Source organism: Onychostruthus taczanowskii, unplaced genomic scaffold (genome assembly GCF_017590055.1).
Source record: "Onychostruthus taczanowskii isolate IOZ18803 unplaced genomic scaffold, ASM1759005v1 scaffold4, whole genome shotgun sequence".
NCBI lineage: Eukaryota > Metazoa > Chordata > Aves > Passeriformes > Passeridae > Onychostruthus > Onychostruthus taczanowskii.
This window is the reverse complement of record NW_024501459.1, coordinates 2,840,656-2,903,829: the sequence shown is the minus strand read 5'-3', so window position 1 is coordinate 2,903,829 and position 63,174 is coordinate 2,840,656. Positions and strand designations below refer to the sequence as shown.

General features: G+C 38.6%; 1 protein-coding gene across 1 annotated transcript; it reads left to right on the top strand.

The window, feature by feature from the left end:
- Nucleotides 1-21,668: 21,668 nt before the first annotated feature.
- ALKAL1 (ALK and LTK ligand 1) lies at nucleotides 21,669-57,151 on the top strand. The gene is made up of 5 exons (XM_041412996.1): nucleotides 21,669-21,972; nucleotides 47,430-47,483; nucleotides 51,334-51,414; nucleotides 53,630-53,706; nucleotides 56,509-57,151. The coding sequence occupies exons 1-4, from the start codon at nucleotides 21,669-21,671 to the stop codon at nucleotides 53,692-53,694; spliced, it is 504 nt and encodes a 167-aa protein (XP_041268930.1). The 3' UTR covers nucleotides 53,695-53,706; nucleotides 56,509-57,151.
- The last annotated feature ends 6,023 nt before the right edge of the window (nucleotides 57,152-63,174 follow it).

Sequence of the window (63,174 nt, the reverse complement as noted above, 5' to 3'; positions counted from 1 at the left end):
GAGCCTGTGAGCACGGCACAGCTGGGCTTACGCAAAGTCTCTGCTGAGGAGCTCGGGGTGCTACTCAAGCAATTTTACCCCATTTTACAGAGAAAGGAAGTGGCTCAGAGAGTGCCTCTGATTGACAGTTCCAGACCACACAAAAGCAGTCAGGTGCTCATCCCTGTCAGCCTTGGGTAAAACACAGGAGTTTGCCCTGCAGTTTTTACCTGAATGAACCATGCTATTGTCCCTATGGCTGACTGGACCAGTGCTGTATCCCCAGGAGACCCTCAAAGAAATTTGTTGAGACTTCATGTTTAAGCCTTCCTTATATGCATTGATTAATTCCAGCCTCAATAAACACAGAACAGTGAAAAAAATGCATTCTCCCTGGAGGTCTTTAAAAGACTTGTGGATGTTTTAGTGATGAGCATGGAGGTGCTGAGTTAAAGGTTTGATCCAATTATCTTAGAGGTATTTTCCAACCCTTACTGTTTCCTGAGTCTCTATTGCTAAACATAATGCCAAACTAGGAGGATTCTTTTAAGACATGTTTAAAACAGCAATGGAACTAAAGCAAAATTAAATAAAATGGGTGATTTTAAGTACATTTTACCGGCTGCAGTGATGTGTCCATAATTTTGAGAGACTAAATTTGTGCAAAAATATTTCACAACCAGGCTTCTTCCCTTGTCTATTCCATCAGTGCCTTGTTCCACATCCTCTTCTCAGGTTTACATTAACTATGGTGGACTCCAGGAAAAAAGTGTCAAATTTAAACTAGAGCTACATTAAAAGTTTTGGTGAAATTGAAAACTAAGAATTTTACAGGAAATTTCACTCTGCACACCCAGTCTGAAGTTCAATTGGCACAATTCCCATTTTCCCCTTGGATGTTACTGCAGATCCCTTCCTTTATGAGGTGAATGAACCTTTGTTTCTTTAGGAATCTGCTGCTTATGCTGTCTCTGTGCCTCACAGTCAGGACAACAGATAATCAAACGTTTGTAAAGCCTTTCCTGATCTTGAATTTGCATTTCTGCCAACTATGATGGGTGACTGCAGACAAAATCAGTCACAAGTCCCTTTTGAAAGAAAAGTGGCAAGAGAAGTGAGTCAGAGGGGATGGCTGTGAAACTTATTTCCCTACCATCACTTTTCTGAAATAAAGATCATCTGACTTGACCATCGTCTTGACCAGACTTGATCAGAGCTCAAAAGGAAGTAGATCAGGGATGTTTTGTCTCAAAGGCAATAGATGTATTGCCTACTAGGGAATAACTTTTTCTCCCAGAGTCCTATTTAGGGCATTTGGATTCTCAAGTGAATGTTGGTATGTTAGCCATGTAAACCTTTTTTTTTTTTTTTTTGTCATCCAGTTGTATATCCCGAAGGTCTGCGGCTGTAATTCTGTTTTGACCACCTTTTCTCTATTTGCAGCAGCTCGTATTTGCAATAACTTGATCAACCCTAGATCTAATATTTTCAAAATTTATTTAGAGCTTGTAATTAATTATTTTTCCCAGATGATAATTTTGTTTTAGTAGTGTGATCTTTATTGCATTTACTGTTACTAAACTTTGTAGGTTAGAACTGTGCATGGTGTTTTAATAGAAAGTATTTTGAGGTTTTATCCTCTATTTACATACCTTAGAATATGTTTATTCTTCTAAGTTTTAATTGCTGTTTATGAAGAGGTTGTGTTGTGTTTTAATATTAATGGGTTAATATGAAATGTTTGCAGTTCACAAATGAGATTTTTCTAATCAGAGCCATAGCAAGCTGGTCAGAAACCAAGAGAGAAATAATACCTTACATATCTGACATGATCGAACAAGTCTATGTTCTCAGCAAGATAACTATTCTAGGACAGATCCAATATGACAGCTACAAATTTTGGGTGAAATATTAAAATGCATTTCTTGTTTTATGGCATCTTGAATTTGATCTTCTATTTTAACATAGCCATTCCTTTGAAATGAGTAGATTTAAACCTAACGCCAAGACTTCTATAAACTTTATTCTAGCTTAGAACTCACAAGAGGAAAGGAATCTTTAGAAAGCTACTGAAGAAGCTACAGTTAACAGGGTGAGCATCCACTGGAACTTCTCTGTGTGACCTGGAAATGATCCCCACTGGTGAAGTTGTGATATCATTGGTCTCAGGTTACATCACTTTGCCTTCCCTCCCATCCTGGGGCATTTGGTAAAAGACAGCAACTCTTCCATATTAACTCAACTAATGTTTCAATTAAGTATTTTTCCAACTCAAGTACAATCTCTGTTGTAAACCAGGGATGGACAGAGGAGCTCTGATCTTTGAAAACCTTGGAATGATTTTTTTAAAGAGATACCAACCAAGGACCAAAACACATTTCTGTCAGTGACTAACTACTCCAGGATGATTTTCTCTTTTAAAAGCCTGTGTGTTATGCATGGGACCTCATTAAATAGGCGCTTCTCCTCACCCAAATACAGGTTCTATAAGTTGCTGAGCTGCTGTTGTGTTCTGTCTTCCCTGAATCAAGAACTGTATGGTTAGAGCAACAGATTGTTTGTGTTCAATTACCAATCTTGGTTTACTAATTGTTTTAATGAATGGATCGATTCTAATTCATTAAGTGCATTATGCTATATGATTGTTATAGACCTCAATATAGAATTAAATATCTAATAATATTTCCCTTCTTTTCCAATAATTCAAAATTTTAAAAATGTGTGTTCACACTCCTAATGACTTCTTTTCCATTCAGATTTACCACAGATTACAGCAACAAATCTGGCACTCTGATCTTGAAGTCAGTAAAACCATAAGAGTTCTTCTGAAGCCAATTATATGAAAAGCATGTATGTTTCAGTGCTACTGCATCAGATCAAAAAAGGAGGTATATTCTTAGGTTTCTGAAACAAAAAACCCTCAGGCAGATTTGAAGCATGCAGTAATGCCTGGAATTATTCAGAGGTGAATGAGAAGCCGATGGAATTAATAAATAAGCAGAAGTTCTGTTGCTTCTGCTATTCTGGCAACTCTTCTGGCACAGTCTGGAGGCTCAAGAGATCATCAAGGCAATCTTTAGCTGGAGTTTAGGAGTGAGAAGTCTGAACTCCTTTCTAAAAAGATCAAAGAAAAATTGTTGACACTAATCAAAGCTCACATGAAAAAAAAGATTCTGAACTGAGAAAACTTCCTGGCATCTTGTCTTGATGGTTTTAAGCTCTGTGTCATAAATTACATTATTTATGGATGCCATGCACTGAGTCAGCTGTGAAAGTCTGAGCCACAGCTAAGCTAAAATTTTACACTGGAATAAAGTCTAGTGAAACACATAGCAAAACTATGATCTATGATTCTGGCTGATTCTTTAGACTCAAAGCAGAGAAAAGGTCTAATGAGAAATTAAACACAGATTTATATATGAAGTGAAATTAGGCAATTTATGTACACTCATTCTTAAAAGTTTCCTGGCTAATAAGTTTTGAAAGCTAAGGCAGGAGGGCAGAGAAAATTCAACTCATTTTCTTTGTCTTCTCTTTCAGATTCCATCCCTTCTTTTCCATTCTATTCTCCTTTTGAATAATATTGAAAGGGGAATGATGCTGAATATTATTAGTACCAGCTATGAAACAGGTGCAATAAATGAATGAGATATTATAAAGGACATTGGATGCAAGTCCTGTAGTTTGGGATCAAATTTTGCCCAATTCAGCTGAGCCTGTTATGTTGGAGGCATCCTGAAAATACAGTGGATTATTTGTTATTTTCTTTTTGTTTTTCATAAGCTGTTTGTACCATGGCAGTTATTAGTTGTCCTGAGCATACTGAGACTGAATTAATTTACATGGGAAGTAGTATCAGATCACACCTGTTTCTACCAGGCCAGATGAGCGTGTGAGCACAAATATCTAAATAGCTTGGTTTTGGTGATATTTCAGATCAAAATTAAAAACCCACTATATCAGCTGAGTCATTACTGAGCCACAGAGAGAAAATTACCATCCATGTGTTTGCATTAATGCATTAGAAGCTTGGTAGGTGAGAAATGCCTGCTCATCCCTACCATGATCCAACTTAAACCCCCAAGATGTTCCCACCCTAAGACACCAAAATTACTAAATAGTTCTCTTCATGTATATACTGGTTTATGCTAATCAGCACTACAAATCTGGAGAAGCTATTTCTTTGAGTAGAAGAGACCTTTGTGACTAGGAAATGTGTGCTGGATCCGAATTCAGTGAGGTGTACCAGAAATTCATGTTGGTATTTGCAGTACTATAGGTACACATCCCTTTTTTCTTTCTGTAAGTCTTGGACATGGATATTCAGCCACTACTACTTCCTCTAGGAAGTCTGACATTTATCTCAAGGCTGGAAAATAGGTATTTCTTTTTATGATGTTTATAACCATGACATTTGTCCTGTAGTTAAGAAAACATTAATGCAGTATAAATGGTGGTGGGGAAGAGAAAGAGGGTATTGAAAGGATGAGTCAATGGCTTGGGTAATTTTTAGAAAGGAGGAAGAGTGTGCTCACCTCCCGTGAATTCCTGTGAATTTGCAGCTGTACAGATTAGAGCAGCTGTCAAATTCCAAAGCTTTTTATTTTTCAAGCAGGAAAGGGAGCTAGCTTTGCTTTTCTTCATTCCAAGTAAATTTTAAACCACAATATTAATAAAGAAAAATATGTTGCCATTGTTGCTTCTCTTTTGGTGGTGTGTGTGCAAATACTGTTCTGAGAATAGTCTCATCCAGCTTGGAACAGAAGCTCTTAATTTGTTAATTTTGCTGGAACTCTGGTACAGTGACAATGTCTGGCTGATCATCAAATATATAAAGACTCTGTACAAACAAAAGTGCCTTCAGACCACAGATGGAACCATGATGAGGTGATTTGAGGATCTAGAGATTTGACTTAAGTATTCAAAGAAGAAGTAAAATGTCTAAGTCCCTTAACGGATCTGTGGTGATTAGTCTATTCAAAGGCTCCTGAAGTCTCAAGAAATGTTTGGAAAGGGTTAACTTTCCTCTAACACAGTGGAAAGTAAACAACTGAGAGTGTTCATGGAAGTAGTTAAAACAAAGAAAATAGTTAACTCCTTTTCCAAAGCTATGAGATGCTTTGATATGTACTGAAATATGCTGGGAGAAGACACATCTGTCAGAGATAACATGTGAGGTGAAGTCACCTTGTGTCTTGGCAAGCTGTGCAAATGCTGAAAGAGAAAATTTTGAATGTGCTGCATATTTCACCATTTGCATACTCAGTGCCTTGAAGAGGCTGTCTGAACTTTGTGAAGGAGAGAATATTTGTGTGTTCTGAGTCACTCAAGGAAACACATCCCTACTGCTCAGAGCTACAGAGGACTCCAGCCCAGTAGGTACCATCTGGATCAGAAAAAACCCCACCAGTGACTCGGTGAGGATTTGCTCTTCTCTTCTCTTGCTTACATGCTGATGGCACAGCAATCCCAGCTGATTTCTCTTTTGCTTAGAGGAAGTGAGTGAAAGGGGAAATTTTGAATCTGTTTCATATGCCAGATGAGGAGATCCTTTGCATCACCAGTGACACAAACAATTCAGGCAATTCACCATTCTCAAACCCCCAAGCTTCCTGTCCATCAAGTCTGTACCTTTCCCAAGAGAGTGGCTACTGCCTGCTGAGCTGCCCTTGGCACTGCCCACTAAGCAGGAGAGACATGTCAGAAACCAGAAAGGGAAAACTGCAGGGAAGATGTGCCTATAAACCGTGGGATATGAGCCAGCAAAGGGAGTACACCTGCCCACCTGCCTCCTGAGGAGGGAGGAGTAGTGTACTGGGAGGGCTTCAGTTCAGCCTGACACCAGGCCATGAAATTGGCTTCAAAGGAAGCATCAGAAGAGGTTTCCTTAATCCAAGGACTACCTGAACATATGAAAGTAAGGAAATGTTCTGGTTAAACATCTAATAGTAATAACTTCAGGATTCGTAGAAGGATCTGCCTGAATACCTACCAATCTCCCCACACTTAATTTGTTACAGAATTTTTATTCCTGAAGGAAACTGAGTGATCACTGCCATCTATTGGCAACAAATAAGCTAACATTACTATCCCACTGACAAAACGCGCTAGAAATTACAAAATTGACCTGAAATTGAATGTGCTGCTGTTAAAGTTATTTGTTTTTCTTTTTTTCTTTTAATAAGAATATTACCCCATGTGAAATGTGCACTTCTTATGCTAGTTTTCTTTGTCTCAGTTGGATGTTTTTGTCTCTTACAACACAAATCTCCATTTATATGATTTGCATGAGATTGTGCTCCTGTTTCCAACAAACACCTGGCTAGGACAGCTCCAAGGGATTAAAAAATTGAAATTTCCAAGTATGAGATTACGTGGTTGCTTGAAGGAAAAAAACTCATACTCATGACACAAACCTTGTGAGAAGAAACACCATGAGATCTTCTCAAAGAAGGCACTGATTGTCACATTTTGTTTGTTGTTGGTACACTGGTCTTAAGAACAAAGAAAGGAAAACCCTTACTTTAAACATGTAAAGGAGAACTGACCCTACCAGCAGCTATGAAATTAATCACAGGCAAAACAAAGTAAGTGACAAACCCCTTATTAATATCTTAAACATTTGTCTTCAATATCTGAATATTTAACGGTACAAATAGTACAAAACTAACAAATGTAATAATGCACTAATGTTTTTTAACACTTTTATTTTGAATGCTCAGTGTTTAAAAGATTTTCATGCCTACATATAAATAATTCAAAATTGGTTTTAGAAACATCCTTAATTGCTCAATGTCACTAACTTTATTAGAAGTTGGAGCTACTTATGCTAGAAGGATATAATACAAATTTACCCTGAGTGATGCCATTACTTCAGTTGTGTTGTAACTAACACAAAAATAAGTTTTTCTGCTGTGTGTAAATTTATACTTCAGTGGCATTATTGCGACTACAGATCAGAGAATTAGTCAAAACAAGTTTGGAAGAAGGAATTTTTTTTCCAGTTTGTAGTCAATGGTGTATAGACCTTCCTAAACACATTCAAGGTTGTTAGTTTCTCTTGAAAATTAGCAGATGTATTTTTTCAGAAGCCCTAAATTTCATCCATATTTGTGTTCCAGTTATTGATTGAAATTGCTTCAGCTGACATCCTTTTCTCTAAACAATCGCTGCACATTCACCAAGTAAGATGAGAACTGATGTAAAAGCAGAATGGTGATTCAAATAGCCTAAAATTTCATTTCTCATTCATTTAAGATGAATGTTTTTCAGGTGCTTGGAGCAGTAAAGAAAATTTTGTCAACTTGAACCATAAATTAAAATAAAATCTAAGACTACTAACTTGCAGGAGGAAACAGATCAGCACAGACCAAAGATTTCAGGGTCCTGTGCTATGGAAGCACAAGGCAAGTAAAGCTGCCTGACAGGCTTTATGAATGGTTGTTTGAATTCTGTAAGGGAACATTTTCATATAGTTGTAATCCTTTTATCTTGAAAGGATTACTGCTTAAATTACTGTTAACAAAATCAAGAGTGGGAGGCAACAGAGGCCTGCCAGTATTAAGGGGATCAAAGCATGCTGGCGTCAATGGATATATTTATGTTGCAGGTTTACTGTATTAAATTATTGAGGTGTTTCAGAAGAGAAGAAAAACTCACTATCAATAAAAGAAATATTATACTGTTAACTTTGGTTTGAACTTATTTCTCTTTAAATATAAAGTATTCTTAATTTGTTATTATCTAATAAATTTGCTGCCAACTCCTTCAAGGGCAGACAAGCCCTTTGGAGAGACCTAGATAAATTAGAGGCCTGGGCAATTATCAACAATACGAATTTCAGTAAGGAATGTGCTGGATTCTGCACCTGGTATGGGTCAGCCCTCGATATGTGTAGCCTGGGGAGGAAGATGCTGAAGAGCAGCACTGCAGAAAGGGATCTGGGGGTCCTGGCTAGTGGAAAGCTGAACGTGAGCCAGCAGTGCCCTGGCAGCCAGGAGGGCTAACCTGTCCTGGGGGGGGCATCAGGCACAGCATCACCAGCTGGGCAAGGGAGGGGATTGTCCTGCTCTGCTCTGCTCTGGAGGGGCCTCGATGCTGGGGGCACCACAATATAAGAAAGATATTAAGGTATTAGAGAGTGTTGAAAGAAGGGCTAAGAGCATGGTGAAGGGTCTAAAGGGGAAACCTTATCAGGAGTGGCTGATCACTTGGTTTGCTCAGCCTGGAGAAGAGGAAACACAGAGGAAAGCTCACAAGAGTCTGCAACTTCCTTGAGAAGGGAGGAGGAGGGACAGGTAACAATCTCTTCACTCTCATGACCAGTGAGAGGACCCAAGAGAATGACCTGAAATTGTGCCAGGGGACATTTAGGTTGGATATCAGGAAAAAGTTTTTCAGCCAGAGCATGGCTGAATACTGAAATGGGCTCCCCACGGAAGTGGTCACAGAACCAAGCCTGAGAGAGTTCAAGGAGTGTTTGGACAATGCTCTCAGGCACATGGTGTGATTCTTGGGGTGTTCTGCACAGGGCCATGAGGTGGACTTGAGGATCCTGGTGAATCGTTTAAAATACAGCATATTCTATGATTCTATGAAATAAGATTCATTTATTTAATTTTTTTTAAAGAATTTTTTTAAAATTTTTTCTGTACTTGTTTAAAGCTTAGGGGAAGGAATGATTTCCATATCCAAGACAACAAATTTTCATATAAGGAGGTTTCCTGCATTTTTTATACTTCTTTCTTGTTATAATTTCCCCTTGCTCTACATACAAGGGAGTTTCTAAAATGCAGTAATTGCGACTTTGTGTTGTTTGTCCTTCGGGCCAGTCACTTGTGCTTTCCAGACCCAGGACCACACACAATCAGAGAAAGGATCAGGTGGGAAGTGACCACAGTGGGCCACCTGGTCCAACCTTCCTGTTTGAGTAGGGTCATCCTAGAGAACATTGAAAGGTTTGTATCCAGATGGTTCTTGAATATCTTCAGAGAGGGAGACTCCACGACCTCTCTGGGCACTGTGTTCCAGTGCGTGGTCACCCACACAGTGCAGACCTATGTGTTTCTGCCTCCGTCTTCTCTCTCCCCCCAGCTCTGCACATTGGGTAGACAAAACCACTGACTGATTGGTCCAGCCAGGAGAACTGCATTCCTCAAAACACTGCTTTTGTGCTTATGGCCAGCTGAAAGCAACGTCCTCAGGATATTTCTATGGCTCTGCTGGCCACCTCCATCAGTAGATGCCAAAATGGAGAGCCTGCTCCTCTGTCTGAAGCAGTGATGGACATATTACAGCATTTTCAGCCTTTGCTATTGTTTGTTTTTTAGTATTTCCATTAATTTGCCATTTGGTTTAAAGAATCAGGATCAGAAGGTCCTCACAATGAGCTTATGATCCTCTCAGCTCATGCTTTATTTTTTTTTTTCCTCAATGTTGCCAAGTGGAGTAATGTTTTTCCTTACAAATAGGAACCAGAGAAATGTAAGAGCAAATATTGCTGACACAGAAGCTCTACTTCACACAAATATATATTTTTAAATTTAATTAAATTACTTACATTATTTTCCTCTTGCCTTCCTATTTTCCTCATACTTAACAAAGCTTGAAAAAGCATTTAGTGATGGTTGTTTAATGGAGGACTAAAAAAGCTCTGCTCTATCAATTTAACTTCATGCTCTGGATGATATTTTATTGTGATAATGTGCAGTGACAACATCATGACATTTTTTATAATCAGCTGGGGCCCCTGCAATGATCTTGCGTAATTTTGGCTTTCAGTTGCCTCCTTAGAAACTTCATGGCAGAGAACAGCAAAAATTTGTTATGGTCAACAATAAGGATTTAATTTCTGACAAAAATTAGTATTTTTAAATAGGTGTGCATATATACAGACATATGTATATACGATTTTTTTTTGCTTATACATAAACCTATGTACACATGTGTGTATGTCATCCTGGATATGGATGAAAAGTTAGAAACCTGACACTTTTCATGAGAATAGATCCTTCTAATGTCTCTTTTGATTTGCTATCTGCCAAGTTCTTTGTCTTCCCACAAAGGTGCAAGTGCCGGATTATGGGGAGCAGGCAACATCCCCATCCCACTGCCAGCTGGCTGGAGCCTTGTATAAGGAAATCTGTGTTATTTCTGTTGAATTTTTTTATGGACTCCTGCAGGATTCTTATGTGCTGTTTAATTCATACTCTCCAATGGAGCAGCAATCCTTCAGGGACAAAAAGTAATTTTCCTGAGTAAAACAAGTAATTTTCTGTAGCATGCAGGAGAGCTCTTCTCAAATCTGCACTTTATGTGTGCTCAGCACACTTCCAGGATGTGCCAATGTATCAGAACCGTATTCAAATAGGGCTCAGGAAAAACTGAAAAAGAGCCACAGGGGTCCTGAAAGCTGACAATAGTGAAAGACACTCAGGTATTTCAAGATATGAGCAAGAAGGGCCTTTCAGAAGGATAGGAATGATCTCAGAGAATGGGAAGAAGCTGGGGGGAAAACCCTGATGAGCCAGTGTCTTCAGCTTTTAGACACAGAAAGCTATAAGACTGTCATGCTTCAGAAACGCTCAGAGCCAATTTATAAAAGCTCAGCGTTGTTGCATGAGTGGAGGATAGCTAAAGGAACATCATCCCTGGTTATGCAATAGCAAAGCCAAGTTCATAATCTTCCATTTACCTCAGTAGCAAACAAAATTCCTCTATAATGCTATGCCAGAGAAAATGCTTTGCTTTGGGATTTTTTTCAGCTAGTAAATGTCATAAAATCCAACTAACATACCAAGCAAAATCTATTTAGCACAATTCATATTTGAGAAGAGTGCATGAAAAAAATCTGACCTGTCTGTGTGTGTTGCATGTATGTATTTGGTAACATTTTGACAGCACTCTTTCCCCATAAATTATTATATTTGAAGTGATATTTCTTTTGTAAACACCTCTCCCTCAGTTTAAAAAAGTTGTTTGCTTGGGTTTTTTAACTCCCGTTTTCAGATGTTCAATTCTGACTTAACCCTCCCTGTGAAAAGACCCCTTCATTTTCTAGGAAAATACAGTGAATATAATCTTTAAACCAATACCTCAGCTTCTTCCCCTTCACATGTCAAACACATGATTTTTGCTTTTCATAATTTCCTTTCCTACCACAGTCCACTATTCATTTCTTCATGTTTACCTCATGTATTCCAATTCCTTCATTCCTTCTCAATTTGCTTCAGTTTCTTCACTTCACAAAAAAGATGTGGAGCAGAACTTCCTTCATTCAGCCTATTCAGCCTGACTTTCCATTTCTTTCTCCTTGCCCTTCTGATTTCACTCTAAGAAAAGTCTTCCTTCCTTTCCACATTCAACTTTTTGATTTCTTCTTAATCACCTCCTCCTACTCTGCATTGACTCAGACTTTCTTTTGCTCCTCTTTTAACCCTTCTGTGCCCTGCATCTTTCCTCCTCCCTGCATCAGTGTTCCTCACTGCACTCACTCAACATTCTTTTCAAATTTTTTTCTACCTCCTCCACTAGCTTGTTATCTTCCCTAGTTAAATTCTCTCCTTGATTCATTCCATGTTATTATTGTTAATAATAGTAGAAAATAAGCTTTTCATAGAAAGCAAAAGAGGTCTCTGCCAATGAACCTGACAATATAAAAAGAGATTAGAGAGACAAAGATGAGGTGAATAGAACTGAAGAAGGCAATGGCATCTAATAGGACGATGAAGTCCTTGTTTAGTTTTCCATCATTTTGTTGTTCAGTGATCCTCTACTGAGGGAAAATTGGGCTAGGGATTAAAGTACCTGCAAAGCTCGCTTTAGATAGGTAGCTGTTTCAGATAACCAAGTGGGAGTGCTTCGACTATGTCATTTGAGTCATTTGTCAGAGACATCCATATTCTGCTTTCTTTTCCAGTATTGTCTGCAGTATTTATTCTTCTGCCTTACAGAGCTGACACTTTGTCATACAAAGCAAAAAAAAGGTTGGTTTGTTTGTTTCTTTTTACTCTAAAGTGCTCTTCAAATATTTATTAGGGCTTACATCCAAATAAGTTAAACTTACTGAAATCAGATTTAGTAAAGGCCCATATGTTGCAGCAGGCAGTGTGGCAGGCTATCCCTAATCTTAGTATTTCTCCTCAAACAGCTCAGGGTCTTTGGGCTAAGGAGATCTGCTTATCTTAGATCCACTAGCTTTAGTAACACATTTTTCACAGTGTTTTATAAAGAGTCTAAACATCACATCTGGCAGATAAAAATTATTTAATAGAGATTTTTTTATTTAGAATGTAAGAAAGAAAGGGCTTTGGAAATGTAGTCTTTGCCTAGCTTTCTGCTGGGTTTGCACGTCTTGGTGTTGCCTACCAGGTGAGTAGGCAGCATGGGAGGAGTCCAGTGCGGTTCACTCAGCAGCATATTCAAATTCTTACAATGATAATGAGATGAGAATTGTGGAGGAAGGAAAACAGGAGATGAGACAGTAGAGATGGAGCAGTAGTGAATGCAGACCTGGGTCCACTTCCTGCTGAGTCAATTCTGTCTTGGCCTGGGAAGGAGAACAGAAGAGCATGGCATCCCTCACAGAGGTCTTTAGTTCCTTTTGCTCTCCATGCACTAATGAATTGCTTTGACTTGGTCTTTTATATTTAGAAAATATGAGGATATCTTTAACTGTTATACATTTTCAAAATGGTTGAAATGTCCAGTGCGCTCAAATGTTATTGAGATGGACAGAGGGAATCACAGTCTCATCTGGACCCACAAATTTATGAACACTATAAGACACCAAGGCTTCTGAAAGAGGCACTCCTGCTCTCCTTTGCTACCAGCAATTCACTGACATCTCCATGGCATCTGCTTCTTCACATTCTTCCCAAGAGGAATTGTAAGCTATACAGCGACCTGCTGGGGGAGCCAGCCATTTGGAACTAATTTCAGCTCAAAATGGTTTCTTGAGCCAGTTCAGCTTCTTTTTTTTCTAACTCAGGTTATTCTATGACTCTATGATCATGGTGTGCTTTGTAGTAATCCTGTCCATGATTGGAAAGGATTGATAGATATTTAGGTCTTTTTCTTTATTTTCTGCTCCATTTGGTCCTTTCTGTATCAGAAGTGGTCCCATTTTGTCAGAGAGATGACACTGGTGTAAAGCATGTTACCTGAATTGTGGAGTCCTTTCAGTGGTGAACAGAAAGGGATCCAGTGGAAGCTGTTAGGTAGGCACAGCTTTGCTCCCATAGGGTCTCACTGCCAGGACTTATATCAACAGATGCAATAATTCAGAATAAGGAATGTACAACCTCAGCACAACTTCCAGTTTTAATATTATTTTCAACTAGACTGAAAATAATCTCCAACAACAATACACTGTGTAATTAACACAGCTTGACTTTCTGTCAGTCAATCTTTATTCTTTTAAAAATGTCCAAGTCAATTTGGAAAAAAGAACTCCACAGAAAAAAAAGAAATACATCACCACCACCAAAATTAAAATTATTATTGAAATTAAATAATTAAAAAACATTAAAAGTGTTACTCAGCTTCTTTATTAAGTTGTCATTAAGTTCTTTATTAAGATCAGGACAAAAATTAATGTTTAGCAGAGATTTTGGATGTGTTTAGTATGGTTTCTTCTTTTTTTCCTTGGTAACAAAGAACTTAGTAAATGGCTTTCTGTTTGTTAGAAATATGAGGGACATGTAAAAAACTGCACGAGTGAAAACATTTGATATTTCAGCTGTAGTGTCATGTGTCATTTTAAATGAAAAGAAAAAATAGTGTGGGGGATGGATGGCTGAAAAGAGGAAGGCAGGATCAAAAAATGTCTACCAAGGAGAAGCTGAGACAGTTGAAGGAACAGGTTAAAGTTCCTCAACATCCTGTTTTAAGATTTAGGAGTATCATGACAGGAAGTGCAATAGAAAAGAGGACAAATTGAAGAGGGTTAGAAAGATCTATTTTTTTTTTTGTTGTTGGTTTTTTTTTTTTTTTTTTATGATTTTGGAGCTGAGTCCTTCAACAGTCCAGTCTTGCAACACAGTAGAAAGGAAGCAAAATTTAATGCCTGTTCTTTTCAAACTTATCAGAAAAACCCCCACATATAATTACATAATGTGTAATTTATTAGTTCCTCTTATGATAATCAAAAGCTTTTGTTGGGATCAGGGATATGGCAAGGTCCTTAAAAGCATTTCAAACATTATGTTAACAAATTAAACTGTTTATTTTTTAAATTTTTATGATCTAAAGACACTTTTATATAATTTATCATAAGGTGATTTTTCTCTGCCATTGGTAGAGGTTTTTATAAAATAACTTTTATCAAAGGATGGACATGTTAAGAAATAAGGAAAATCTATTTCAAACAATTATTCCCTTGAACCATTATTTAGTTTAATAAGAAATCTGGGGGGTGGGAAGTGGTAGGGAGAAGATAAAGCCATTGGCTCCACTGCCTCTACTACCAGAAGAGTGCCAGACCTAGAAGTAGTCTCTGAAAATAGCAATGACTATATCCAAGTGAATTTAGAAGTTATAGGAGCACTGCTCACCTATTTCATTCCCATTGCTTTAATCCCATGTTCTGACCTGATGAAGTAAGAACTATTCCTTAGGTGTCCCTTTGATGCCTTCTTTGCCTCAGGAGGCAGAGGGGAGGAATTGGTGTATAGAGATTGGTGTTTTTCCCTTCCCTTTGAGTCACTGGAGATTTTCACAGCTGGAGATAATATGTCAAAAAGATCCATTAGTAATTTATAAAATTCTCAGCTGCTTGGCTATGTATCATAATCACAGGTTCAGCTTTAAGTCAGTCACCAGGGCTGGAGTCATCATGAAATTTTTCCTCTGGGTCAGGTAGGGAGAAGAATTCTGACATTCATAGCAAGGGATGACCTGCTTCCTCAGGTTGGCTCATTTTAAAAATCCCCTACTCATTCAAGGCTCTGGCATTGTTCTGGATATTTTCCTGAAGTGCCTTCAGACATTCTCACCACTGAGAACAGTATTATTTGAGATTCTTCTTTCTGGACATCAGCAGCATTGCTTGGCCAACTGTTTTTCAGGCAGGAATCCACCCTCAGAGAGCTCCTCTCTCTGCATGTGGCTGTGTTCTGATTGATTGTGTCCCCTCAGTCTCAGTGTCCATATTGACCAGCAAAACAGAGACCAATAATCTTTACCTCTTTTCAGTCTAAAAATCAATTCCTGCTGAATACCTCTTACCAAATCAACACTGATGTGTGTTTTATTCAAATAAACATTACCCCACTAACACTTTCAGTATGAGGCTCCTCTGAGAACCAGTCAATCCACTGAATTCAAACCATGCTAACTTTCAAAGTTCTTGTCTAAACTGTCAAGTGGCACAAAGTCAAATGCTTCTTAAAAATCTTTTGCATTGAAATTATCAATATACAGCAGGTCTGGAAAGTTTGCCAGTCTGATGAGAAGTCAGACAAGAAATCAGCAAGGACTCAGTCTTGGTTGTTGTTGAGAGGAAAAGTTTGGGTAATGATCCTCATGTTGGTCAGGTGGATCTCTTCAAGGAAGCCATGTCACCTGCACAGTTATTCTGGTCACCAGTCAGCTTTTTGGTGCTGTCAGGAAGTTGCTGTCATGAATTTGCTGTCACAAGGGGCATAATGGTGGAGATGTCTTCTGTGCCAGGCAAGAGATTTAATTTAAACCTGCTGCATCTGCCAATAAACTCTTTTAGCTGCTATCATGACAGGTGTAATAAGCTGTCATTACCTCAGAAAAAGAACTTTTGTCTTTTGCAGTGCATCTGACAGAGCTGAGGATCTAGGTTCAAAAGAAAAAGAAAAAGGCTCAAACCAGTGGGACAATTTGGTATCTATTTTTGGTATTCTGGGGTCAGATAACAGCAGGTGCCTGCAGCAGGATTCTTGTGGTGGAGGGTCTACTTTGTCCTTCATAAATGTAATTCCGGTCAAAATCAAAAGGTGACAACAAATCAAGCCACTATTGGATATTTTCTAAAAATAAGCTAAGCTGTCTATCTTCAGCCTCTTGGTAGTACAAATAACTGCCTTCATACCTTCCATGTTCCAGCATTTGTGAAGAACTGCACGCAGCTCAAAGGGTCCTTTGACAGGATAGATTATTTCTCAGCCCTTGAGACCAATTGTCCTCAGCACACAACTCTCAGGTGAGGGAAAATCTTTCTAGGTTTTAAAGCATTTTTATTTTTCTTTGAAAATCTTGCAGAAGATTTTGTCCAGGGAGCAATTTAAAAGGCAAGCCATGTTAATTTCTTACTATTAAGTTCTCAATATCAGCTACGCTAAGAGAAAAACTATTTGGGTCAGATTCTTGTGAAATAACATCTATAGACTCAGACTCAGTAGTTCATCCCATGTGCCACCTTCAGCTGAACAGTCCCAGCTGCAGACAGTGCAGAAACAAAACCTTCCCATCTGAAACTGTTTCAGGAAAAAAAAAAAAAAAAGAAAAAGAATACAGGACATATTTCATAGTCCTACCAAACTTGGCTCCTCAGTTTTCTCTCCAGATCTTCTTCACCTCCTGCTAAACAACTTGTAGGTTAGTTTTCAGGTTATTGTTTGAAATCTCTATGCCAGAAACTTCTTCCTGTTTCCAGCTCAGCCTTCCAGAGCACAAGGGAGACAAGGGGCCTAAAGAATAACTCATTATATTGTAATTGAAGGTGCAAAATTCCCCCCAAACCTTAAAAGTTACTTAATTGTAGAATTTCTTAATGATACGACCAGTAAAGATCATTGCAGCTTTGTAATTAAAAATGCTTAGATATGTTTGTAATAATAAAACATATGTTATCCTCTAATGAGAAAGATGATGATCTTTATTGTACGGGATAACCCCTGGAAGCTATCTAAAGTTCTATTAACAACACACCACAATTCTCTGCTGTGCTACTTCTACAAAAAATGTTCAAAAAATAACACCAAGTTATGAGATGCACTAAGTTTTCATTTAAGGTATAAATACAGCACACTGATTCTCACATTTTTTTAGTGACACTGTTTTGCTTCTTTAGCTGTATGGCCTTCCCATCAGATAGCTCATTAGCATGACCTGTGCCTTAAAAGCCACTTGCAAAAACCCTATAGACTCATAGAAACAAAGGAGTGCAAAAAGTATTCAAAAGGCCATCTGATCAAGTCCTCATCACTGAGTCTCAACAGGCACATATGTATATGGTTGTGTAAAAACTCTGATTTTAAGGAAATGCTGTGATCTGAAAACAGCTGGAATTCTCTGTTACTTATCAGAAATTACAACAGCCATCTATAGTTTACTACCTTGGCTAATACATTAATATTTTTGAGGTGATTTCTCACTTCTTCACCTCTCCTTCAGTAACAACCCTGCATTAAATCCCTGCTCAACAAAGTCAACAGGAAAATTCCCATGAACTTCAACAGAAGCAGGTTTTCTCTGTTTTTCTTCTTGATTTAGATGAGTGGCCATGGAAATCTTTGGCTGATAGATTTATGTAGAGACAGCAAGACACCTAAATTTTAAACCACTTTAGCCTGTCTTTTATTTGAGTGTGTGCTTTGGGAATACATTTAGATAATTTTTATTTCAGTGTAAATCCGAAGGTAAAATGTCACTTCCAAACCCACATTTAGCAATTTTTCATTTAATGGATTTGTGATGAAGTGTTGAGCTTAACGGGAGAAATTAAAAGTTTTTTTTTGCTGAGCCCTGATGACATAGATACAGTTGTCTCTGCCTCGAGCAAGGGAAAGCACTAGATCATCTCTCTGAGTCTCTGTCAGCCCTATGATACTTCAACATAACTAGTTTGCTCTTAACTTCAATCAGACATACTTGTGGGTAAGGCACACCAGAAAATAAAAAGAACATGTCGCAGGAAAAATAATGTGAAGTACCTGTTTAAATCTGTTAGCTACACAGGAAGCAAATAACCAGACTGATTTAGGCTCACTACTAACAGGTTTTCTGTTCCTAAATAAAATAGTGAGTGAAGCATTAAGATGGTCTCTTTGATGTAAATCTCATGCTGAGATTCTTTCTCCATATAATGATGAGGAGAAACACTAGAGCTACTGACAAAAGGGCCAATGAGAATGGGGTTTCTTCCTGCCAGAATTGCCTAGGATTAGTAAAACATCATCCTCTGGATGCAGTCTGGTCCTCCTTCTTTCAACTGCTCTCTGATGAATTCAAATATCCAAACAACTTAAAAGGAGACAAGGCTTTGCTCAATAATGGAAAACAAATCTTTTTGGGTTTTTTTTGTTTTTACACAAGACTTTAAGGTTCTTGAGCATAGAAAGAATCTGAAAAAGCTGCTTAAAACTTGTGATTTAGATGTGCTATGGTTCTAATTGGTTCTTTTCATTTTAAGTCTTGTCCTAACTCCTACAGAAATGAATGAAAATCTTTGCAGTAACTTCAAGGGCTGATAGATCTGCCTCTCAAGCTGCTCTGCAGGGATACCCACTCTCTTGTTTTCTTGACTTCTTGATTATTCTTTTGAAAATATCAAAAGATAACATAAAAAGAGGGTAAGAAATTAAGTAACCTACCTGTTTAATGTGTCTAACTTAAAACTAATTATAAACCAGTTCATTTTCCCCTGGGTGAGTATAATGTCCACCCAAGGAAAGAAGGATGCAGCTCTTCCAAAGGAGAGAAACAAGTTACAGTAGCCCCAAAGGACAAGGATAAAACTGGGTAGCTCATAACAGTAAAGGGCCTAGCTGGGTTCCCTAAATAATCAACATGCAAGTTAAAGAACCAAATTTAATGTCCTTAGTATTTGTAGCAGCATTTTTATCCTAGGAACCCACTGTGTGGAGGTGACATATTTGAGAATCTTTGTTGAAGGGGTTAGAAATTTCCCAAACTGGCAGCCCCAGGATGCTGTCCATCAAGATTACATAGTCAGCCATGCTAGTCTGCAGACTCCCTAGGTCTTCTCTGGGGATGTGGGTGAGAATAGAGGGACTATTTTCTTGCCTTTTGCAATACTGCTTTTAATCCTTATGAGTATTCTGCCATCTGCCTCAAACAGACATCCAATAAAGACTTTGGGGTTTTTATGAGCAGCAAAATTATTCTGTCTTAAGAGTGCCACATGGATTTCCTTCCCATGTGACCTGCTTCCAGGGCTAGAAGATATAAATCTCGTCCATAACTAGTAATGAAGTTGGGCAGAGGAGCTCCAGTCAAGTCAATATCTCGGTAGGTTCCATAGAAAAACTCAGTCCCATTCTGTGGTGTCAATATATGTCTCTGAGGGCAAAATAAAAGAATAATAAAATAATAGAAACAAATGAGCAGATGGAGAGAAAATTTTGGATTTATTTTGCAGCTGGTTAATTTAATATGCTACTTTTATTTCTCAGCTGATTAGTGCTTTCCTTTCCCTCTTCACTGAACTTAATCATCAGCTTGACAAAAGTAAACTTATATGCACCCAATAATGATGCAAAGCAGGAAATCACCTAGCAAGAAAGAGAGTGGCACCTCGCTTCAGTTATCCTGGGAATCCACTTGTCAGACCAGTGTACCTAGCATAGTACACTCACCTCTAAAAAAATTTAGTGTGATAAAACCCTTTGTAAGCCTTTATTAGTTAAACATGGCTTGATCTCCGATCTGTGTGGGATCACACCCCCAAAGGTGAGTGAGGATGGCCCCAGCAGAGGATGATGTGGGAAAGAAGCTGGTTCCCATCACCAGCAGTGACACAGCCCCTGTGAGATACAGCTCAGAGTGTGTGCTGCCTGAGACAGCCAGAGAAAGGTATGGATGAAGGAGCTTGGGGAAAGAGACAAAGTTTGTAGGGAAATGTTGTGTGCCAGACAGATTCAGAATAGTTTAAATATCCTTCAAATCTAAATTCCCCATTTTCACATCTTACAGGATATCTCAAATTTTTTTTCTTTTTGTCCCACTCTTATTAAGTAAATATCTAAGTGGTAACTTATGACAAAGAGTTATACTTGCAACAAAAATACCAACATAAAATATTGTCTAGCATAATTTGAAAAATGTGTATTGCTTTTCAATCTGTCAAGACCACCTGCATACAATTGCTCTCTGAAAGTTGAGATTTTATTTGCTAATTTTTGGCGGATCTATTTAGGGCTTTAGGAGGCAAGTTTTTTAACCTGTGGGTTTAATGGTTTTGTTAGGTCACTATCTTTTTTTGTGAGCTTTTAATTAAGTGTCATTGTCAAAAATTAAAAGAGCTGTTTTGAAGAAACAAACTTTTATGAGGTTCACGGTTTGTGAATTCACCGGCCAAAGACAGACTACCACTTTCCTTGACATCAAAATAGAACCAAATTTATACCCACTTCAGACTTTGCTCGCGGCTTCTTGGTTCAATAAAAAAAGGGGGGAATTAAATAGTTTCCTTGCTGTACTCCCAAGGGAATCCCGCTAAGTTAAAGCACATTTTAATCTCTTGAGCCGGCAGCTTTATTAGTAAGCGTTCCCCAATCTTCAGGGAAATCTAATTTCACAAATAGATCAGAGTCACTTCAAACGCAGCTTTCAGTTGCCATCCACCGGGGGACAAACGGGGAGGAGGAAGTTTGTCAGAAAAGACCCTCTCTGAGCCCAAGAGTGATTACCAGAGGTGTCTCCATCGACTGCCACCCACCTAAAGTCGATAGTACTCAAATGAGTACGCCGGTGTGGACTATATAAGAGAAGCGCATGGCCCTGAAGGGCGCATCCCCCATCTCCGGGCGCAGCACCGAGCGCCCCACTCCGCGCCCGGCGGAGCCTCCGCGGGGACACGGGCTCTGCGACGGCGGCACGGCACCTCGCTCCCCAGCCCGCACGCACCCAGCCGGACTCGCCTCTGCCTGAAGGTAAGCGGCCGCCAGCCGGCTCTCCGCGGGGGATCTTGGCGTGCAACGAGGAGGTGTCGCTGCCCCGGCAGCGAACCGCGGGTCGCTCCCCGGTTACTCCCCGGGTTTGCCGTGCGCCCCGGCACGGCAGGGAGAGAGGGAGAGCCCGAGCCGTCGGGGAAAGCCGGCTCCCTTGAGGCTCCGATTAACTCCTTCGCCCAAGAGGATTTGCAAGGCAGGCCAGCTAGAAAACAGTTTGCAAACAACAGAATTTCCCTCCCTCCCTCTTAATCCTACCCGTTCTCTATAATTAGAATAGCTTAGGGCATTAAGTGCTGCTCTCGAAGCCCCAGCCTGTGGTAATTGTTTTCGCCCTTTCTACCCTGATGTGCGGCACTTCCAATGTAACCTGCCCCTCAGTGAACTCCATCCGACAGGCGTCCGTGCTCGCTCTCCGAACTCCCGGCGTGGCACCGCCGGGGCGGCTGGACAAGGCTGGCCCACCGCGGGGCTCCCGCGCCGCCCCGCTCGGCCGGCAGAACCCGGAGGCACCCGCGGGCCCTGGGACTCCAGGGCCAAAGGGAGCCGAGCAAATCCCCCGCGAAACCCTGTACGGCGAACATGTGCGGCGCGGTTAAAAACCTTCCTCTAATCCGTGTCTATTAAACGCAGCCTCCGTGGAGCCGGGCGAGCGCGGCGGCACCGCACGGGGGCCGGCGGGGCCAGCGGGTGGCGGCCNNNACATATTCGTGCCCCGGGGCGCGGCATGGGGGGCGGGCGGCTGGGGTGCGGGCCGGGCCCGGCGCTGACCGCCTTCCCTCTCTGCCTCCTCCCAGCGCCGCAGAGATGCGAGGGGCGAAGAAGCGCCAGGCGCTGCCCGCCATCGTGCTCCTGCTGCTGGCCTCGGCCCCGCCGCCGCCGGGCGCCGAGGGCAGGGACGTGCCCGCCGCCGGAGCCGAGCGGGGGGCGCTCCTCGACATCCTCCTCCAAGCCCTGGGCGACGACGGCCGCCCGCTGCCGCCCCGCCCGCCGCGGAGGGACCGGGTGATCTCCCGGCGCTACAGCGGCGGCAGTGCCCCTCCGACAGACCCCCGCGCCGCCGCCGCCGCCCCGCCGCCCCCCCGGCTCTTCGCCGCCGCCCGGCACGGAGGTAAGAGAAGCCGCGCTGCCCCGCGCAGGGTGCCCGGGGGTGCAGCCCCTCCGCATCCCGTCCCTGCCGCTCCCTCCGGCGGCCGAGCCCGACGGCTCCTTTGCCGGCGCATCCCGCTGCGGGAGGGAGCGGGCGAGAGGAAAGCGGGTCGGGGGATGCTCTCCCATCGCCCCGGGGCTGCCACGGCGGGGGCTCTGCCTTTGCTGAGTTCGAGCCCCGCTGAGGGCAGCACAGCCCAGCCCCGCTCCCCGGCTGGAGCTGTGGGGGTATCCGAGTCGGAAGGGAGGAGAGGGTCACTGGGACTTCGGCACCTTCGGCCGGGAGGTCAGCTGCGACCACCATTGATATACAGCCCCTCAGAGCCAGCCTTCCAACTTCCCTATACTGCAGCACAGCACTGGGGGAGCCCCATTTCTCCCTAGTCTTAGGACGGCTGCTCTGATCTGCACAGAGGATAAATGACCGATCTGAGCGACAGCTCTCTAGACACACTCCTTTAAACTTCCTCTCCAACTTTGCTGGTTCCCGTGTGATGCACTTCTCTAGTTTTGCAGGGCAGGTGCAGAAGGTCCAGACCGAGATGGGCATGGGGCTTATTTCACCTTTCAGAGGACGCTCAAACTGGGTCAGGGAGCACTGCAACACTGACACGGGCCAGGCCTGGCAGGGACAGCAGGGACAGTTCAGGACCAAGCACAGCTGCCTGGTGATAGTCACAGTGTCCTTGGCCAGGAGACTGACACTTCTAGGCTTGATGTAGAGCCATGCAAAAGCATCTCCTCCTGGAGCAGAGCTGCCTGAGGGGTCTGTGTGAGTTAGGATGGTGCAGTGCCGCAAAAAAGGAGAATCTAGTGACTGTCCCTGCCTGTGGCCCATTAATATTTTTCTCTTGTTGTCTGCCACAGACCTTGCTGGAGAAAAACCTAACTGAGGAAACCCAAGGAAGTTTGGTTTCTTAGGGATTTGTGTCCCTGGAGAGCGCCCTTGTGGCTGATGGCTGGTAATAGGTGAAGCTGAGATGCAGCCCTCCTCAAGTCTCACTGGTAGACTTATTCTTTTCTGTTCAGTAGCCTGTTTTAAATGAAAGGAAGCTCCATTTTCGAAAAACTTGAAGTTGGGTGACAAATGGAGAAGTTAATAGGTGAATAATTGATTGGTAGGGTGGCACTTGCGCAGGGAGATTGCTGCACGTTCTAAGGAAACTGGGATAAAATTTATCCATCAACAAGTAAACAATGCTCTGGCCATGGAAGCTTCTTAGCCTGATCTGCTCCAAGTATTGAACCATACATCTGTAAGGGGGTGAATGTCCCAGTGAGCTTCCAGATATTCTTGCTTTTTCAGACCACAAAGTCTCTGGTAGTTATGGAAAGCCAGCCCAAACCAGACGGCTGCAGATTTGTGTGCTGACTGGAGAAGATGCTGCAGGTTATCAGCGTGACTGGTCATAACTGTTTATTTGCTGTGGCTTGAATTCTTTATGTGCTGTGAACAAGACCACAGCCCAAGAAAAAATGTAAAATGGTTTTTCAAGGCAGAGTACATGAAGTATTACATTCTTCTTTTCAAGAGAATGAAATACAAAGTAGTATAAACCTGAGAATTAGTCACAGGTTTATACTTTGCAATAATTATTGCACAAATTACTATTATCAGGTGGTTTGAGGAAAAAAATTCTGTTTTGGACAACAGCCTCTCCCATTTGAGGTGTTTGCTCTTAACTAAATAATTCTATTTAACTATAGAAAGTAGAAATATTTCATAATATTTATGCAACTTTGAAGGGGAGTTTTCTTAAACCCATCAATATTATACACAGTAAGATAGTGTTTTCTGTTAGTTGTTACTTTCAGTAACTATGTTGTACACAAAAGGAACAGATGAAGATCCTTAGAGAAATTCTCCAGTTATCCCTGACATAGGTACAGTGTCCTAGGGCAGCCACAAAGGCAGCTGTCTCTCCAGCCTGGAAAGAGCATTCTACAGTTTAAATAACAGTCCCATTTTTATATTCATCTCATTTTTTGTTACCAATACCAAGGACAAAAATTAGTACCTGTCATGATGGTATGTACTTGTTTTTTGGGATAGAGGACTGTGACAAGGTTTTTCTTACAAGTAATTAACTCTTTTTTATAACTCCTGTCACCAACACATTAATGGAAGCTTTTTACTCCAGCTGGTAGCACCTGATCATCAGCTGAACAGAATGGCTTATCTTAGCCTCAGACAGGAAAGTTGTTGCATTCAGTTGAGTAGTCAGCCAAGCATTTGAAACTGGACTTATGTATTTTGATTGTCTGTAGCTGCTGAAAATCAAACCCAAGTGTCTGATTTAAAAGACAATTGAGCAGCTAATTATTTCTTTTGTTTGAAACAAAAAGCATCTGGAATAGTGCTGTATACAGAATAGAGAATGCAAGACAAATAATTTCTGTGTGTTTTCTCTTTTCCTTTTTTTTTTTTTTTTTTTTTTTTTTTTTTTTTTTCTTTCTGAGGATGCTACTCTGTATTATCAATGAGTTGAATAGTAGGAGAAATTAAATGCGCTTCCTCTTCTGTTCTCTCATTCACTCACTCTCAGGACTCTCTCCAGCTTTAGTCTAGCCACTCACTGAGCTACACCTCCACACTTATCTTTCTTTTGTTTCATTCAGGAACTTGGTTAATTATTTGTATAGTGAGACAGCTGACCTGGAGTACCACTGGGTGAATTCTAGGGGCAGCACAGGGCAAGTGGCTACAGCACATATCCAGGGGTGAGGTTTGAGAGAGGATGGGACCTCCTCCTTAGATTGACGGGGTCCTGCTCATTTAGCTCAGGCCATAATGGAAAACTACAGCACCCACAGGGCGTATTTGATGAGGCAGGAAAAGAAGAGTGAAACACTTACTTGCCAGACATTGTACATGTACCACTCAGTTCAGATGCGTAAAGGGGATATGAAAGCAAGAGTGGTTTTGTTCTGTGCTACCCTATCTGGATGTGGCTTGCAGGTGGTTCATGGACCGTTCCTTGGCTAGAGCTATGCCATGGGAATAAGAGTTGTGCTCTACTTTGTGTGATTTTGTCACAGAGCAAAGTGGCAAGCCTTGAATAGAGTGGACACTTAAACCTGCTCAGCTGTGTGGGACAGTGTGATGCTGTGACCTGCCAGCAAAGGACTCGTTAGGTCATTCTTGCCCCTTAATAACCAGGGTTATATTCCATGTCATGTGCTTCTTAACCCTTAGAAAATTTGTGTCATGGTTCTTGTATGACCCATGACACTTACATAGGCAATGGAAATAACAGTTTCACCAACACTTTAGCTGTCTTAACTTCTTATCTCTTTTATCCCTACATGTTCAAAAGTCTTACCTCACACAGATCTGTCCCTGTTTTTCTTGGTGACCTGATTAATGAGAATGAGCACTTACTCTGAACAGTACCTTTAGAAGAAATTCCAACTAACCAAAAAGCAATCTTCATATTTTCTAGGATTCCTGGTGGGATGTGACTAAAAATACAAGTTGTTCCTTACAATTATTATATCCAGTAGGATTAAAATTTCTGTCATAACATCCCTTACTTGCCTGATTTCCATGAAGTTCTTATGCTTGAGTGTGATTTTATATTTTTCACTAAGAAGTGTCTTAAAGTTTTTTAATCCTAGTGATGAAAGCTCTTCAATGGGTAATCTTTTTTATAACTACCCCCTGCTTCTGGTGCATAACTGTGGTCAGCTTTTTTTATGAAGAAAACGTATTTTCACAAAGAGAAGATTCAGCTTCAGGTTATTTTTGGATGTCACGTCAGGGGAACTAGAATAGTTTGTCATTCTTCTTTGATTTTCTTTGTTACATTTATCCAAACATTTTCCTCAAAACCAGAATAGCTTCCATGTAATTAGATTTAAAGAATCTTGAGAAATAAAAATATCTGCTCTGACTATTCTTTCCTTACATATTGCCCACCACAGTGGAGAAAGGAGCTGTCTGAACCTACAAGCGTTAGGGGTCTGAAATTTCCCTTTTGTCCTGGGAGACTAACAAGACATTTTAAAACATTTTGAGTAGTCATTTTTCAAGCATGAAGGAATGAAGATAAATATTGCTCTGAGTTTATGGGTATGTACAAATTAGCCTCCTGAGCATATCTACTTCAGATTTAGAATAACATATCAGAGAAGAGAATTTGGCCCTCCAAATATTTAAACTTTGAGGTTGCACTTACAAGTTCAGTTTTATGCCAAAATTTCTTACACATCAGCAGCAGAAAACTGTAAGTTGTCCTATGACATAGTGCTAGTTTAATCATTATTCATCATGAATTAGATTTGAAAGATGTGTTTGAGGTTTCTTTTAGTTTATGGTTAAATCAAACCCATGTATCCTATGTAAGGCATAGGAAGAGTTTTGTTCTTTTTCCTCACTTAAAAAAATCTCCCGTAATTGCGGTGATAATTACAGCTGGAAGTCCCTAATTCTGAAAGACCTGCTGTGCCTGGTACTAAACTACTTCAGTGAATGTAATTACAGATCTTGAATAAAAAAAGGAGACCATTGAGGAATGTAAACTTGTCTCTAAGAAATTAAAATGTATGGTATAATAATACAGTGTTCTTTGCAATACTTAAGCCTCATCCAATTATTATTCCGGTTAATAATCTGGTTGGTTTTTTTATTTATTTTTTCTATTTTTCACTGTATTGTGTTAATAGGAATTGCTGGGCATTCAAAAAACTTAGAAGAAGATGGGAGTTAATAAAAATTACATTCTCCAAAATCATGTTTACCAAAATCACACTATCTTAGAAATTAGCAAAATAGTGGATGAAAGTGGTTTAAAAAAAATAACTGTTACATTAAAAAAATAGAAATAAATTATTTTGATTTACAGTAATCATTCCTGATCCTGTAACTGACATTTTTGAATCAATTATTTTTACAGTAAAGTTGGTAGGTAGACTTTTCTGAAACAAAACCAGACAAACATATTCTGCTTTTGAAAGATTAATATAATCCATATTCCAAATGGGTAAGGGACTCGTTTCTCTTTATTTTTAATGAGGTGGACATAATCTGGAGATAAATTCTAAGTTTGTATATTCCTGATCCAGTGATTAAAAGAAAATATATTCTCATAAGTTAGTAAATGTAATGAATCATCACATGCTGTTCATCTCAGCTGAACATCTACATGACAGTGTCCTTGGAACAGGGCAGCAGGCTTGAGTGCTGGGGGGAGTGAAGATCCCATAGGGCAATATGATTCCCAGGCCAGTGGTTCCAGTGGCTATGAGGACCTCACCACACCATGAGGCAGAAATACAAATAGTCGCAGAGGGTTCAGTGGAAAGAACCATTATCTCTGCTTGCACCATGGTTAGGTGTCAGTTCCACCCGAAAAATACAAGTGGGCAGGACAGATTTTCATTTCCTTTGAAGAAAGGAAGTCCCAAACACTGCAGAGATTGTATATTCCTTCAGTTCTGCACAGTGCTTGGACCAATCATGGTTATGATGGCTTTGAGATCTGTCACACCACTGCTACATTCCTGTCCCTGCCTGCTTGGGTTTTTAGGTGTATTGTGCAACATGACTTTTAAGAGCAATACTCTGTGTTTGGCAAACACAACTGCCAGACAGTAGAGCCAGGCCACTGAACAAAAGGCATCTGAAATCTAGGATGAGACAGAAGTCTTCTGTGTCATGGTGGAGAATATATGGGCCAGCCTTGAGAGGTGATGAGGGAGTGGGCAAAGATAAAACATAGTTGTTACATACATGGAGACCTAAAATATAGTGAAGTACCAGAGCAGTGCTTCAAATGGAGTGGTCTTCAAGGAGCTTTACTCTCACTCCCGTTAATCCCAGTGAAGGGCACTCAATATCTGAGACGTTGTGCTGTCCTGGCACAAAAAGGGAGAAGCCTTCTTGAACTGCAGTACACTGAGCAGCAAACATTTCAGAGTGCACTGTGCTGTCCCAGGAGCATGATAGGATGTCAGCATATGGAAAAGCTTTTCTGTTGAGCTCTTGCTTTGATCAATATGAGGAGATCTTCTGGGTTTTGTTTTAGTCCTATTTCTATTTTTATAAAAATTGTATTTAGCATGACAAGACACCCAATTACTAGTCTGGCCCCAGAAAAGTGAATGTCAGAATTTTCATTGTATTACACCAGGACTGGGTCTGAAGTACACCAGGACTTCTCCAATATGCAGCAAATTGAATAGCAAAGAAAACAGAAGTTTGGTTTCAAAGTAGATCTGCATGCATTACCATCTGTAATTCAGGAGCAGCATGAAATTTGTACTAGTCTAGCTTGACCCTGAGTCTGTGAGCAAAGTGAAGAGCTGATGTATTTAGTGTGTTTTTTTTCTTTACATTATGCAAAATTTGATTTTTCTGCCAAGAAAGAATAGCAGGTCTCTGTGTTTTTGTGGTTTGTTATTTCAGGTGTTAGTCTGCCAGGGAAAGCCTCTGAGAGGTGGGAGAATGGCAGTGCACAGGTATAAGGCTTTGTAATACATTTATTGTTTGATAGACAGCCTCTAGTCTTGAAAGCACACTGCTTCAAGTGTAGAAATGATGTTGCTTTTAAAGTATGTATACAGGGAAAAAGATACAAAAAGAGAATTATACATACATCCATACATCTAGGCACACAGACTCCTCTTTTAATTAATAAGGTTTGAGGCCAATATTCATGAGAATGATGTGGTGTTTTAGACCCATATGTGATTTAAGAGCTACCAATGGGAATTATAAAGGCTTATGTTTTCTGAAGTGCTTAACTCAGCGTAAAAGTAATTGCAAAGTAGTCATCACTGTGTAAAGCTGTAAGCAAAACTTCATAATCAGTGAGATGCCCAAGAAAGATGCACCATATACAAAAAGAGCCACTGAGAGGTTGCAGAGAGAAAGGGGTGACTGCTTCCATGCCTAAAGTATATGTAAGGCCACTGTCTGTGTTGAGATAATCTCATTCTTAAAGAAGATCTCTCCAAATGACCCAAAAGTAGTTTTTGGAGGGGGAACATATCCCCCTTATTAACACCTCTTTTCTAGAAAAAATAAAATTTTTGGAGGTTTATCTAGTGCATTTCACAGGAGTAAAAATACCCCCAATCTGAAATGGAACCTTATCCTATATTAGTTGTTTGTAAGGCTTGTTTTAAAACATACCAAATAAGTACACTTTAATAGTAATGCTAAATATCTTCTTTTTCATTACATGCTTTCAGATGACATTGTACTGAAAAAAGAAGAAAACAGCTCAGTTGTTTGCTTATGTTTGGTTTTGGTGGTTGATTGTTAGGCTTTTCTGTTCCATTTAAGGATGAGTGCTTCATTTTGTCACTTGTGAATTAGAGGTTACTACTCTTGTGTAAGTCCTAGAGGCTATTTACTCAAGTTTTGTGGGTTTTTAATGTCAGCCAATTGGAAAACAGTTGCTCTAGTGAGGGGTTTAATTGACTATTGATTACATACCGAGGGCACAATTCTTTTGGTTATAAACAAGATTTAACACATGAAGGATCCAAGCATTTGGTTGATTAGTGGCCATTTTGATATTATCCTATGTTTTGTTATGTCTGCTTGTGCAAAAAAATCACTGATGTGCAGATTTTACCAAAACAGGGCTTAAAAATGTGCTTGTTTAGTATAGGATTTAACACCAGAGAAAAATGCTGTTTGGAGTTACAAATTGTGGTTACTTTTTGATCCTAATATTTTGTCTTTAAAGACAGAGTTAAAATGTATGTAGCCAAGCAAAAACCGCTCATGGTAAAGGCACAATTTTGAATGCTAAGAATATTTAATTTTTTTTTTTGTAAGTTTCTTGTTGTTGTTATTTTTTAAAGTCTATCAAGTTTTTCTTTCTCAATTCCAGTAAGTTGGTTCAATTGCATTTTAGTACTTGTTATCTTACCACATGATTTGAAATCTGCTTCTTTGGCTTAAAGAAAAACATTTAAAGTTACATCAGCAAAACAGTTATTGTCATGTTCCTTGCAGATTTTAGACAGCATCCTGAGTGACATAGCACAAATCTAATTTAGGCTTTGCTACTCAAATTATTTTCTCCTTTTTTATCAAGCCTGTAAAATAAAGTGAAAAGCAAAATAAAACCCTAATGGAAAACAGTCAGACAATTTTTCTTCCTTAACCTGTGCTGTTTATGATGACTTTGAAATGAAGTGTTAGAAAATGCATCCTTGTCAGTACATGTGGCAGTAGGGGATGTACGCCCTGGATTAGTAAACCCTTACATCCCATTGGATTAAAATAAGTAAGGAGATAGCTGTGATGTTATTACTCTAATCATGATAGAGTAATTACTTCTTAGTCTGTTAATCACATAGCATGCCTAACACATGGGAGACTTCTCTGCTGTCACAGAAATTTCAATTTAGGAAATTTAGGAAAAAGATTTTCAGAACTTGTCTTTTACACAGTAAACAAAGAGTTATAGCTGAAACCTATTTAATAAGAGGGTTTCTTGTGGTCTTCAGGCCACAAAATCTTTTGGGTCAGAAGGCAATCTAGATCAGGCTAATTGCTTGCATTTGATACTATGCACCTGAAGTTTGAATGGACCTCTTGGTCAGTAGTAAATTAGCCAAGTACCACAATTTGGGCTTCCCATTATTATACGATCAAATATCAGGTTTGTATATGAAGATAATGTATACAGATTTCCCCTTTTATTCAGTACCAAGTCACTTTTCCAGATATCAGGCAACTTTCATTCTTTCATAGAAGGGATTACTACAAAATAAATAATTTGAGTGGATAGGACTGGCAAGGATACAGCAAATTTACACTCAGATCTACTTCTCATAAACAGGGTGAATCTACATTACCTACATGATGGAGTCACTCCATGCATGGATATGTGATTCAGCTGCATGGGAATATGGAGGATCACTTGTGTAAGATGCACTCAGGGCTTTAAAAATCGTTGAAACAAATCCACACGACACATTTATACTGAAGTCTACTGTCCCAGAACTGAGCAGCACCTCAAGAAAAGCCATCTTTATTCCTGGCTGGGATAGCTGTTTGTTTCCTGTCAGAACAAGGAGTGAGAGAAGGAGAAAATCTGGAAATTAAGTATTACAAATATGTTAAGAGTTATCTTAGAATGAATAGAAAACTTCTCCAGTATTAAGAGGAGCAGTTTCTCTGCAGTTACACTTTTTCTCAGAATGCCAGAATATTGTAACAGTGACAGTGGTATTAAAAAATCAGGGAAATGTTAAAGGTGCTCAGTCAGAAACTATGTAAAGTGTTTTCTGCTTTTTTATTTAAGGTTAGCTCTTTCTGCTCAGCACCTTTTGGCCCACTGAAATGTATGTTTGCATGTATATTGCACCTGTTTATGAAGATCAAACCTCCAATATTAGTATGTCTAAGTGGCTCACCATCTTTGATTCGTTTACATGTAATTCTCACATAAAATATTCTGATCTTAGTTATGCTTTATAAGCAGTCTCCTTATGTAACTATGATAGGGTAAAATTACCCTAGTTTGAGTATAAATCTGACATATGATCCCTGGGAACATCTTTAAAGTACTAGTTAGAATAAAGTATCTATAATGGAGAAATGGTGTATTATTAATCCATCTGTGATAGTTCTGTATCTGTTCTAATTCAGAAAGAAATAGAAACATTTCTAAAATAAGCACAGGAAATGTAAAGTACAGTTAAACATTACCATTTGCACAGCAATCAACCTGGAGTCTATTCATATTTAGAAAAAAGAGCAGGGTCTAATTAAGCTCTGGCAAACTCGATTCTATTTCCTTTCACACCAACAGAGTTTGCCTGTGTTTGTCAGTGCTGAGTTTGGCTTGCATGCAGTTAAGCACATGTCATCAGTTTTCATTCAGTCGATTCAACTAGTTCATATATTGCTTTTGATGTATTGCAGCTGTTCTTCTGTTTAATTTATGCAAATATTCCAGAATCTACATTTATTAGCAGCCATGACAGCTAAAACAGAGTGCTTCGCATAGAGTCCTGCAGAATTGCACAAAGTGAATTTCCTCTTAATACTTACAGACGTGTAATGTCTGTATCTTATTCTAAGAGTGGTTTTGCCTTCAGTCAGGAGCCCTCCAGTAACTTTGCAGGCATAATTTGTAGTCTCTGGTTTCATCTGAAATATCATCTGAAATATCTTGATTGTTTAGTGATTCTGAGTAGCTAATAGAGGAATTAATGAAAATTGTTGTCTGTTATGGAAAAAAAGAATTTTTTTTCAGTAGATCAATTTCAATTCTATAGAATTAAATAGGGAAAGATAGCTTCAGTAAATAATGCCTGAATAGTTTGACCAGCCTTTTCTATATGCCTTATTATTTTCAGTGAATTGTCCGTTTGTAAGTTTAATAAATAAATAGCATTGTAATACATCTTTCCTCTTGGAAAGGGGGAAGTACATATTCACAGCTTATTATTCAAAATAGCAAGGGTTTCATAATACCCTACATTTTCTCATTTTAATTGTTTGAGGAATATGCCATCCTGTTTATTAGATTTTTTTTTTTTTAAAGAGGGATCTTTTGCTTAAACTCATACATCAGATCTGTAATAGTTTTGAGTTTTTTTTATTTACTCTTCAAAAGAAATATGTATTAGTGTTACATGTTCACATCTCTGGCAGAGGAGGAAAGAAAAGAGATGAAGTATGCACAGAGTGCTTATCTGTATATATGTGGTGCTGTTTCAGAGTCTCATAACACAAAGTATAGTTGTTAAATAACTTTTTATATTTCCAATGAAAATTTAACAGAATATGTTAACTTAGATCTTTATCTTTTCTAGTTTTAACTGTTTTCTAAGTGATCGCTAATAGTAATAGCAGAAAAGTAACCATATACTCTACAATTGGCTTATTTCTTGATCCCACAGCATTTTCTGATGGAAACAGGGATTTGCTGAGAGGGAAAAAAAAGAAATCCATCCTTCTTAATGTTCTTTTGCCAAGCTAATATAAGGGTCTCCACAGGCAAGGATTAACTAATACAAATATGCTTTCTGAGCAGCTATTGAAGAATTACTAATAAACATAATTACAGCTGAGTTCAAGATATCCAACCTTGTAAATATATCCTGGTATAATTTCATTACGCTTGGCTGAAGCCCTAGAAGAAGCCAATGCCTCAATCTCTTTGTTCAAGTCTTAATGAATTATTGGAAAGTGGCTGATTAAAAAGCATTGAATCAGAAGAGGCTGCTGCATTCTAAATGTTGCTCTCTTTGGTGTTGTTTACCTCCCAAGTTGACTCATTTCCTTGGCCAAAAATCTCTGCACATGAAGGTCTGAGCCTACTTTTTTGGACCATTATATTGTGTATGGAAGATAAATGTGGTAGGTAGCTGTAAGTGTTCATTGGAACTCACACCTTAGAACAGAATTCTCCCCAGAAGTGGGGCACAACTATATGGTAGCTAAAGGGGATACAATGAAATAAGTAGTGAGATACCCAACCAGACCTTTAATTTCTTCTTAGAAACCACACTTTCCATACTTATTCTTTTTTTTTTTTTTTTTTTAATTCCTTCTGTGTGGTAAACATGTTTGCTACCAGTTTCCAGTCCCTCCGAAATGGATGACTCTTCAGCTGCCCAAGGCAGAGTCTATAATGTGAAAATATCTGTTTGTGACACTGAAATCACTGTGAGGCACTGTGGCCCACACTATGTACCAGCATATACTTGTGGAGAGCTCCAGGTTTAAGTTAGTCAAAAAAGAGCACAGGCAAAAGGGATTAGGATGTGAGTGCATTTTGAGATTGGACTCAGATCCTTGACAGCCTGAACGTATTCAAAGGTGTGGATGAAGTTTGTATAATTGGTGGTCCCTTCACAATGTCTTAGCATTGTTACACTACTTCTGACAGCACACATAGGAGTGTGTTCTCCCCTGTGAGCATTCACATTTCCCAGCAGATCAGTTCCACACTACATTGTTGCTTAAAGTAGACTCAGGTAAGTGCAGTGTTAAACTGCATCCTGTTTTTTTTAATCTCCATTAAACTAGTCTCACCTAAAGTTATTCTCATTGCATGCATCCCCTACAATAACATAGGAGTCATAAGGTTCCCCAGTCAGGCAATGGTTGACAAACGCTCTATTTGGATTGTGTGGAATTTTTCAGTTGAATCTGTCTTTACCCTCTGCTCTCTTAGAGTGGAGGTTGGGGTTAAGATGTTGGCGTGCTTGGATTGAGGGTCTTTAGGGATGACCTTGCACTATGATTAAATTATTAAGCATGGCCTGCACAGATGGAAGTGACCCAGAGTGCAGGGGTTTAGAGCTTCTGAGGTATCTCACTGGTAACACACCTTGGAAGGATCCTCTGTTGTATGTCCTCTGAAATATCACAGAAGAAGCACCACAGCAGACTCTGCTTTTACCTCAGTCACAATAGCCTAAGGATTATTTCAAATTAACCATACAGGTTTAATTTGAAGAGGCAAGTATACAGGCTAAGGATATTTGAAGCATGGTAATGAGGAATGTAGCCCAGGCCTAGTAATTTACGCTTTCTTATAAGAGTATGGTAAAGATTCAGAGGGTGGAATAGAGGAGGAAATACCATGAAAGCTGATTTTGCCAGGTGGGTAAAGAGTTATTCATGCTGGTAGAATCTCCAGCTGGGAAAATCCATGCTTTTATAGACACTGTGCCCCCAGAACAGAAAAAAGGGTTGGCTCAGAAAAGAGAATCTGGCTCAAAGAACTTAAAATAAATATCAGATGTCAGAGCTGTGACTTAATTGTTTAGCTAAGTACATCATGTGAATTACACACAGATTGAGGACCTGGTTTTGCTCCTGTTGAAATCAAGGAGAACAGAATCAGGGCATACTCTCCTTCCAGCATTTTTCAGTCCTCAAAAATGTGTTCTTTGAGAGTACACCAGCTCCTAGATTAATTGTACCAGCCGGGAATCCAGAGAGCTGCTTCTGCACGACTGCTTTGTGGTTTATTGCTGTAAACATAACTAAGACTCTAAACAGAACCTATTTTCTTTGTTGCTCTTGGTTTTTATTCCAACAAAAGCAATGGATTCTGTCACTAAGCACAGCAACTGGAAATCCCGATTCAGACAGTGGTCTTTGACAGTTGCCAATCTCAAAGAAATTCACTTATTGAGGTGTACACTTATTTTCCTTCCTTTATTGTAATCTTGCATTACAGCTCTTCCAGTCTTGGAATTAGACCTGTACCCCACTCAAAGACATTAGATTATCAATATCCCCTTGGGAAACTGTAGTTTTGAAAGACTTATAACTTCATAGAGATTTTTTTTTCTTGTAATGAACATCTAAGAGATGTTTGTTACTTTTATGAATAAAAGGAGATTTTTTTTTTTAATCACACCACTTTTAACCTTACACTAATGAATGCCTACTTTAGTATTTTTAAATTCTCTATTAAAAATTTTTTAAAAAACAAACAAAACCATATTTAATCATGAAGGCCTTATAGGAGTGAGGAAAATACCCAAAGAAGGACATTAGCACCTGAAAACTTGAAAGGAATTTTTAGTTACCAAAATTAAATTACCTGGAGCTGACTGACAATCTTACATTCAGGAAGAACGGGATTATTCTGGGAGAAGGCTTCACATGTACAATTGAAACACATTTCCATTATATGGCCAAGATCCTTCACATAGTACTAGTGACAAGGTGAAATACTGGTAGACGTATGACAGAAAAAAAAAAATATTTGGAAACTTTTACAGCCAATTTGTAGACTGACATATTTTTGTACAAATTCTGTCTGGATGATGAATGACTTGGTACAGCATGTAACTGATACATCATAAAGGAACAGAGCATAGAGAAATTATTTAGTATCATATTTGTAGACATACTTGGAAGATGCTGTGGGAAATAGTCTGATTTAGATAGGGCAGTTCTTATGTGCTGGTTTCTGCATTCATTCTGCAGCTAGGGCTCAGCTTCTTCAAGTTCATGATGATGATAATACCATTACAGCAGTTTTTAACCAGAACTGAGCCGTGATTTCTTTTTCTGCAAAATAGAAGTATAGTGTCTAAGCACTTAGTGAGCAATTATATTTCCTTCATAAATGGTGAATTAATCAAAGAAAAATCTAAGTTTGAGAGGAAGAGGAGGAACATAATATTCCCACTGTTGAAAAACGTGAATAGTTCACAGCAGGAGAAACTATCCTCCCCATTCCCAGTCCACCTATCCTGACACTTCAGACACGATTAAATGTTTATTTTGTAGCTTGAGTGAGTTAGCTCCCTCCAGCTTCAGGTTATGTCCTTCCCACAGTCCAGAGCCCAGTCTTGGAGGAGCCAACTTTAGGGATAATCTGTTGCCCTTAAGAGGATGTTCAACTGGTGGCTGGCAAGACCTTTCAGGCCGTAAATAGTCATTGCTGTGCTGAGTTGGGAAGGCCTCCCTGGAATTACTGTTCATTCCATTAGTTGTCTTCATAGCAGCGATTGCTAACTATTCCTGTCACTCTCTGCTCCCACTCGCAGCTCAGCAGAGTCCAGACAAGGTGCAGAGGCCAAGCAGAACACAAGGGAGGGGAGAAGGCAAAGGCCAATGGCCTGGCAAGAGTAGGACAGGGACAGGGAAGAGTGGGGGAAGCATCTGTCTGGGTCCTTACCATGGATGTGAACAGATCTGTATCATCCTCCTCTGACTGCAAGTCAACCTTTTCTGCTTCTAAGGCTACTGCAGTGCCTTAATTAAATATAGTTGTCCTCCATAGCTTCTAAAGGACTGAAGCTTGGTGTGAGTAAAAGTAGGAAGGTGTTTTATATCCATTGAAAGTGCTCCAAGTGATAACAAGATAAACTCCAAATACTCCTGTGCCTGTTTCTCCCATTTTTGTTCTCTTACATCTGGATGAATTTTCCAGTCTCTGCCCTCGCTCTGTCATAGGTGCTTTTACTGTTGAATGATATTGTGATGTGGATCCCAGAGAGTGGGAAACAGAGAGTACATGAACAGTTGTGGTATCTCAAATATGGTCCTAGGAGTTTAAGTCAGAAAGCTGGGAAAGGATAGGACTCCTGTATTCTTTCCAGTTAACAGCATAATAAAATGAAAAAGCAAAGTCAAGTAAAATCAGTATGTGTTTGTTTTGTTTACTCTTACTGATCTGATTTTGTGAAAGCTTTTATTGAAAAATTGATTTCATGTGAAACATAGAAAAACCTGGAGATGAAAGTTTGTCGCAAAGGACTTTGTCACTTCTCCTTTCTGCAGAGAAGGTTTCCTCCAGTCCATCCTGCATTGTGCTGGGGATGGACTGTGCATGCAAGCCTGCCATGATCCTAGCTGCAATAGCACATCATCCCTGGCTGGGGCAATGTGCTCTCAGTATGTCCTGTAATGTTTAATAGAGAGGTACAAGGATTACAGGACTGAAGGTCTTGCTATCTCAAAAAAGACTTCATTCATTTTCTGCCACAGATGAATGGAGAAAAAGCTGTTGCAGTGAAGAAAATTTAGAATACAAATGAGCACAAATTTAGAATATAAATTTAGAATAGAAATGAGCACATAACGCCTTCTGAGACAGCAGCACAATTATGGCTCTGGTGCTTCAGAAAGAGAAACTTGATAGAAATGGATTGCTTTAAAAGTTATCTGTCTCATGATGTACAACAAAGTTCATTTGCTTTTCCTAAAACCAGAGATGTTTTACAGTTTGAAACATTCAAAAAGGGCCCGAATAACAGACAGTTTTTAAAATAAAAACTAGCACTGAATCAGCAGGATGTTGCTTACAGATTTGCCAGAAATGTGGCAAGGAGCTTGAGACATTTAATTTCTAATTCCAGGTACTCCTTCGCATGTAGTAGTAGGTAAACTGAATTAATTCAGAAACTGACTCCATTTAGTGACTTGCAGTAAACAAAGAATGGAGGATTTAGGGATAAAACACTGTAGCAAAGAAATGCACTTCTGCTCAAGGTTTAAGAACATGTTTTGGCTCATGGTTTACAAGCTTGCATCGTTTTTGGGTAAGATGTAGGGTGTAATCAGAAGGACTCCAGGAGAGAGGTAGGAGTAGGGATTTAAGGGGAAATTATCCCTCTTAGGTGTTCATAGGCCATAATCCAATGGGGATGACAGACATTATTTATTGGTAAATAAATTAAAATTGGTATTTCACATTTAGAATAATTTGGCTGAAGCCTATTGGATTTATTGAATCCAGCTATCAGCTATTTTGGGAAGCACATCCAAGGATCTTGTCCATAACCTTTTTTAAATAAATGGACTGTACCTAGCTAATGTAAGACTTCTCTCGCCTGTTTATCAGTTATTAGAGATAAATAAGTACCCTTTTATTCTTGAAGAAAGATCCGAGTCACGTCTTTTGTCTTACTATTTATATTATAGTACATACAGAATTTTCCATACTATTTTTGACAGTGTTCCTATAGTTTGCTGCCCCATTGCTCAAATAAAGTCTATAAATCCAACTGAAATTAAGTGTCTCACATTTTTCATTTTTTTTCTTGGTATCCACTTGAAGGTCTCTGTAATAACAATAAAGCTGAAAACTACTTAAGTAAAAAATGCCTTCCATAATTCTCTTGGAATTACATGAATGAGGTGCTGATGAATGAGAGGGAGTATACGACCATCAGGAAAAGTAGAATTTTACTCTGGTCACTGTAAAAAGGCAGCACTTCAAATTAAATTTCAAGATTATTTTTAGAAATCTTAAAAGAAAAAATGAATATTCCATTCCAAGAAAAAGGTGAATAATGAAAAATTTGCTATACTTAAATTTTATTTGCATCTGTAGTGTGCAGGTGTCAATCCATCAAACAAATTTTATGAGGCCGTATAAACATAGATCTACAGACAAAAATCTAAGCATGCAGAACTAGGAAAGCTGTGTGACTTTGCTCTTTGTATGGTTTTAAGGGGCTTATTTTCACATTTTACTATTGTTTGTAGGTGTCCTTATCTGTTTTGGGGTTTTTTTTGTCAGTTCTAGGAATCCCACTGTGCAATAATTTGTGCATTTCTTTAAATGTCCAGTATTTGCAGTATTGCGGTTCTGGTAGAACCAAACTGATCTTAGTTATGCTCCTGAATGCCTTGTGGATACTAATCCCCCTGGTTTTAAGGGAGCAGCTGATGTAGGCAAGACTTATAAGGGTGAGTAAGAGAGGTGGGACATACATGAGTAGACATTCTAGGATAAGAGTGAATGGTTGACTCCAGAGCGAAGAGAGGACAAAAATAGAAATCGTGACTAAATGCCAGACTTTGATTTTGGAAACTAGTGCTTCCTTTTATACCCATCTTTAGCAGAGTTAATAACAACACTGATTTTTTTTTTAATGTAATACTCTTGACAATGTGGCTGATATGGTAAATTTCCTCAGCCATTATGAAAGCAGACCCTGGTAGGCTTTTTCTTTGGGGTCATTCCATTGTACCTCTAAACTGCCTGATGTCACAGCCCACTTCATTACTCAAGTTTCTGGTGAATAAAACCTTACAATTTTATATATGCAAGACCAGATATTCTGTTTGTAACTAAAATTGGGAGAATTTGAAGATATATCAATTTATCTGCATTTAAGAGGAGTATTATTTGCCATGTTCACATCAGAAAAATATTATTGGAATGAATACCAAGGCAAGTAAGTGTTAAGTCATTGGTTTAAGTATCCTTAGAAGCACTGTTTCAAGCCTGGACAAATAATTAGACATGGAAGCATCTATTAGACATGGGAGCACAACTAGCATTTTAGGACTTGACTAATGAGGTATTATAATATACCACAATGTGCCTTCCAATTTTCTGTATAAATAAAGTTGTAATGCCAAACAAAAATTTTATGGACAGCAAATAAGTCCAAAAAGATTGGAATATAGTAATTTATATCTACTCTTTGAGAGGATAAATTGACCAAGTCATTAATTATGAATTCTTAATTGCACTCTATGTGTAACCCTTAAGCTCTAGAGTGTACTTTGTGTTGTGGGAACTGAGAGGACCCCCATTAGGCAGGGTAATGGGAAGCTGGGTAAACTCTGCTCACAGAGCAGGAAGGTATGCTTGACTACTTTCAGCATATTCTACATTCAGTAGATGGCAGTGGTATGCAGTAATATATTAATTCTGGATTTTCTCTTGAGCAGACACTCTTGCCTCTGTGAATCCTAGCTGTGTTGATTTGGGGATTTGTCTGAGGCTTTTTCTTCCTCAGAAAATACTGAGATACTAGATAATTCTTCACTTGGTAGAGTAGAAAGTGACAGAAAAAAAAAAAAACCAAAAACATTTCTGAGTTATTGTAGTCTTCATTACAGAGCACTTGGAGGAATCTGGTAAGTTTTGAATTTCATCTGCAATATTACATCCAAAAAGGAATGTATCTGTCTGGAGCATTGACTCATTTTCCATCTATGCTTAGTATGTACACATCAAAGTCTCAAAACAAAAGTATTCAGTAAGCGGGAACTGTGTGAGTTACTTAACAGGAGTAGTAACACGGACTTCTCGGAATACTGCACACAGGAATAGATATTTTCCCTTGTCTAAAGGAATGAATTGCAGATCTAGTGGGGGAAAGCTGGGTATGTGAGTTGGGGTGGGGGAATATAAACAAAAAAATTACTAAAGTTATTGTAAATCTTTTAATTGCGGAAATCCGGGAAGAAAAAGAACAAAACAAAAGCAGAAGTGCAGTTTATGTAGTGGAAATTGCGGATGAGTAGTATAAGAGAATTAAAATATATAATTTAAAAGTAGATATTTCACATATGGCAGTTATTTATAATGCAAATAATATAAAATGTTTAATGATTTATGATTGATGATGATGGAAGGAGTTGCTCCTTTCTGCACAAAGGGTTTTTTCCCTCTCTATGGGAGACTGCAATAGGAAAAGTGTTAAATCTGTTAGTCTGTGAACTGAGTTGCAATACAAATACAAATTCCTCCGAAGATTTTGAGCACTCTCAAGGACCCTAGAATCAATTGGTGGACCCTTAGTAGGGAATAAAAATGTCATACTTTTCCAACAAAGTGCTGTTCATCTTCTGTTTCAGACACCACACGAGGAATCAGTAAAACATTTCAATCTATACTGATATGTCTATTGTGTACAGAGCAAAAAGTAATATCATTCAGGTAGCAATGGCATAACAGCATAGAAAATATAACATTTCCAGCCTAGCCAAAGCTGCTGGAAGCCCTTAGTTTTTCAGGTAGGGACTTTGTCCAGCCCTGGGCCCAAAAGCAAGAGTTGTAATAATGAAAGGATGAAATTAAGACATTTTAATTGTTTGGGGTGCTGAAGAAAGAAGTATATACTAATTGATTCAACCATGCTTAACATCATCTGCTGCTGAGGGCTGTGCTGGGAGCTGCTCTCCTGAGCACTGTGAAACCTCAGTGTGGAAAGTGCCCCAGCCAGGGGTTGGGATCCGCTCCCTGCCACAGCTGCCCACTATGGTGACCGCATGTTTCTGTCTACCTCGAGCTGTTAAACCCAGGTGAGAGCTCTAAGCCCACACTTCATGCTCCATTTATTCACAGGGTATTTTATCTGTGATTCCCGTGAAAAACACCTATGATTTACACCGCACCACACTGAATTTTTATCAAATGAACATTAACAATTTTTTCTCCACTAGGATGTCTTATCTTTGCTCTTTGAACTGTTTTCTATTTTGAGCAAAACTCTTTTTAATCTTTTGTTAAACTGAGGCAGTACATCTATATCTAAAAGTTGTAGGAATAGTTATGTGTGTAGATTAAATGCAGAGAAAGGATGTTTTGGGACATTAAGTTTTTGAATATATATATATATATATATATATTTAAGCACTGTTTTTCTAGGATTTCACTTATGTACTGGCACTGGAATGCCATTCTCTTCACTCATCTTCCTAGCATACCACTTTACTTGGGTATTATTATCTTGTTCTGGCTGAATTCCATCTCTGTTGCTTCAATTCTTCTGGGAACTTATAAAATTCTTTACAAATTTACATTTGAAAGGTTTTGTTATCATTTTTGTTACCAAACATTTTATGTTCTGAGCTAATGAATCATCTTGACATTGTTGAAAGTATGCAAACCTCCTCCTAGTAGTGTTTCACCTTGTACTGTTGCAGTAGGCAAGAGTTGCCATCTTTAGGCAGGGTGGAGAATTTGTAGAAAAGAAAAGTTTCATCCAAATAAATGTGACTTGTCTGTGTAAGTACTTGAGACAGTTTTGCTGACAGTGTTCCAATATTTTTGGAAGCGTGATATTTCAACCATTGCAAGATTTATTTGTATACTATGAACCAATATAGCCTTTGTATAAGTTGAAACTTTGGAGAGTCTTGTCCTTTAAAATGTCACATTTATTTAAAACTCTGCTAAAACATACTGTGTTGTAAGCAGTCTCATGACTGAAATGTTCTTTCTGAAAAACAAGACAAAACAGAAAACTGAAACCCACATGCTATTTTCATGCCAAAACATTTTGGAAGCCTGCATCTGGGTTTATAATGGAAGAGTCAGCTGCATCTTACTGCTGACAGTTTTCTTCTGCCATTTCACAGATAAAAAACCAAGAAAATGCACAACTGTGCACAACTCTGGCTGGATGCCAAACACCCCCCAATGCCACTCCATCACTCCCCTCTGCAACTGGAGAGGGGAGAAAATATATAATGAAGGTTTATGAGTTGAGATAAGGACCTGGAAAGATCCATCACCAAATACCGTTATGGGCAGACGGACTGGAATTAGAGATACTAATTGAATTTACTACTTACAAAATCAGAGAAGGATAATGAGAAGTAATATAAGACCTTATAAACACCTTCCCCCACCCCTCATTTCTTCTCAGCTCTACCTCCTTCCCTCAGTGGCAGAGGGAGACAGGGAGTGGATATTAGATCTGTTCATTGCATGTTGTTTCTGCTGCTGTTCCAGCATGGTGTCCCTGCCACAGGAGGCACTTCTTCATGAACTTCTCCAACTGGAGCCCATCCCAAGGGGAGCAGTCCTCCACAAACTGCTGCTATGTGAGTCACTCTTTCATGGGGTGCAGTCCTTCAAGGACAGGTTGGTCCAGTGTGGATCCCCATGGGGTCACAAGTCTTTCCAGAAAACCTGCTCTAGCGTGGGCTTCTCTCTCCATGGGTCTGCAGATCTTTGCCAGGACTGTGCTCTGTCATGGGCCTACCAGAGGTTCACAGCTTCCTTTCAGGCATCCACCTACTCTGGTGTGGGATTCCTCCAGGGGCAGCAGGGACTTCCATGGACTGCAGGGGCACAGCTGCCTCACCATGGGTTGCACCACGGGCTGCAGAGGAATCTCAGCTCAAGCACAATGGAGCACCTTCTCCCCTTCCTCCTCCTTCTCCACTGACCGTGATGTCTGCAGAGTTGTTCCTCTCAGTGTTCTCAATCTGCTCTTCTCTGGCTGTAGTTACATCTGCACAATAACTTCTTTTTATTTTCTTATTAAATATGTTATCACAGAGGTGTTACCACCATTTCTGATTGGCCCAGCCTTGACCAGTGGAGCAGTTTTGCTGTCTGATTGACACTAATTCTCTGATAAACTAAAAATATAAAAAAGTTTTCTGTTGGGAGCATAAACAAATGGAAATCTTGCGTTTTTTTCTGCCTGAGGATGTAGAGGTTTTATGTTCCAAGTCAACAAACTGTTGTGTGGAGTTGGCTTATTTCAGGGCTGTGATGACAGTTCTTTTTATTTATACTCCATTAGGACATGAATGTTCCTGGCACAATTTTGGTGACATGATACAGGAGACAGTGCAAACACAGGGTAAAAATCAGCATGTGCTGTCACAACTTTGCAGTCTGAACAGACAAAACACAGAGAAACTGAAGGCACAGAAAGGTGAAAAGACCCATTGAAAGTGGAGCCACTATGTCTTAAATTGCAACCTGAGGACAAACCTGAGAGCAGGCTGTAGTTTATTTAATCTTAGAGCTTTTTGTAATTTCACCCAAATTAGTGAAAAATTAAGCATTCCTGTCATCTGCTGAGTGCTGAATAACAACTGAAACAATAATCCTCTGGGGAATTAGCTTTACAACATTGGTTAAATCAACTTTGGAAAGTTTATAACAAAATTTGAGAGAGGGGAGCTGGATCAGGTGTTGCTTACTGATTCCTAGGTTGGATCTGGCTAGCTCTCCTCATAATCACATTTATCCCAGGTGAGATAAAATTCAGGTAGATCTAGTCACGTCTTACCTAAAACCATGAGATCTGTGGAATGTCATAGCTTGATAGAACTAACAGTGTAGATTGGTTTAGAACCAACTTTGCATTATAAACTTAACCATTCTGTCTGTGAAGCAGAGCTGGAAAACCCTTAAATTTTATCTTTCCCTAGAGTTTACCATAAATATTTCTGTTATTTTGGACAGAAGAGCCAATTGCAAATCCATCTTAGCACCATTTAATAGTTGCCTATGGCCAGTGCTATCTGTGGAAGGACAGTCAATATTTTGCCCTGGATGAGTGAATATCTAAGGATATACATAGAAGTCCTGATGTAAATAAGAAATAGTTCCTAGAACTAAGGTTATTTATTATTATAAAACGACATTATGCCCAGAACAAACACAGAGTCAATAGTTCAAGTGCCTTTTAACCCAGATGTACTCTGTGGTGAGCAGTGCAGATGGTGAGCAGTGCAGACTTTGTAAGCCTAGGCACAAGAATGCCACAGTCTAAATATTCTCCTAGCTGAATAAAACCATTGTTACTATATCCCATAGGATATATACTGGCTGTATTTTAATAGTTTGTGTAATATGGTGCGGAGGCAAGAGTGGATTGAGTAAGCTTTCTCCAGTCAATATTTCCCATTTATGTGGGTCTCACACTTAAAACATTTTATTTTTTCATTTTCCTGTTTCTTTTTTAGTTTTTCACAGTGTGACTTTGAAGTATTTAGATTTTAGTAATACTTTGCAAATCTATCTTATTATAGTAATGCTTCTGCTTTTCTTTTGTGAAATTAGTATGTTAAAGGAATTTAACTTGCATTGTGAGGATGAGCCTTTGTTGTGAAAATGGACAATGTAATAGGTGATAGATAACACATAGAATATGACTGGAGCAACTAAGAACTTGTTAGAAGCCAGAAAAAGCTATTTCAGAGGCTTTTTCATGTTTTTTTCTACTTCATAGAAGAGCTTGTCAGAAGTATGTATGAACTTGATATCCTGCTTCTCGCTGCAGTGTGATCAGGAGCCAGTGACACATATTCTATTCAAAGATGTTCATTAGTTTGATTGAAATGCTAAGTCCTTTGGGACCTCAGACTTGCAGTTGTATACAGACAGAAGGGCTTGGCTACGCTGCTGGAAGAGGGGAGAAAATGACTGCTTGTGTTGGGCAATTCATAGTTCAGGGGGAGTTGCCTCTGCCATTAGAGCCAGAAGCGTTCCAGTAACCTGTGCTGCCTGTGATTCTCATACAAATGAGCTTAGGTTGTTTTTGTGCCGGGCTGGGGGCTCACTGATTGTGTTTCACCCCGCACATGCACTGTACTATTAAGCAAAGGAGCACTTGAAGGAAGCTGGGCACATGTTGAAAAGCTGAGTGCTGCCCGGAGGGACAGCAGCCGCAGCAGGGGAGCAGCAGGCACGCAGGCAGCATCGCTCGGCTGCTTTTCAACACACAACTGACCTAGATTTCCCTGTTGGGACAGGCTGGTGTGAACCCTGGGCCAATGTGGAAAGCAGACTCTGCAGTGTTCCTTCTCAGGCTTACCAACACAGCTACAGCTGCAAGTTTGTACTTGCAGTGCATAGCTCCTTGACAGAGCATCAGTCTGTCCTCCTGTTTCACCTTCTGGCCATTAAGAGATGAGGTTTTGGCTGTATACACACTTTTCCTAAAGAATTTTATGGGGCAAAAAGCAGCTACTGTTCCCACAGGAAATTCTATGTACTTTGCCAGTGTCTGTATCTAAATGTTCCTTGTCAGAGCAAGAACGGTCAGTTCCTAGCCTATCCTTCACCAGACAGTGATTATTTATCAGTACTTGTCCACCTGAGGCATCTCATTCAAACTCACACCAATTGTTTCCCTATTTTGCCTTTTTGTCTCCTTCATTCTGTATAATTTTAAACTACCTGACATTTCTTATGAGTAAAATTGTAATTTTATTGGAGAAGGGGTGGCCTTTCTTCTGCAATGAGGAAAGACATTAGTTAAAACTGATTTTTTAAGGAATCTTAAGTAAAGTAGGTTTCCTAACCTTGGTGAGTTGCAGTAAGACTTGGGCATTTTATCTTAAAATCCCAGCCTAAAAATACACCCATGTGACCTCTGAGAAACTGTCTAAAGCCAGTGGTAAGAATTTATCTTGGCAGATAACCAACATCTTCCTATAGTATGAAAGGAAACTCTCTCCCTTCTGAGCTAAATGTTAACTCAGATTGGGAATTGGAAAAAAAAATGTAGGAGAATACAAAGATTTGAAATTACTTTAGATATAAGGAAATATTTTTAGTGAATAAATGTATTTAACTGCAGGTCCTAATCCTGCAAGTTAGCAATGGTCCCTGTCCAACAGCCAGGGAAGGTTCTTTGAATTTGGCATAACAGGCAGCTTGTTACTGTCTCCAGTAATAACTGCAGGTACCCAAAAATTTTGAAATAGTTTTTTTAGTGGAAAATTAATGAGACTGGGGGGAGGTGTACTGGTTCTGAGGGTATTTACTTGCATCAAAAGTTTTTGCTGTCAGCCAGAGGCAGCATCCCATTGAAAAAAGAGGAAAAAAAAAGAAAAAGAAACTTCATCTTTTGTGTTATTTCCATTTTCTGCTCTTTGTGATTCTTTTGAGTGTTCTGAGGCTTTTAATCTCTTGTACTTTCTGTGAAAAAAATTCCATAAATGGAAAGGAAATATTTTAAAATTCACAGCAGTTTTCACAGGAGAGAAGGACCCTTTTTTTACTAATATTGCAATGAAAATGTGCATGGCCCATGTCTATTTTAGGTGATTTGTAGGAGACTTTTCAGGTACTTCTTATTTCAAAACCCAAAAAGTAATATTTAGTTGGTATTCACATAAGTATTTTACATAATTTCTTCAAGTACTTACATACTTGTAAGTATGATAATATATTTATATTATTTGTAGTTTTTCTATGCTTACAGCCCCCCTCAGACCTAATATGTGCAGAAATTGGTGTCAGAAAATGATTGTGTGTTGTAGGATGACCATTTAGTATTCATCTGGGAATTACCTGAAGTACCTCACAATTTTGTTTACACACCCACACCCCCACAACTATGAAAATTAATTCTATAGTTGATTTGGGAATCTATTTGGTCTCTGTACATCAGACATCTTGGCATATGATGCTTTCAGAACTTTTATTGTAATTCCTAGTCTTCATAAATATAATTTTTTTCTTCTCTCCTCAGAAATTTTTCCAAGAGATTCCAGTCTAAAAGACAAGTTCATAAAACATTTTACAGGTAAGGCAGCTGCCTGTGTTTTTCCACATGTACATACTCTAAGTAGCTGCAAATGTCACACCACTAATTTTTTTGAGGCTCAACATTTCTGAGGCTAACATTTCTGAAGTTAAATGTGCATAGTTTAGAAGTAGAAATTTTTGAAGAATTCTGGTTTTATTGAGTGATCAACTGAACTATCTGGTCTAAATTAACTTTCAAAATGTGGTAAGTTAAAACATTATTTAAAAGTCATTGTTTAACTTTCATCGTCCTGTTGTGCTTTCCATATTTATTCTCACATTCACTAATTTTAGAACTTCTCATTGGACTGCACATATTTTTAAGAAACAGACCTTTGTGGCCACGTCTTTCCAAATCAGGAAAGATTTTTTGCTTCTGTCTCCTGATGTCTACATGTGGATATTTATTTTAATAGTGGAAACAGACAGAACAAGGAAGAATTAAATTAGTGTAAATGAAATATAAAAAATAACATGCTGTTTCAAGTATGAAAGTTTATGATGATTACAACCAAGTACTTGAAAACTGAGGAGCTGTATAATGCACTTAACTTTGGGACTGTATTGTAACTACTGAGAAAAATATTGTACCCTCTGAATATATTCAATACAAGTTGCCAATGACAAGGTGCTTGCACTGGTTCTTTGCTCTCCAGTTCCAGCTTTCTGTAACTCAGAAGAGTGAAGGTCTCAAAGTATGATACTGCAAATCTCATGGTGATTTTCAGGGTTATATGAAATATTAAAACTAAAAGCTGGACAAATAGTTGGACATTGGAGCATGAAAAAGAGAATTAGAAATAATTATGCATTTCCTCATTGCTGGATATTTCAGGCAGTGCTTGACAAGAAAGGAAGGTATTTGTTGTCTCTTTTGCATGGGGGAAGTGTATTCCAACCCTTGGGATAAGCACAACTTTAAGGATCTTTCTGCCAATAGCTCACCGCAACCTAACAGAATCTACAGGAACTGTGCCAGAGCCAGCTGGCCCTTCACCCCTGCAGTAAACAAGAGTAATTGTGAACCTGATCATTTTCAGTCCATATGAGAAAGAAATCAACATAGAGCTTCAAACTACGCTGTGCTATGTGGCAGAGCAACACTGAATATTCCTCTCCTGGGAAGGACAGACAAGAGAGATTTGTTTATGTTAGTACTTAATCAATTTCCTTTTCATTTTTAGCTTTGGAAACTCCTCAGCTACCATAAAAAGCTCAGCATAAGAATCTGGGGAAGCTAAGTAATGAATACAGATTGATTTTCATTGCTCAAAACCAGGGGAAAACAGCCATGAGTTTTACAAAAGTTATTGTGAGACTGGTAAATCATATAAAAAAAAAATACTTGAAGGCCTGTCTGTGGACCCATTCATGAAATTAATAGTCCTTTTCTGCAAGAATTTAATTTAGTTGCCATCAAAATTGCTGAAATTACTTGAGTAAGATTAGCTGGAATGAATGAGGAAAGCAGGATCATTCCAAAATACTGAAAGTTTATTTGTTGGCTCAGAATTTCTGCCTACAGTTAGTTTCTTTCTTTCTTTTTCTTTCCTTTTCTTTATTTTCTTTCTATCTATCTATCTATCTATCTGTCTATTTGTCTCTTTTTCTTTCTCTTCTCTCTCTCTCTCTTCCTCTCTTTCTTTCACTCTTTTTTTTTAATATATCTTAAGATCTTCAGGGATGGAATTTTCTGCCTGTTGTTTTATATCTTATTTCATTTTTCATCATTTTACTAGATCCTGTAATCCATAGCCATTTTCTTAAAATACAGTGGAACTTTGGATTTTGTTATTCTGTTCCAATCATGATCTTCTAGCAGCCTTCATTAATTAAACTGTTTGATTACAGTTCTTACTAGTTCAGAATTAGGACAACCTAAACTAATGAAGTGGTGAAAAAAAAAAAAAGAGAGAAGCTGAAATCAACATTATCTTTATAGTACATTATCTTTACAGTTTCAGGGTTAAGAAAATTATTGCACACTACTCATATGCCAGGAATAATAGACACATTTTAAAGCCAAATAAGAACCATATGTAACAGTCCTTGACTATAGGAAAAATCATAAATAATCTTGTGAGTCATAAAGTAATCTGTCAATTTAGCTTGGAAAGCCAGCTGACACAGAGTGTTTTGTAAGACACAATAAAATTAACAGCCTATTTTTGATGACAAGGAAGAGAGCTAGAAAACCATATATTATCTGAAGGGACATGGAATTTATTTAGTGACAAAAGCCAGTGTTGTCTCCATATATGCTGGATAATTTCAAATTACATATTTTTCCTTGAGTCTAATTACTCGCTCAGAATAAAAAAATGGCCACAATATTCCAGTTCAGACTTGCAAAGGCTGCTCTTCCAGTTTGTTGAAAAGGTTATTTGTGGCTTAAAAAATCTACTGAAACCCATGTAGCACTGTAAAATAAATCTAATCTTCAAGTATGTTCACTGTCATAGAGAGGAATCTTCTCTGGAGCTCATGGCAGTTTGGCTTCACTATCCAGAGAGAATTAGCTTTATTTATTTTACCAGGCCCATAAACCATCTTTCAAGTTATGAAACAAGTTTGTTTTGGTGTTTTTTTTTTTTTTTCCCCAGAAATGCTTCTTGGTTTCCTCTGAAAGGAAAGATGGCCAACAAAGTCTGCTTCATGTGAATCATTTTGTAGCACTGCTTGATGCAAGCTATTCTTATTTAGGGTTCCTACTTGTACTAAATTTGCATTTAAATTTAGCCTTATTCACTTAACATCAGTTCGTATCAATGTTTTCTGTCCAAATCACAGGATACGCATTCCCAGCTGTCAGTGTCTTGCTAAGCAGGTTATGAATGCAAATATTGCATTTTTGCTCTCTTTTTCAACTTGAATGTCACCAGTAACACTTTCTGGGGCCATCAGCAATTTTGGAAGGGGTCTTTAGCAACTTGTTACAGTTAAGCCATGTTTTGTAGAAAAATAGACCCGTAGAATGGTTTGGATTGTAAAGAACCTTAAAGATCATCTAGTTCCAACCCCCTGGCCACAAGCAGGGATGCTTTTTAAATCAAATATTAACGTAAACAGATGGAACTGTATATCCAAAGAAGGGAGCAGTACACTATACCCTGGACATGCAGGGATTTGCCTTCCCAAAGATGAAACATATCTTGCATTCTGCACATTGTATGCTTTTTTACTAGGATTATTTAACAGGAGATCAGGTTCCTAGATGTTATTCAGCTGTCATTTTTTTTTCCCCTTGACACCCACACTGTATATTAAGAATTTTATAAACCATCTATGTGCAAATTAAAAGCATTAGTACATGAAAGTACTTCATCTTTCCAGGGGTTAGAAACTCATGCTTGCTTAAAATGTTGTTTTTATTTATCTTTACAAATAGTATCCTCAGTCCAGGTGCATTATTCCTTCTACAATAGACTACAGACAACCATTGAACGAACTAAATTCTGTTGTAATTGTCATTCTGTTTTTCACCATATAAGAAATTTCACTGCTAATTTTGAATTTGAATGGGCTAAACCAGCCCATTATTTTAATGTGCCATTTTTTCTGTTTTCTATATCATGAGCATAAAGGCACAACAACAGAATTTCTTTCTGTTATTTCACTAGCATTATTATACTTGTGTTCACAGCAACAGAATTTCTTTCTGTTATTCCACTAGCATTATTATTATACTTGTGTTGCATCATAGTTGTTTAAGGTATAGTAAAAGACTAAATGCAATTTTAGTTCTTTTAGAGAAAAAGAACTTAGTGCTATGTGTCGTTGTCATTCATTGAAGCTGCAGAGCAGTGACACTGAGAGCTTGTTGTTAACTCCTCCTTACTTTCAAACAGGGCCAGTCACATTTTCCTCAGAGTGTAGCAAGCACTTTCATCGACTGTATCACAACACAAGGGACTGCTCAACACCAACCTGTAAGTAGCAAAGTACTTTTTAATTCTAGCTGTGATACTTCCTTGAAAGCAACACACTTTATCTATTAAGAGTTTGATGTCCTGGTCCTTTTTTAAGAGTTACTCTTTAGCACTACATTAAAAAGCATATCCAAGGTCTTCTAATGTATAAAGATTTTCTGTTAATGCCCTTGCTGTCAGCTGAACTTCATGGAGTTCCTTCAAAGTGATGCTGAAATATATGAAATGAAAACTACACTGAAGAAAACCAGTAGGGCATCCTTATGCAGAGGACAGATATTCTCCTTCTTGCTCTCTTTAGCTTTCCTTGTGCAAGATAAAATCTGAACCATTCTTTACCTTCTATTAATGCTGAATAGTAGATTTGTACTTTTGGGGTTTAGTATATTTCAGCTTGTGAGTATAATTTTCTATTATATGCCCATTGTTAAACAACATAAAGTAATTTGATTTACCATGTTAGTGATACTTTCAGTTCTCATCAAGCAACCTTCCTCTCTGAGACTGCAGAAGCTTTGCTTTAACACAGCCTGAATATATCTTTGTCAGAGACACTGAAAATAAAAGGGTTTTTGGATAAAATGGATAAAAAAAACAAACAAAATCCCCAAACCAAAATGGAAATTCATTAAATAGAAGTTACTTCAGCATTCTCTAGTGCAATGGAAGTTCAATAACAGTCAGTGGAAAAGAAGCAGTGTGTTTTAATTAGAGAAAGTGAATCTCAATAGGGGTGTGTAAGCACAAACTGTGAACAAAGTTTGGTGCTTTGGAAGCTTTTCAGGATTTAACATGAAAAAGCAATGGCACTTTCTGGCTGCATCACTTAGAAGCACTGTTTGTGAGCAGCTGAGGTGCTCTGTCACCATAGCTCAGCACATCAGAGGATTTAGTGTTTGAAAGGGGGTGGAGCAGCCTCATCTCCATTTGCCTTTACACTTATCAGAAGCTGGAATATAAGAATCCATGGCTGACCCTCAAAAGTTATACATGCAGCTTTCTAAGTAGACACAGGAGTAGGCAAGGCATATTTCTGTTACATGCTGTGCAATGAAAATACCATGTTGCATGTTGTATGCCTTGACACATGGATCCAGAGCATGTGAATATTATTCAGACTCTTATGTATTACCTAAGTGTTTCACTTTATTTCTAAAGAAACACATTAATATTATTTTTCTTCAAATTAAATACCTTTTCTTAAAGTTAAAAATAAGACTGTCATTTTGAATGGTGTGAAGGATTTATTTTTTAGTTCAACTATCAAAGCAAATTGTAAAATAAAAAGGATGATTTAAACCAAAGCAGAGTTTTTGTTCCCCCTTTCATCAAGCAAACCCGAAGCAGACAATGAGTTACGTTCAGCTGAAATGTTCTGTTCTAAAAAGGAGAGCTAAATCATCAGATTTGTCTCCACCTTATCTATCACCCAGGCTGATCATAGCCAAGATCCTTCCCTGTGTCTTTAGAGGGGTTTGATATTTTCTGTCAGGGACACCTTAGTCATCAGGGGATGTCTGAGGATGAGTTATTTCCTCTCCTTCTGACATGGTTATACATTGTACAAATATTTTCTGAGGAACTGAAACCCAGATAGCAATCACTTTCTTGCCATTTGGCACAATTTAGATTAAGTTTTATTAAAAGACTTATCAAGCAATAGAAGCACCTATGTATTTCTTGTTAGCAAATATCAGAAAGGATAGCAGTGACTCAGGGTCCACTTGAACCAAGAGGTCATTTGAACCAAGGGCACACGACAGGGGGATTGGAAGTGGGAGTTTAGTATCTTTAGTATGATGATTAGGAGATGTACTTAAATGTGAAAAATATGGAATTAAATCAATATTAATAATAAATGGAACAATAAAATGTTTGAAACAGCCTGACTTCTGACTATGTTATAGTGATAGTTACAATAGCCTCTCAGTTAATGAGTTAAATTCCCAGTCTTCCACATTCCAGTAGAAAACTTCCTGGCAGAAATTTATTTCCTTCCATCACTTGTACTTTTCCTCTAGAACACTGATTATGCTAAGGTACAATCTAATATTGCATCTTGCACACATAATTTCATGAATTTCCATCAGATAACAGTTTCACTGTGTAGAGTGTCTGAAATTCAAGTACAAACTTTACATTTAATTTTATGCAGTTTTTTGAGGGTATCTGGCAACTGAGATTCATTATTGCTGTGGGTAATTCTGTTTTATAGATTACAAAAGGTGTGCAAGATTGCTAACGAGATTAGCAATGAGCCCTTTGTGTACACAGTCCTAGGATGTTTGCTATGTAAGTATAATTTTCCCCACTCATTTTCTTATTTGTTGAATGGTCTAGTGGTTTACTTCACACTTATACCTTGTTATCAGGTGTGCATACAAAAATGTGGTGTTATCAGAGTGCATCAACATGCAGCTTTGGCGTTGCAGAACTGACTGGCTCCCCCTGGAAATACAGAGAAGCACAAATAGCTCTGACAAGCCCCAGTGTAATTTCCTACAAGTCACTTGTGGCACTGCAGTCCATAGCTATGCACTGGGTGGCCTCTTGCTGTTCAAAATTTCAATGAGGAGTTGGCTTGGTGAAAGAAAAATGCTCAAGGGCATCAGCAGCACATTTATTTCAGTCCATTCTGCAGAGGACTTTGTTGTTAATCCATGGAAGAAACAGAATGTCTTGGTCTCAGGTCTACCAATGCAATCTTCATAGATCACCTGTCACTTAATTAATTTCTGGGACCCCTTTTCACTCCCGTATTGTCTTCTGAGATTTTCTGAAAAGTTAATAACCACTTCATGGTGATGGAAGGAAACTGAACATAAAGATGTGGAAAGTTAAAAGTTTCACTAAGTAGTCTGAGGAAGAAACCAGTCCATTCTTGTTTATAAATAGCATGTCAAATGTTAATTACACAGCACTGTCACTGATAAAAGTAACATCTCCAAGTGAGCTGTTTTCTCCTGTTGTTTGAATAATAATATGATGGTTATACTTTCAAAGGTTAATTTGTAAATACACACATTGGTTGTTATTATTAACCACTAAAATGTATAAGCTCAGTGAATTTTATTTATTTAAATTTCTTTGAAGATGGTTTCATTTCACCAGCTCCTCCTGACAAATACTGCAAGCTTGGAGCTTGGGGGAGTTGTGTATGTCACTTCTTCCTGCATCAAGACTTCAATTCATACTAATCAAGAATAAGAAAAGAAGAGTAGGATATGAGTCAGTGTTAGCTGATTTGATTTCTCAGTGGAGGTGGGATTCATTTGGAGGCTGTGCTTTAAAGAATATGGCAATATTTCAGTTCTGAGAAGAAATGACATAATTTCTTTCTCTTCTTTTCTTCTTAACAATTTTCAGTCTCTTTGGTGTCTTGATTTCCAGGTGTTGAATATACCAAGGACAGCAAACCAGAGATTGACTAGGCATCTCCTTACTTTGTATGTATCTCCTTTTCATGACTCAAGGCAGGAATCCTTTTCTCAATGCCCCATTAAAAAGAAAAATAATTAGTACTTAAATTCCTGGTTTTTACTATCCTCTTTTAAATCTCAGCTTTCTCAAACATCCCACCACTTGCTTTCTGCAGTTTTACCTTTTTAATCTCTGCTTTTCCTTTATCTGTATCCATTTACATCTCTGGATTCATGTATCAGGGCTTTCAGAGAGATTTCTGGTGTTCCAAATTTTTTTCTTTTTCTTTTAAGAGAATGAGTCAAAGATCTGCCTACATATCCACAGTACAGAAGCATCTATCTCATCCTATTTCCATCTTTAAAACACAAAAGGATCAAAAGTTGCTATGATTTGCAAAGCCAGGTGTTTTAATTTTCCTGCCAAAAATACATTCAAATACATGAAAAATAGGGAAGAGAGGTTTTAAATGGTAAGCATTGCTAGCAGTTCGTGTGCACTGCATTCACTTAAAATTGTTTCTAGGCTAGTTTTCTCTCTACTTTGTTGAAAATAGAGAAAACGTTATAGGAAAAAGTAGAGCCATGATCTGAGTGTTCCCCAGCTGTCTTTGTGCTCCCTCACCCTATTCCTCCACTAAGTACAGCAGATAGTTTCCATCATAAATGAGACATCCTCAGATCTTCATGTTTACTCATATCCACTGATTCTTGGAATGGAAACATTTCCTTGAGGAAGGTGAAGAGTGGCAGGAGTTGCTCTCTCTTCCCTGTTAGTAGGGAGTGCAACAAAGGAGTTACATGCATTCATCCCTCAAAAACATTGCATTTCGAACATGATTCTCTGATTGATTCTACTTCATCTTTTGGCGCAAGGGATCTGCTTTCCTCACCACCCTCACAGTAGTGTAGAGAGGACATAGCCATAGATCCTGTTTCCTGTAAGAAAATTTGCCTTCACTTTAACATTTGACAGAGTCTTGGAGATTCTTGGTTCTCTCACTTGAAGAACTGACAGCTATTTTTAAGCATTTTCTTGCCAGTACTAAAATAGTCTGCCTTTTCCTCATTAAAAAAAGAGCTGCAGTGCTATTATGCAAATATTTTCCTTCCTCATCTGTAAATATCCGGCTATACAAAGAAGACGTGGTCTTTTCCTCCTCGAAATGAACTTTTGCTTGGGGGAAGCCAATCGCCTGCCCTCGGATCTGGCCGCGCAAGCCGTGGCGGGAGGTTTCAGCACCATGGAGAGGCGCCGCACCCCGGGCAGCCGCCGGGGTGGCTCCGGGGCCGGGATGCCGGGCACATGCTGCCCTTACAGCTCTGAGAAATTTGGGTGGGTTTGTTTTCACTTCCTGAGCCAGATCCCTACAAGTGGAAGTAAAGCATTTGATGAAAGCCAGAATGTAGAACCGCACGTGGCTATGTGCATGGGGAGCTCGCCTGCAAGGTGCAGCAGCGCGGACCTCCATGTGTTAAACCTTTTGGCCCTGAGGATTTGCCCCGGCAAAACTCATTAGTGTTCACAGGAGGGCAAGACCCACTGGCATTTGAAGTTAATCTTATGATTTATACAATCCGCAGGAAACTGTGGTTTATAAACAGAATTTTGCTAAGCAGCCTGCTTTTCTGGTTTGAAACTAGTTATAAAATGACATGTCGTTTTCTCTTGCAGACTTTCTACCAAGGAGAGAATTCTGCTTTGCCAAGAAAGTGCCTTGAAATCTTCAAAAATGGAGACACATCTTTTATCTTTTTGATTTACAATGTTTTGTTACTAGATGCATTTTATTTTCATATATTTGTCCGACATTCCATATTTGTGTGAAACATTATTTTATTTTGTAAATTTGTTGCCTATAGTTCAGACAAGCCAATTATTTAAATACATTGTATATGAAGAATACTAATGATATACTGATTAAATGTTATAACCGTATGCAGGGAGTTGGTAAAATTTTGCTGTTTCTCTTGTTCCGTTGTATTTACATCGTTCTGCTCAGGCTCATACTCTCATTATTTGCACTAACTTGAAATGCAGAAGTCTGTGTAACTGAAATCTGAATAAGCTGTAAGTGGGGAAGTTTTACTTGCCATGGAAGATATTTTATATTATGAAGCTTTGTTAATATATACATAAATATTATTGTGCATCAGAAAAAAATTTGCTCAGAAATGCACCTTGCTTTCAGGAACATTTGTATGACTATTCTGGATTTTCATCAGTTACATTTGTACCGGCACTTATGGAAAGAGTTGCAAATAATGTAAATATAAAGACTGGAAAACTGCAATGCAGTTTTGGTGGAATAAAGAACATAAAAATAAACTATTTTACAGGAGGGGTTATTTAAGTATATTAAGAAGTAACTTATTTAATGTATATATTTAATCTACTGGTGAACTTGAAATAATCCTCCACTGAGAACTTCAAACTTGAGGGTTTAGTATTTTTCAACATTTTGTTTTCATGGGGTAAATTTTTTTCAGCCATTTATTCTTCAGTTGAAAAAGGTGTGAACAAAAATGCATCATGTACCTAGTGTGAACAACAGAAAACATCTGCAAGTATGCAAAAAGGGTAATAAGAAAGTCTAACAGGACAAAAAATGCTTTAAAGTATAATGCCACAAATCCAAGGGGTATAATGAATGAATTTTGCTGGTGATACATCAGTCTTAAATATTTGGGAAGACTCCAGGGCACAACTGCTACATATTTTTCATTTAAAATCTAATTGTATTGTTCACATTTGCCATCCATTTGTTATCTCATCTCATCTCTTTTATTGCAAGCTCATATGATTGCTTTACAAGGAACCCAGTATCCTGTGGGGGTTTTACAGTCAGATCCAGAGTAATTGACAACACACATTGATTACTATGCTCAAATGTCAATTCTTGAGATTAACTGACCAAGATAATCCTTTCAGATTAAATATTATCTCTACCTTTTCCCTCACTGTGGGCTTCATGAACCCCCTAGTTTCTATGCCCAGCACAATTCCCACTACAGAACAGCAGGAAAACTTTGCCCTTTTCCTCATCAAATAGCAAAGAGTTGCCTTGTTATCCTTCCTTCTTTCGATATGTTCAGTGTATTACTGCACCAAAGCTCTGCAGTGTCCTGTGATGCTCAGCTTTTAGAAGTACTTACTCCATCTCTAGTCCCAGCTAGGAGGTTGTCCTGTACTCTTTGTGATTAACTGGATTGGTTTTCTAACTTTCTGCAATCATGTTCTTTTGGTAAGAGCAAAGTTTTCAAGTCTCCTTCTAATCCACCTTGAAAGCAATATTCATACTGAAAATCCCAGTGGTTTGAATGGTGAGAAGGATATTTTTGGATCTCTGTGGGTAACATACTTCACAGAAGGATTATTGGCCAAAACACTTCAGTGGAGGACAAAGGATGAGGCTCAGAACAGGCAATCAGTCTCCAAGAAAAGCATTTGTCTTTAGTCCCACTTTGATTTTTCCACTCTGGCTTGCTAGCTTCTCAGTCTAAAAAAGGTTTCTCCTTTCCTTCCTCAAGGGACTGAAAAGAATTCAAGTATTTTTGGTTTTTTTTTTTTTCTGAAAATTACTTTTTTTGATATCTAAATTCCAATGAGAAAGACCTAATTGGTGTAATTTAATAAAATCAAATCTAGTATGCTAAATCAAGAGCTTCACCTTTGCAAAAATAAAGAATTCTTCCTTCTGTTGAGTCAGAAAGTGATTAAGTCCCCATCTTAGAGAAGATCCACAGATGTTACAAAGATGCAAAACAGAGATTAGTATGACAAGTTAAAATATTTATGAGGGAAAAAAAGAAATAGTGAAATTATTAAAGGGATAAAACCCCACAGTTCTTCTTTCCCAGAAGTCAAATGGCTTAGATTTATGTTTTTTTCTGGAAACAAATTATTCTTTGAGACATTTGTGGCATGCATCCCTTCTTTCTCTTTGGCCCCTTTTTGATGCTCAGTATGCTCTAAGTAGCTGGAAATACACCCAGCTTTTTCTAACCACCCCTCTACACATTTGTTTGTCACTATATTCCATCATGATTTTTAGATGCAGGGATGCTAAAGTTAGTAGCAGAAAAATAATGAAATAGCATAACACAGTCACTTTCCTGTTTAATCTGAAACATAAGTTGTAAGATCTATTAATGGTCCTACATTTTAGGAAGTATAAAGGATGGTTTTTGGAAACACAGTGAAGAAACAAATGCCATAGAAGCTGAGAGGAGGTGATACACTCAAGTAAATTGTGGTTTTGTCATGTTTTTACATGACCATTTTCCCTTCCAGATTTTCTTTCATTTTTTTCTCATGCAATTAAATAAAAAAAGTATTTTGGCTTCAGAAATACTTCTGATTATGGTTTTCCCCATTACCATGTTGTCCTTGCATACTCAAAATTTTTGTCTAATTTTTGTCCTGGTGGAGAATATTGAATAGGGATAGAGCCAGCATCTACAGTAGTGCCTCATCCCAATTTTTCACTCTGATAAACTGTTCACCTTTTTCAAACAACTTCATTCCTCCAGACTTTTGAATTACTAAAGAAAACCACTGTCAGCAAATACTGTTGTTGGTCTGGCATATTGTTGAGAGAAGGCCAACAGCATAAGGCCAACAGCATTTTAACCTGGACCTTTGTGAATGGAGACTACAACCCAAAGTTCAATTTTTTGTCCTTATTCCTGAGACCTTCTTAATTTTTTATCATAATACTGTAAAATTTTTCCTAGTCTGTGCTCTGAGTGCTATTCTAATGCAGGACAGAGACCCTATTCTCATCTCAGAGGTTAAAGCCACAGAGTAACATAGTGTGAGGAAAGTGTACATGAAAACAATGAACTTTTCTTGATTGGTGAGGTGGAAAATTACTCCATTACCAGCTGTCTAAATGCATCACTCGGAGATTTGACAGCAGAGGGCAAGAGAGCCAAGCAGAGTTTTATAAGGAACTCTTCCTGTGATGAGGGCTCTCATTGTAGAGCGACTTTTCTAAAAAAATTAGAATAACCCAATGCTGCACATAGGAACCCACATAAGAAATAAGTGACGGTATGAACACTTTGTAGGTGTCAGAAACTGAAATTTTAGCATGGAATGAGGCATTAGTTTTATAAAGAAAATTATACCATGGAAGATACCAAAAATGAGAATAAACAAAAATGTGGAAAAGATTAACTGCAGGTTTCATCTTGGACACATGCACTGGTCACCTATTGTGAAGACCCGCCAAAGTGTTGGGTGAGTAACTGGGATGTAAAACAGCAAAATGAATATATTTTCAGATCACATATGAAAGATTTTATTAACGGCTATGTTGGTTTTGAGCTGCAGGAGGAAATGGGTAAAGTTGAGACATTAGATAGATAAATACTCTAGGCAGAGGAGATGTAGAAATCCTAATTATTTCAACACAGCCAAAGAAACCAGCACCTCACAGACATTCTTTTCATCCCACCTGATCCTCCTTGTCCACCACGGGATCTCTAATTCACCTGGGTCAGTAGCTTGTACTGGTCAGCAGAAATAGAGACGCTGCTTATAGACCTGGCAGAGTGACCTGGCACAAGGTTTTTTGGCAGAAGACCAGGATGAATAGCTGCCATTCTGGGAAAGGAAGTATCTGCCTGAAATATGGCCCACTGGTCTCACCATCCCATTGTCAGGGGCTACCTGCACTGGACCTGAGCTGGGAAAGATAGCCGTGGAGAAGCAAAGGAGAGGTACAAATAAAAGGAGTGAGGGTAGGCAGCACTTAATATTCTGGAGTATTGGTTTGAATTCCCTAGGCTAATATTTGTTGCTTGTCTACATTTAATTTCTTTCCTCCTCCATCAACCATAAAATAGCTGAATTTTCCACCCAGTCTTACCTCCTCACTGTCTCTATGAATGTGAAAGCCTTATCCTCTGCTCACAGACAGGTATTAAAACCAAAAATGAAATCAAATATAAACCATTATCATTAAAAGTCCACCAAAGAAAGAACATGGTGCAAATCATCTGTGGAGCTTTCATGTAGCTTCACTGTAAGATGATGATTCTTGAATATTTTGACAGACAAATTTATACCATTTTATAGCATGGTTTTTGCTTTTAGACCCAAGGATGAGTATTTTTTTCAACCATACCAGAGTCACTTTGCTATCCATGTAGAATGGTTATTAATATAATTACACTGCACAATGTAATGAGTGTAATTAATTTAGCTTTGGTTCTCATTTGTCCTTATCACTCCTGTAATTCTATGGAAATACAGTAATTCTGCCCCTTGCTTTAGTAGTTGATTCATTTTCTTACTTGCAGTATCAAAAAAAGTTTGTTCCCTCCTATATTTCTTCTAAAAAAATTGCCCTGTCATTGGAATTACTGTCCATTTTTACATTGAATATGGCAATTTTTATATTTTTTGCATGAAGCAACCAGTTCAAGGAATAATTACTTACTCATTTACTACAAAAGAAACAGTTATCTTTATTTTAAATATTCACTGATCGTCATGCACTTCTTCTTATGAAGCATATTTTGCAGTAGTCCTCCCTTCTCTACAATATGAACTCCATTTATGCCATTTGCATCCCTTATAACTCATTGTCTAAATAATATATAAATTAAATATTTCCAGTTTATGAAACTGATATATCTTTTTTAATAACATTCACTTTAGTTAGAGCTGAACAATGCTGAAAATTTTCATGGAAATATTTCACTTCCATATCTCATAAAATGTTAGTTGGAAGCCCATCTGTCCATAAAATGCCATATGACTTTTCTCATATGCATTGCTCCATTATTATCCAGGTCAAATTTATTGGTTTTATTGTTTCTGTGTCACTCAGTATCTTAAAGTCTGGTAGGACTATTTTACAGGTCAGCTTTCATCTTTGGTACTCAAAGTAACTTGTTATCATCAAGTACTTAAAATTGATCACTTTTTGATTGTGCTTCTTTAGAGAGGGGTGTATTTTGCATTTGGTCATAAGAGAGGTCTAAGAAAGCAAACAAACTCCCTTCCCTTCCCTTCCCTTTCCTTTTTCCCCTTTTCTCCTTTCCTTTCCTTTCCATTTTCAACCCTGCTTCTCCCAATAAATACGCTCCCTGCTTCAACTGGAAGATATGAGGATCTATATAACTCACACATTCCTGAATGCAGCTTTGAGTGCTCAGGTAGTGCTATATGGAAATGTCCCTTAAAGTTTTTGTGACTCTAAACTTCTGTAAACTTGAGCTATTTAGGGCTTTCAGTGGGAATAATTACTCCTCACATGATCCACATCCTTACTGCCTTACCCATACAGTGTTGATCACTGACTCCTTGGTGTAATTCTCTGTCTGAAAAGTCTATATGAAGATGTACTCCACAGGAGCTGACTCTGGACAAATGTCAGGATGATGTTTTGAAAGTATAAAAACCTGAATAATTTCACTGCTACATTCTGAGAGTCTTTTAATGGCAGTTTTTAACATTTTTTATTAGGGGACTGAATTATGTTTATTAAATTATGGTAATTAAAAGATGCCTTTGTCTAATAGGTTAATTCTGCATCTTAAGAGGTCTCTCCTATTCATACACTCCAAAGAAAAGCAATAAATGACACTGATGACATCAGAAACTGAAGTTTGCAAGATGAGGTAAAAGGATCTTAAATGTTACCCGATCCTGAAAGGGTTCCTTCATCTTTCCCATATCCTGAGAATAACTTGCACTTCTGTTACGTGAGTTGTACAGCTTTCAGGGCACATTAACCAGGATCATGGTTTATTCACAGGTGATAACCAGAGACAAAGTATAGAAAGGGGGCTTCTGAACCCCAGAGGTTTGAACATGCCCAGTCACACACAGACCCAGAGTACACAGCAGACTGACACAGCACGTAAACCACCAGCTTACATTTTGTTCTCACTTCAACAACAGGAATGTGGTTTTAAGTTGTTCTGGGGCTAAATTGCTCTTGGTGAGATGGTTGTTGTCAGTTAATGGAGTTATATTGCATTTTCCCAAATGAAATAAGTGTATCCATGATACTGCTTGAATTCTTGCAGTCAATCCATACAGTCTCATGGTTGGAGGCTGACACCAAACTGAGTGTCAGAGTTCTGAGGAAACTGCCTTGTTCTCTATTGACCGATGTCTTCAGGCCAGGATGGATAGCAGTTCCTCAAGCCCAATGCAAATCTAATGGAGAGTGTCAGAGTCATTGTCACTCCTTTGCTTAGACAAGGCTTTGGATTGAGACTTTTTCCAGTCATTTTTCATTAAGACTTGATGGCATCAATAATAGAGACAGTTTGAGAGAATTCTCTTTCCAGTTTTAGTTTTCATCCACATCGTACAATA

Coding starts and splice junctions, on each gene's coding strand:
- ALKAL1 (XM_041412996.1), top strand. CDS start 21,669: ATGCGAGGGGCGAAGAAGCGCCAGGCGCTGCCCGCCATCGTGCTCCTG. Junction 21,973..47,429: donor CGCCGCCGCCCGGCACGGAG/GTAAGAGAAGCC, acceptor TTCTCTCCTCAG/AAATTTTTCCAAGAGATTCC. Junction 51,415..53,629: donor GGACTGCTCAACACCAACCT/GTAAGTAGCAAA, acceptor TCTGTTTTATAG/ATTACAAAAGGTGTGCAAGA.